The sequence below is a fragment of the Falco peregrinus genome, chromosome 7 (genome assembly GCF_023634155.1).
Source record: "Falco peregrinus isolate bFalPer1 chromosome 7, bFalPer1.pri, whole genome shotgun sequence".
Classification (NCBI taxonomy): Eukaryota; Metazoa; Chordata; class Aves; order Falconiformes; family Falconidae; genus Falco; species Falco peregrinus.
In genome coordinates this window covers 83942173-84011327 of record NC_073727.1, presented here as the reverse complement: position 1 = coordinate 84011327, position 69155 = coordinate 83942173, and the positions used below count along the sequence as shown (strand labels likewise).

Genomic DNA, 69155 nt, shown 5'->3' with positions numbered 1-69155 from the left:
CCAGGGAGAGAGAGAAACTATGTTTAGGTCTTGCACCATCTGGACATGACTTTTTGTGAGTGCTTATGAGTTTAAAATATCTGTAGGTGCTGAGGCATCTGAAGGTTCAGCGGCATATGCCATTTTTATGTGAGGAGCAGCTGAGTCCCAGATCAGAGATTTACTAGGGAGTTACTCTTTAAGGGACTGGAGCAGACAGATTATGCTTCTTTACTTTTCAGAAGCTGCCTTTATAAAATAAGTTTTCTGTTATTTTCTTCTGCTCCAGCCTGTCCTTTGCACAAAGCTATGACAGCTTTGGCATTTGGCTATAGGTGAGGAGAGGGAAAATGCGGTTGTGCAAGGACATTGCCTGTACTGGTAATACAGAGCTCTTTGTTGGAAGGAGTTGAGAAAAAGCTGGCTGTAATCTGCTCAGGCTGGAAAAGGCTGAGCACAAAGCTTTAAGTCAAGTAAAAGCAGGCTGCAAAAAGAAAAAACCCCGAGGAGGGCTTGTAACAGCAATGTCCTACAGAGTAACCAGTAAATCATCACATTGACTACATAGTATCATTAAACCCCATCTATTTGGACCTGTTAATTATAACAATTGCATATTATGTCTCATCCCTTTGACAGCTGTGCAACACCAGTCACTTAAACATTCCTACAGGGGTCTCTAAATTCAGAGTACCACCTCCAAGTATCTTTCGCCCCAGCCTTGTTTTTATGTGCTTTGGTGGAAGGATAGCATAATGCCACTTGGTATAAAATGTGCCTGCACTGGTAAAGAACATAATAAAGGTTTTGTTGTGCTGCTGTATAGCTGAGCCCAGACATAAGACAACGCTGAGGTGAGCCATTGCTGCAAATTCTTTACTAAGGCAACTAAAAGGTAGACAAAAATAATTTCTCATGGGTCAGCTCATTAAAGACACTACTGAAGTATGGGGGAAAACAGGGTCTTGACTTACTTTTTTCCTTTCCTTTTTTTGGGGGGGGAGTTGAACCAAATTTGCTTAATAAACCTTGGCATGAAAAATTACCTTTACTTCTTTCTTCCTACTATTTTCTATAAAAATAGAGCTGAGGGAGCAAGGAAGAGTACCTGGTAAACAAATGGGAATGTTCAGAGAGAAACGACCATTAGTGGAGACCAACACTTCCCTCAAGACAAAACAAATGTCAGGGCACAGGGTAGGGCTGGGGGCCAGAGTGGCATGGGCTCCCCTGGGGTGGGCAGGGTCTCACAGCCAGGGATCCCACTGCTCCAGCCAGTGAGCAGGGCAAGCCCCTGGGGCTTTCTTAACCACACCATTGGTGGGTGAAATGATACCCACTACTTACAGCTGACAGTCGCCTCTGGTCTTTCCTTTTTTAAGAAAAAAACCCACAATTTCAGCTGTGAAGTTTTCTTACCTAATCTCTTTCTGTACTATTTTTCAGGACAAGGAGCCTGTACTCTTGGTGGTCCCTATTACATTTACACTGTCATTATGTGAAGCAGCTGAAATGGAATTAGTACGGTGAGCTGACTTGGAACACCCTGGCTGTCATAGTGATTTTGAAGTATTTTACCACTTACCATATGGAAAATGTTACATACCTCTGCTAAAACATCCATTTGTGGTCTGGGCAGTATTATGCTAGTATTCCAGTGTTACTGCTGATAAGAAAGGTGTTGGAAGGGTGCTGTGAGCTGTGTAACAAGCTACGGTGTAGTCCACAATGTCTTCTTTGTTGGCAAAGCTGGTCCATGGAATTCCTGCCTCTCCATCCTATCCTCTGCCCTAGACATTCATTCCCATGTCTGTGCTTCAGTTTGCTCAGTTGTGTTCAAGCAGGTTTGTGAGGCTCTGCTGAAAACAAGATCTGGTCTGATCTGGGTTAAAAAGAGGAGTATTTTTAGAATCCACATCACTTCAGGATGTAGTGTAGATTTAGTGATGTAGGTCTACAATATCTTCACTGACCTGAGCAAATACTGGCTTGGTAAAAACTTAATCCAATCCTGTCTGTAATCTGCCCTCAAGTTTATTCTGTTTAAAAAAGATTTTTAAAAGCACCAAGCTGATAAGACTGTTTTTCAAGAAGTAGCAGCCGCATGTTCTAGAAGCAATTTACTGCTGACCAAACTCTCAAGCAGCAACAGCTAGGGAAGATGTATGCATAGTAAAAAAAAAAAAAAAAAAAAGACTTAAAAATGAAGAATGAATGAATCTGTCTGCATTTTTAACATCTTTTTGAATTTCAAGTACCACAGGTTTTACTTCATTTCTCAATGTACTCAACAATCATTGAATTGCCACTTCAAGATTCTGAGCACAAGTCCTTTCATTTCCCTTCCAAATGATGTCAAATTAAAACAGTTTCATGTTTGCTCAAAATGGCATTGGAATTGCAGCAGAGTGTCACTGTTTCTCAGTTGGCACTTCAGGTCAGTCTCCCTGTTCTGCTAGCCTGCCCAAGCCTGGAAATGGTCCTGCTGCCTGCAGGTACCTTGGCAGGAGCTGAGCAATATTTAGCACAAGGATAGCTGCTCAGATAACCACGGGACCAAACAAATGTGGGAGTGTGTGGACACATTCTGCGTCAGAAGGAGAACTGCACAGGGCTAAGGGATGATTTCAGCTATCAAGGTCTAGAAACAGGATTGTAAATTTGCTCTAGTCCCAATCAAATAGCTGGATAGAGTCCTCCTACTCCACACAATACTTTCAGGGTAATGGGAGACTTCTTATTTTCTTCCCTATTGGGAAAAAAGGGGGAAGAATTGTCCAGCTTATGGGTTCCTTTCTTTTTCTCCTGGCTGTTAGTTACTAGCTGTCTTTAATGTGAGGAGGAGTAGAGGTTTCATAAAGGAGTGAGGAAAGAATATACTTCCAGATAAGAGGACTTTAGTAAAACTAGGGAAGAACCAATATTTTTTCATGGCCAAATTAAATAGAAATCTCACACGCCAGCTTCTCTCCCTAATTTTGATTCCATAATAATTCAATAGGCTTGTGATTAGGTGAAAGAAATCCACTCTGTCTCTAATTGCTACCATAACTATTTAAAACAGCTAAATACAAAATGAACTAATTTACTTGCAATAGCCTGAAAAGATTTTTCCCTGGTTCTACTTCAGGAAACTACACCATATTCACTAGAAATGTTAGCTTCTTCAATTGTATTTTCTCCTTATGTTTTTAGAATAAGGCTTTCCAAAATGCTATTAACAAATATATCTTGCCAGTGTTTTTAATTTGGTTTTCCTGAACGCCTTTGGAGAAGCAGGCTGGAAGAACAAATGTGTCTCGACAGTGTCATCTAGCGACAAAATACATACGAGGCCCTTGAGAGAGCAGCAAGCAGCAGCTACCCGAGCTGAGCTGGACAGCTAGCCAGACACCTTCTTTTACACTGATTAAAGACTGATTGTACTTTTTTGGGAGGCCTCCCTGCAGGCGACTTGAAAACCTTTTCCATCCAGAATAGATGAGAGAGTACTTCCAGCAGTTTGCACAGGAGATGACGAGGCCATCCACGTTGCTCCGGGGGAAGCTGTCCACACTTTTAGTTCAGTCACTATTTGCCCTTTGCACACCTAAAAATATTGCCCGTGTAATGAAACCATAAAGAGAGATTGGTATCTTCCAAGAAAGAGGTGCTGTTCAAGCCAGCCTGACAAAGTCAAACTACATGAGCACAAGGACTGAATTTGTGCTTTGTGGGGAACTGGTATAGTGAGTGGAGAAGGATATTGTCTCAGCAGAGCTAATAGGAACTATTCAACCACCAGGATGTTTTAAAAAAGATGGGGAAAAAAATCACAACTTTTGTTATGCTTTTTCTCTTTTCCATACGCTTCATTTTGCTTATGTTTGTGCTACAATGCTCTGGTGCATTCACTACATTGCAAAAAACCAGCCTATCACGAAGATGTGGATCATCATTCTTGATTCATCATGTCTCAGCATGAGATGTATCATCTCGTTCAGGAGAGGACAGAGAATACCTATAGACAGCACACATGGTTGTTCAGCAGCACTGAAGAGTTTAGAATGAATGTAAGTATAGGAGCTGACTTGATTCTTGAGGGCAAACATCTGTGAAAATGAGATACAATTATGAGTGCAGTGAGATATTATACAGTGGTATTCCTTGGGCCTCCTTTTTTGGAGGTCTTAGTCTCAGGCCCTAGAACCAGGTCACTGAATTTACTGTCTAGTTGGGAAAGAAAGCAGAATAGAGCTGAGTGCTTTTTGTACTACTGTTGCTCAATCCGTGCTGTCTCACAGGCATTTATGATCTTCAGGCTTACAGTACTATTAAAACATGCCTTTGTACTCGCAGTCTGACAACCGGTGTTCACGCTGCAGCAACCAGTGGTGGTAGAGAGACAGAACTCCACTTCAGTCTTCATACCTGGAAGTAAACCAAATTACATAATTAATCAGAAACAATGACATCAAACTTGGGATTACTTTATCAAAACTTATAAATCAGCAGAGTGTATGAAATCCATCAAATATTATGCATCCTCTTTGTGAAACCAAAACAAATCATACAAAGGATCATTTCCATCATGACTGCTAAACAACCATTACATCCAATTTTATTTTCAATAAACTTTGAATAGCAGATGAAGATGTAATTTTTTGTAACGGAAAAATACTGGTAAATCTTCAGTACCCTTAAAGGCTGTGACCATGGTTCTACGGTGATAGGTCACAGAAAAATAATATTTATGCCCATTAGAATGGCAGTTCATAGGAATATGCTGCTGCTTGGCTTTTGTTATTAGAATCCTTAGCAGAAACTAGACAGCTGTATTAAATTTGCTAGAAATAACGTTGAAAGCTATTAATCAAAAATCCCTAAAGCTTTTCTTTTTAAAAAATATTCTACAAATTTCCTGATATATCCTGTCTGGAATACAATGCACATATACATGGTCTTTTTAAAGTGGACCTAAGTGATAATTGAGTAGGTGGGAATTATTTAAGAGAAAAAGTGAACCTTTTTAGTTTGTAAGGGTTCCCCCCCCCCGCTACAATTTGGCATATATTTATTTTAACAGTTGTAGAAAAATAGACTCTACTCATGCCTTTTATAGTTTCAATTGCTTCTTCATTTGTAATTTCATCATAGACTAAACCAAAATTGAATCTCAAATGTTAAGTACTGAAATATTTACCATTTCTTACACAGCCTTTCATTCATAGGGTTCAACCCACTTTAGATCGCCCTGTTTCCCCCCTATTTTGCAGGGGAGTCAATGGTCAGAAACAGCTTCACACAAGGGACGACTTAAAGCAAGTAAGTTAAGTTCCTGTTTTCAGCAGACCTAGCAGAGGAGCTTATTCTGATTCTGCATGGAGACAAACCATGCTGGGAGTGAGGAAGGAAGAATGTTCTCCCCACTGCTTGATGCAATATTCAGTGAGTCACTGGCACAGCTGAGACTAGCTCAAGAGAACTGCCTTGAGTCCTGCGCTTGACAAGCTCCACAGATGAAGAAAACTGCAGTGGTATAGTTTTTATTGCAGAATTGTTCTGCTAAGCCTGCCAGCTGCTAACCAAAGGATACTGTGTCGTCATCCAATGTTAGAAGAGTTTTTCGACTGTAGATGGCACTGCAAGGTAAATGCAAAGGTGTGTCTACTTGCTGTGGAGATTTTATTCTCTTGATTTTTTTTTTATCTCCCAAACACTCTGAAATCAGTGTTTGGAAGACTAAACAAACACAAGAGATTTTTAAGACCCAGAAAAGACCTAGAAAGAAGTAAGGTAAGGCCAGAGGAGACCTGTCTGGAGGTGATGCAAAGGGAATGCATGCTATCTTTACCAACCTACTGTTTAATGCAGGGCTATCCCATTTTGGGAACTGACACCTCCCACAACAGTGGTGGGTCACTGCAGAGACAGACAGGAGCGGTGACTCCAGCTGCTCCTGGCATCCCTGGGTCACACAGCTGGAGCAAGACAACCCAGCTCTCCAGGTGTCACTTCAGCTAGGCCATGAACTCCTGCAGAGAGCACACTGGTAGATTAGGAGAGACAGGCTGCATCACACTGAGCACAGCGCTGTGAAGTGCATCCTGAACCACAGCACTTTGCATGGCACGCAGCAGCATGCGGTCACCCTCTGCCATGCAGACTTGACCGCAGCGGGACTGTACTGGCAGCAGCAACCCTGAAGCCAGTATATGTGGCACTCAGTGCCAGAGGGGGTGTCAGATGCCTTGTTCAGGGATAGCACCGACATAGCCCAAACAGCAGCATCCGGGCATGAAATGGCCAGAAAAAAATCAGCTGTACTGTAAACAGAATGTTTACCTAGTCTTTACAAAAAGTTTTAAAAGTAACAACCTCTTTTTTCTTATCATCAGAAGGAGGCAAGAAAGGCCGTTTCTCTCTGTTCCCAGAAGTTCAGAAGCTATAAACAGGTCGTCCTCCACATCTCCTAACCACTATGATCTTTCCTCTCCAGTCTGTTGGACTGCCACAGGAGCAACAGTGTTATTTGCCATGGCTATGGAGTCCGAGTCCTTAGGAAGTCCAAGAGAATATCCTTGACTCTCATGTCTTTCCATCCATCCTCTCCCCTCCATAAGAGGCTGATGCTCTGTGGTAGTCTGCAGCCTTGCTCCTTCTGTTCAGGAAGATCAGGGTCAAAGGTGTGCAGGAAAGACAGACCACGAATTGAATTTTCTTGCTGCACTAATACAATAAACTTCCCACAGAATAAGAAAACACTTTGTTTACAATCATACTCTTCAGCAAACAGACAACATCCACTTCACATGTACTGCAGTTTCTGATTGTATTGAAGATCATATTCCAGTCACTGAAAGTAACTGTCCCTTTACTAGTTCCCACAGATGACTGTCTTTTACTATGTAGGGTATGCAGTTACAATTTTTTTTTTTTAATGTACATTGTGCCCTTTACCATAGTTTTTTTGCAAAACTTTTTTTAAAATATGGCAATTCTGTACAAATGTGGGACAATGTGTTCTCATCATACACATATCACTGATGACAAACTATCCTTTTTGTGTATCTGGACTACTATAATAACATAAACTATACTTTGGGCATCTGAAATGCTCCCAAGGTCTAATTAGACAAGTTGGAAATATTATGAGTTAAAGAATGGATGTCAGTATTTGACATGACATGGCTACATGGAAGTGTTCCCAGTCTTGTGAGATGAAGAACCTGCTTTGCTGAAGCCATGGTTTCTTGAATCAAAGCTCCTGGGAGCTCACAGCATCTTCATTTTGTACTTCATCTTCACAGGGGAACTCTGAAGTTGATTGAGCAGACTTCAGGGCATCCCCATACTTCACCATCCTCCTTTCCATGTTGTCTGATACTTGGACTTCTCCACACTTGCCTCAAATGGTCTTGGTATATGGAATTTAGTCACTCTGTCTCTTTGAGTAAGAGGATAGGCTTTCTTAAAGCAAGATGCACATATTTTTAATAAATTTGGAGATACTCTACTGGTATAAAAATGCTTCTTTTGAGTGTGTAGCTATCTGATAAATAAATAGTAGTCTGGGTTTTTTGCAAGCTCTCCCTGCCAAGAGGTGTTACACTGAATCTTCCTCTATTAGTTCTGTGATACAATTTTCCCAGTATTTTATAATCTTTTTTTCAAGTTCATGAAAGAGAGGGATCATGAGGAACTTATTTAGTATCAGCAGAAGGTAAGCCTGGAGCTGATTAATTGTTTCTTCAGCAGAGAGTATTACTGCTGCCAATAAGAATTACTACTCAAGGCTCCAGAGGACACTGGTAATAATTAGGCCAGCTAAAGCATAGAAATAGAAATGTGAAGGGGGAAATCTGTCACTTGACATTTAGTATAGCTGGAAAGAAAAAAAATTATTATTTTCACTTTTGATACATAGACTGAACTTTTTCATTACTGCCTGATAAAGGTAATTACCATCTATTTTCAACATCCAGAATCAATTTCAGAAATCTGTTATGAGATCATTACAGTGATAGCATAAAGTGCTAAGTACATTTTTTCCTTCCTGTCACTTACATATTCTCCTCTAATTCCTCCATTAGCCTAAGTATGGTGCAACAGACATGGCATGGAACTTTAACTCAGTATTTCTGCAGACTACTCTGGATGGATGGCTAGGATCCATAGGTCGCCAGAAAGCTGCCTAAGCTGCCTGATGGGGTAATGTCCTCCTCACAGCCCAGATTTATCTCCCCTAACCTTAAATGAGTATACACATTTGGAGCACAGTCAATCTATAACCCTTCAACAGTCAATGAACTGAGATGCATATGAAGAGAAAAAATATAGTCTGTAGGCTAATTAAGCCTCTCAAGAATTGATGTTCCTCCTCAAATTGTGAAGGTGGCTAAGTATATGGGTTTTCCTTTTTAAGTGCCGTTCTTTTCATTTTTTTGAGGAATTTTTGACTTGAAGTCTAGAGCTGCTGTAAAAATTAACAATGGCGGTCAGACACATTCTTTTCCTACAAGACAATTACATGTTTATTTGTGATAATTCAGATGTTTTCATCACCAACTGAGAAAAAAAAAAGAACAGTTCCTAACTGTCAGGCACATACTACTTGCTTCAAGAACTCACAAATCCGACTGTTGGATTATCTCATTAAAAAACTCTTCCCTGACTTGTTACTGGCTTTTCATCTCCACTGCCTGTAATGCCTTCTGAAAGGCTTAAAATGGTATAATTTTCTGCAATAACATTGTCATTTTCCACTGGTAAAAAAAAAAACAAAACAAGAAAAAACCAGTAATTTAAACAGAGGCTCAAGTTAACCTGCTTGAGGTGGTTTTGTTTTACATTACCTTATCACACCAACATATCTCTGCAAATCAAACTATATAATCCTGATTCTGTGAATGGTATTCATTAGTTCGCTGCTTTTGCAGAGGCAGCACAAAGTAGCAGGAATTTCTATTACTAACCTATGAGCTGGGGACAATCAGAAAAGCCTGAACAATAAACAAAAGGTAAAGTAGTTAATATCTCATTTTTTCCATTAAAATATTGAGTCCTGCAAAGGAGGTCAAACTTTTGCATAGAAACCCATTGCTAAAAGCTTTTGGTTATTCTGTCAAGGTTTTGGCTGACTTGAACTCCATCAAGTCCTATTCTTCACTCAGTATTATCTTCTAACATTTCTGTGTCCTCTGCTATAGTTTTCTATTCTTGACAGTAGTATTTTGTCTGAAAGACCTGAGGGGCAGTCCAGCTTCTTAGAAATTATTTTTCCTCACACAGAATCTATTCACGTTGCCTTGGGCCTTTTTCTACTTTAAGCCTCCTGATCCTTCCAGTGTGCTGTTTACCTCTTCAAAGGATGCCAGTCCCAGCTATTCACTTGAATTCGTATTTCATATTGCACAACAAAGCATTGTTCATGACTGACTTCGGTTGTATTTGGACCTCCTTATCTCCCCAGATGATCATTACTGTTCTTAGTCCAGCTGGCAGCATACTTGGAACAAGGCCACCTCTGAGATGCTTATGACTGAAGCAGAAAGAAGCTATCACTAGGAAAAGAATGCATAAATAAACTTCACATAGCATGCAGGGTTAGTTACAATGGTGAATGACTGCTGGCAAACCAAGCATTTGGAAATGGAGAAAATACTTGAGATTCACCTACATACAACTTCTACTCAATCTTCCCCAAATAGAACTGCTGCTGAAGAACACATGTAATGTGTTTCAACAGCAAATGTTGTGTGGCTTAAAAAATAGATAGGTTTTTTAAATGTCTTTTAATGCTTGCACTACATGGGATGAAACTGTGGCTTTAAAGAAACACATAGAAACTCTGGCCATCAGCATTAATATTAACATATCATTAATGTATTTTCTGTATTTTGGAGAAAAGTTATGTTTGATTTTTTTACTCTGTATTTTATGTTAGGTACTGTTTGTCTTGGTTCCTAGCTTCCCACCCTAAAATGCTACACCCTAATCCTGTTCGAGATTAATCTCTAATCTGTACCACCCGTCACATCATTCAAGGTATAAATTAAAAACATAGCCCGAGTTGAGCCCTTATAAGAGTTTACTTGAAACACAAATGAAGTGAACTGTAGGTAACTACAAGAGCAGTTTTTCAAATCCTTATGTACATACCAAGTTTGCTTATGAGACTACTGAGCTGTTGCCAAAAGCCTCACAAAAATCAAGATGTATGTCATAAATTAGGCCACTTGCTCTGTCAGAGAAATTACACTGGCTTAAGACAATCTGCCTCGACACAGCCTCCTCGATATTTTCTCTCGCTTCACTGTTTTCCAGAGACCTGCAGGCTATTTAAGTATCTGCTTTCGAGTCCAGGAGAGGTGTTCCCTTGCCAGAAACCCGCCCACTTTCCTTACAGCCGGCTACGCTGCTTCTCGCGTGAAGACTGACACAAAAAGGCACTGACGCACCACAGCTTTCCGACCTTCACCTGCACTCCCCCCGTTATTTCCAGCTCCCTTCCTCACTCCCTCCTCTACGCGCGCCGCCACCACCTCGCACCTGCGGCGGCCATTTTGGTTTAACCCTGGCACCCCGCGGGCCGGCCCGCCCCCGCAGGCTCCGCCCCCAGGCCCGTCCCGCCCTCTCGAGCCCCTTTCGCTACCTGACCCGGCCTGTCAGTCGATCCGGGCTCCGCCGTGGGGGCGGAGCCCAGGCCGCTGTGGCAGCCAATCGGCACGCGAGGTGCGGCGGCACCGCGACCAATCAGCTGCTTGCTTCTTCCGGGGTGCGGTGCCTGCTGTCTCTGCGCCCCGCTGTGAGGTGGTGACACGGGCTGTCCGCGTTGCCGCTGGAGGTGTCGCGGTAGCCGCAGCAGTCTGGCCCTTGCCCGGTGTCACTGAGGATGAGCCCCCGCGCTGCCCAGAGCGCGTCCCGCCCTGTCCGCCCGAGCCCATTCATCTAGCGACTGGTGAGGGGCGGGCCGCGACCTGCTGATGTGTCCGAAGGGGGAGCCGGGCCTGGGGGAGGGGCAGCGTCATGGCTGGCCCTGCCGGACGGGACGGGACGGCGGTGGAGGGGGGCCGTAGGAATGAGGAGAGCCCCAGGCAGGAGAGCCAGGGACGGTAAAGGACAGCCGGCCACGTAGGATGGGAGGGGACCGGCTTCGAGGCGGAAGAAAAGTGTCTGCGCCGCCTGTTTTGATAAGTCTCTTCTGTCGCTTGTCGCTTCCCGGCTACGTGGACTTGGTGTAGTGGGAGTCAAAGCGGCCACCTCTGCCCCTAGCCTGTGGCTGGCTCTTTGAAACACTTAAGATCTTCCCACTCTTGACACTGGCAGCAGCCTCTGCCAGGTTTCCTTAGCTGGAGATTCCCGGGAAGCTTGTTGTGTCCCTGGCCTTCTTGATGATACTTGTCTGCGGCTTTTGGGAGCAGCTCACAGTCTTGCTGGCTTTAAGCAGCAACGTAGGCACTAGAGAGCTGAAATCTCGTAGTTTAGTTAAAAGGATTTTTCGTGTGGTCTTTTTAGGGGCCAACTACCTGATGTCTGAAATCTGGCTTTTTGCTGTCATGGTCATTGTAGTTGTCTCTTCGTGGAAACTGACAACATTTTGTGGTTTACCAAAAAAATAATAATTGCCCAACACCTGATGTGGGTACTCTTTAATAATACTGTACCAAATGTTCTGAGTTCATTCTGAAAAGTCAGCTTTTCCTAAGACTTGATGTTATTTATTGGATATAGTTTTAAGTGTGAAATACAAGCACACATTCGTGGTTCATTGCTCTTGACTTACCTTCAGGTTATCTATTTCAAGAAAAAATCTAGAGAAGGTTCCAGTGTTTTGTGGAAATGCCTATAACTGCACACACTGTATTTGTCTATAACACTTCATGCTTTAACTTTTTGGACAGTGTTGAGTTATTAAATATAAGTAGTTTTGACTGTTTCAAGATAAGCCAAGCACAGTATTTCAGAGTTTACTGTTTATGTACTGTGATTCCTGACTAACAGATGTGCTCTGACATGTGCTAGATTTAGCTATCAATGGTACTTTGGTGGTTTTTTGACAGACGTGTCTGCCTTTAATTGCAAGTACTTGTTAGTCCTGTTAGGAGCAAATGTTATTGGATCACTGAATGTCTCATCCTGATAAGGATTACGCTGTTGTTGCTGTGAAGGCGGAAGTTGTGGAAAGTCTGGAGAGAATCTCTAATGGTCACCTGTACCAGGGTGTACCTGCCAAGTGGTGGCACAGAGGCTCTGACCTCTTTGTTTACTTCAGTAAATGAAGTAGCTTGGATCTCCAGTGGCCCAGGGGATGTAGCAGGTATGGCGGAACATGGTGTTTTTTGAAGCAAGTTGGTTTTCCTCCATAGCTTTAATTTTAGGCAGGTCACTTATTTAAAACTTCGCCTGGCCCATTTTGAGAGCCTCATTAGCATTCAGTTTATCATTTGAAAGTTCTTCCTGACATATAATCTTAATCCCTTAAGAAATCTGAACAAATAACTACTTATCTCACTGTCAGGGCTAAAATGGACTACAGTATTGATTTGTCTTCTTTATGTAAAAGCTGTCATTCAAAGGCTCTGGGTGGTCTGTAGAAACTGCAGCTGAAAAAGAAAATAGATTGAATGTGCTCAGCCTGTACTCATGGGTTGTCTTATAAACTTCCTGAATCCTAGTTGTTCTTTCCAAAGTTTCTTCTATTTATCTACTTCTCTTAAAACTTGATGTTTGAGCTAGAGGCAGCAGCCTACTTGATGTTTTGTGTATTGAGAAGAGCAGAACCCTTGCTTTCTGTGCCTTGTATTGCAATGCCCTTGTAATGTAGTTGAGAAGAAGGTGCTTTTTTAAAAAGACTGTATGTGAGAATTTCTGACTGCCAAACTACTCTTAAGGTGCTGCATAACTTAGATTTAACCTTTTTTCCTTGTATATTCTGTCACTTTCCCCACTCCTAAAATATATTGTGTATTCAGATTCAAGGGGTTGAAAAGCTTAGATTTATGCCCAGACTTCAACAAATGAGCAGGGAGTTTCTGACCAGGTTAAATCCTCTGTGGATGTGTAATCTGAGTAGAAATTAGTAGTGTAGCTGTTCTTTGAAACCTTGGATAATGTGCTGCTTGTAGCTGAAAGGTGTGTTTGCTGTTATTTATCTGGAAATTCATCTGTGTTTCCTTGAGGGTATGTTGCTTAATGTGTATGTTGCTTTAATGTGTATTAGTGAAAGTTGCCATTAGGTAAGACTACAGTTGGCCGAAAATCCTGGAAAGTCAGTACTGTGGTCGCAAATTCCCTTGGCCTTAAGTCTGTAAGCTTTAGATTGTGATTTTTTTTTTTTTTTTATATTAGCTTACTTATCAAGTAGTCTGCATGGCGAAGTTTGTTTTAGGTACAAGTATTTTCAGGATTTCCACGCTGTTATGGTTACAGGTCTTTTGTGGTGTTATGAATCAAGTGTGAATGGACTAACTTGGAGAATATTATCAAATGTCAGAATGCTTGTTTAAAAAGCAACCCCCCTTCCACTCCACCCTGGAAATCTGTAACAACTTGCAATACCCTTACAAGGATGGACTTAACCTTCCCGAAGCGTGTGATAGTGCCAGTTATATTTCTTTTCATTTATCAGCTTAATTTCAGAGCAAATGAATTTTGCACCTTCTGAAAAGCCATATTGTTTACTTTTTTTTTTAAGGAGGAATATTAAGATTGACAAGTAAAACTCTAGGCTTCTGTTATACGGAAAATAGAAACCATTATTTAGTTCCATTTTAGGGCAGCCAAATACTAGGTAGTTTTTCACCAAGTGCATTGTAGATGCAACTGATATTTAGAAAAGTATCTTATTTTTCTTAATAATAATAATTTAAAAAAAAGCCAACAGAAAAAACAGTGACTGGAATGAGGTTATGCCAATTTGAAGATCAAATAAGGTCTTGAGAAATATATTCTTAGTAGAGCAGCCTAAAGCTGGATTTCAAGTTCAAGTCGCTAATTTGACATTTAATGAAGTGTGTATGGAAGATGCAAAACCAGCAATCTGTCTTCAGATGGCACTGCATTCTAACTAGCTGAATCTCTTCTGTTTTCTCTTTCACTTGCATGTGAGACTGTTGTCTTTATTAAGACCAAAAAACCCACACCAGCAGCTATTAGCCACTGCCATGGTACTGGTATCCCCATCCAGGTTAGGCAGATTTTGCTAGATCTAATACTGAGTATAGGCTTTCATCAGGAAGAATCTGAAAGACCACAGATATGAGTTCTGGTGTCAAATGTGTGCCTCCCAGATTGGATACCATAGATAGACATTGAAACTGCCAGCCATGTGATAAGGGTTGGTTGCTGTTTCTTTTTTGATAGCACCCTTGTACCTTTGCATCAAGAATGCAAAACCTGTATGGAAATATGTGCTAGAAAAAAAGAAAATTGGGAATATGTTGGTGGAGAACATGATCCTACAGATGTAGAAACAACCAGCCTATATTTTCCTTCATCCAGTAGCTTGCAATGCCTCTGTGCTAAATGTCTCTGTTCTAGACATCACAAGAATTTGTGCTGAATATGCTCTGCTTTCACAGCGTTTATTTTCTGAAAGATAGTGACTAAGAAACAGTTATGTAGTAGGGGGGGCTTTGGTATCATCATTTATTTCTTCTGGGTTAATTTTTGTGAGATTTGTATTACCGGAACACAACCGATGACATATTTTTTATCTATTCTGGGAAGCCTCTCGGATAACAAAAATAGGTAAGCAGAACCCTTGGACTTGAAGAACACTAACTCACCAGAAGTGCCTTGTAAGCAGCTTTGATACGCAGAGAGATTTCTGGAACTTCACAGTGGGAAACTTCTGCCAACTCTTTTTATTTTAATTTTTCGCAATGATTGAACAGAATCTCAGGATTTCATGTCTTCCCTCTGCTGTTTGCAGGAAATGAAATCTACAATCATCATCCTTAGTTATTTGGTTATTTGTTAGCTTGGTCGTACAGATACATAGAATCTTAGTTAATTTGATACTAAAGAGAGGTGTGATAGTTTTGATTTTTAGACATTTTGGCAAAAAAGTGCCAAATCATTGCCTATTTGTAGTGACTTCTTGAAAGAAACAGGTATTTCAGACAACCACAGTAGTTAGAGAGCTGCTTTTCTGGCTGTAGGAGTTCTGGCTCTGTAAGGTCAGGTGACGCGTCTGATGCACTCCTTGGAGGGTGTCTGACAGCTGCAGTGCAGTGGTGCTTTGCCTTCTCTAAGGGGAAGAGCTGAGTGGGAGGGCTCTACCCACTCACTTCCAGGTGGTGAGATACCACAAACACTTTCTTGCTACTTAGGAATTGCTTCCAATTTGGTTGTAATCTTTCAGATTTTCCTGGGTGTGAACATGTTTAATAAGTAGCTCATACCTCTAAGGAAAAATGCAGCAACCTGCTTGCTGCTGAAGTAAAACATCTTCGGGATAATCTTAATAATGCTCCAATTCCTCCATATTTTTTTTTTTTGTGATTTGTTTTCTATAATGAAAATGCTAATTAGGAACCAGTTTTTAAAAATAATTTGGATTTCACATGATACCTGTCGTATAATAAAAATGTTTAAAAGATATAATCTCTTTTAGCTATTTATGTCTTTTAATAATTAGATCATTAGGAGGACACTAGTATTATAACATGAATATGATTAGCGCAGAGAAGCCTACAGAAATATCTGCAAATAAAAGCAGACACATAATCGAAAGGGCACTGTATTTTAGACATTTTCATCCAAAGTTTAGTAAATGCTGGTGCTGTTCCTATTCTGTGCTTACTTCAGGTGCTGTTCATTCAGCTGGGACCCCATATACTAGAAGTAAGCATTTGGACAGCACTAAGGTTTTCACACAGACTTGAGTGTCAGTTCACAATTTTAAAGTTTTAAGGTTTCACTTATGAACCTCCTTTGTATTTAAAAATAGTCATATCTGATTATTAACCCTTCTCAGATGTTGCAATAACATGATAGTTTGTGTCATTGGTGTGACAGTCTTTACTGTGGAGGGGTGAAAATTTGATCTACAGCCTCGAAACTCAGGGTGCATGTATCAATGTACTAATACAGTATCTAGTGTTGTAATGTTTATAGTAAAGGAGGGCTGGGTTAGAATGACTTCTAAAGAAATAATTCAGCAGAGTCAGTTTTCACATAGCTTCAGTAAATGTCACCATAGTGGAGCTATTGTGAGGTAAACAGGGTTGTGTTTCTATCTGGTAGCAGATACTTTTTAATGAGTGGTTTGTTCACAGTATTTTCGTGTTTGGTGAAGCTAGAGCTCAGGTGCTTTAAAGTTGTTTTTCTTTGGCCTCTCTGTTCCTGTAATGACACAACTATCTTTGGAACCAGGATTTAACTTTCATCTGAATCATTTTCTCATACAATTCATTGTCTTAAATAGGTGTGTACCTGCACAAGGGAAGGAGTGGCATGGGGCATGGCAGGACTCCTTCCTTGGGTGGTGGTTCCATTTCATATCAGGTTACCTAACAGAGTAGTTAATTTTTTGAGTCCCCTGAGTAATTTTTCTTTATGTTCTTTTTAATTTTACTTTTCTTTATTTGTAGCACTAATAGCGATGTCTTAACAGTGAATTATATTTAAGATGTGCTTTACAAGGCATATGTAAAATTTATACTTCTTCAACATCATAATTTTATTGCCTAGTGATATATTGATGAAATGTGACAAATTGGTTTGAGAATAATAGCACTTCTGATGTTTTTCCTGTAGTCTCTGAATTTTACTTTTTTTTAATTGTTACTATTTAGAAAGGTGTTTGATGCACAGGCAGTGTGAGTCTGCTGATAGCAGTCACCTGACACACTTTGATTCTGCGGAGCAGCAAGTCAGGCTGTGTTCTATGAAACTAGAATGTTTTTCAAGCTTGCAGCAGTGATTCGCTTTTCTTTATAGTGTGAGGCTTTAGAGAAGGTGAAGGGAGAAGAGTCCACACAGGTATATGTAAAATTTCTTGAGTTACTGCAGAAGTTTGTATGTTGGTTGTAAAATGCCCTGTGAAGTGAACTGAAGCTTGCTGTGACAAATGTTAAGCTAAACAGTTGTGGTCAATTTTGGTCTCTGAAATAGTTATGAATGTTACTCCTGGTCAGGGATGAGGGGCTAAATTGCACTGAATAAAAACTACTTCCCCACCCCTCCTTCAATTACCATCTATTTGAAATTGTTTTGAAGGTACATACTAAACAAATTCTGATCTCTAGATTCCCATTCCAAGTATTTAAACTTTTCTGAATGAGGTGGGAAAATAATTGTTGAGGACTTTGTCATAACATGTTTAAACGAATACTCTTGGGTTATTTTTTTTTTCCTTGGAAGTTTAGATTGCATTACTAATGCTTGTTGTAAACTGATTGCTTTCAGCTTGGTGGCAATCTTGAGGATAATTCTTGAAATAGGAGGACTGGTATTTCTGTTTTCTTTTCCAAACAAAATTGTATTTTCCTGACAAGTCTTTGCAGATAAGAGACATTAACAAAATATGGTTATACATTCAGTGCCTGAAAACCAGTGGAAGCTAACTAACAGGTGTTTTTGAAGGGGGTGTGGGCCAAGGAGTGGGGTGTGCACATCTATAATGACTGCTGAGCTGGAAAGATAGCAGGGTGAGGTTTTTTTTGTTTTGTTGGTTTTTTTGTTTGCTCTTTTTTTCTCTCCCAAGGATTTCTTAACATTTCAGTTTTCATGATGACATTGCCCAGCTTCTTTTGGCATATTTTACTCATGGGTAGAACAACTTTAAACTACAGTTTGCATAGCAAGCAAAAACTTCAAAGAGTATAACATGATTGAATACTACTTCACTCAGTTTGCAATTTACACTTGAAAGATTGAAGCGTGTGTTTTGGGGACTGAATAGCAGTTCACATTAAATTAGGCAGTGTATCAGTGATGTATATAGTTCACTTTTTCTGTTTTAGATGGGTTTATGTATGATTTTTAGACTGCTGTCTGTACTTCATGTACTGTAATCCTTTTAAGTATAGCTTCACGTTTTTAATAGGTTAGATGAGTGCTTCTGTCAGGCCTTTTTTACTTTTGAGAAAGCGGATGCCAGAGAAAGATGGATATGCTGAAGTAGGCACAGATAAGCAGAAATGCTGTATGCCCCAGCCAATATATTTTTATGAAGAATTTGTATCTTTGCCTCCTTTTCCTTCTTCTTCCTCCCTAACCCCTTCCACCTTAGACCTTCATGTCTTCTTGCCTGTTTCAAGAGCTTTAGCTCTTAGCCCTACATGAGCACCAAAATTCTGAATTCATGTCTCTTGTACAAGTTGCTTGTCTTTACTCTGTTGCCATCTTTCCTCTCACCTTTGTCAGCGGCTCAGGGAGCGGTGGAGAGGAGCCTTCCTGTTGGTTCTGCTGAAGAGACTCAGTAGGCAGATGGGTAGACATTCAGGCCAGGGAGAAGAAAGAGGGAAGAAAGAGGGGCATAATGCTTTTTTGCAGTGGCTAAAGGAAACTGTGGTGGTCCCTCCATCCTTCTGTGTGACTGGCAAAGCTGCTGATAGCCTAGATGTACTCAACAGCTATGGGGATTTGTTGGTGGGTGTTTCTGTTTTGGTGTCCCCCTCCTTTTAGTTCAGTTCTTGGTTTGTGATCACAAAGTAGTGATATAATCAGATGGTAAACTCTCAGGGTCCTAAGGACCCTAAGTCTGGGAAAACAACCTTTTTCTTTTCCTTCAGATTACTTTTTTGGATCCAGTTCACAATGTAGCCTCAAAGATTTATATCAGAGAAAGGGAGGAGGTGCCTTTGGAGGCTGGGGTGGCAAAGGGACTAATGTTTTTTTGAACTGACTGAATGCCTGAGTATTAGCTCAAATGGCATGGGACATGCAAGTTAACCCTTGCCACATTGCTCTTGAACTTACAAGTGCTAGTTTGATATGCATTTAAATAGGTACAGTTGCTTAGGAAAATAATTTTTGTTTACTAATGTGTTCTGGTTTGTTCTCTTTCAGGTCTCCCTTGCAATTATGGAGTTTTAGAAGAATAAGGTAGTGTGGAGGGGGAATCCCCCTCTGCACACGTGAGTTAGTTCACTTTTGGAATTTTCTATGGACAAGAACATTTGTTATATAAGATGGTGAAATAAGACTTCTAAAAATATATATTTATAAGTATTTATTTGGATCAAGTGCCAAACGTAACAGTACAAAGATTTCTGATGGCAGCTCAATAAAACTGGATTTACATCTTCGGAATTACAAATTTTTTAAGGCACTGTGTTGTATACTAAATTGGAGTGCCTTGATACACTTAAGGGTTGTTCCCCTTAAGGAAAGGAGCAGCTTTAGAAGTGAAGATGAATTCTCTCATGCCAGATTGTACTTCAAAGTGTCGATCTCTACAGCATGCTTTGGATGTTATTTCTGTAGTAACCAGAGGAAGCGAAGGCCAGATCAAGGCCTTTCTCTCTTCTTACTGCTACAATGCTGCAACTATAAAGGATGCCTTTGGTAGAAATGTTATACATCTTGCTTCATCTTGTGGCAAAAAAGGCGTGCTAGACTGGTTGGCTGAGACCAAAGGAGTAGATCTCTTGGCAAAAGATAAAGAGTCTGGATGGACAGCTTTGCACAGAAGTATATTTTATGGATACATTGATTGTGTTTTGTCATTACTGAAGGTGAGTGATTTGCAACTTTAGTTTTCCTTGGTATCTACAAGTTTTAGGGTTTTATCGGTTGTGTAAAAGCGGGGTTTAAACTTGACTGAAAGCCTCTTGAGGATTGTCTTAATACTGTGTTTAGATCACAGTACATTGATTTACTGAAACGTTGTCTCTGTGTTCATACAAGATAACTGCCTTTGCCCATGCAGAAATCAGCACTGAGTAAGGATCCCTGAGTAACTGGACTTCCTTGAAGACTGGTTTGTGTGGATGATATCAGGGTCAGGATCTTAAAAGTGGAGAGTGATCAGACTAAATATACTCTAAAAATAGACTCTTCAATAAAGAAAAAAAAAAACCCTGTACCAAGTAGCGCTTTTAGAGAACATAAAATAATGAAAGCTTGAGTAGAGTTATAATGAGAAGTGAATCTTGCATTTGAGAGATAGCACTTCAAGATACGGAGCATTTTACTAAGCAAATCCCTATTTCATTCATATTTTAACCAGGGCTTTTGCTCAATACCCCTTATTCCTTTCTTGCAATTGCTGTTGATTCCCTACCACTTCGGAAGTTGTGTTTAGTTTTGATTGTCTTTCCTTCTGTTCTTCCTGTCCCAAGTATAGCAAAGGGAAAGCTACATGTGGCTGAGATCTGTTCAGGGTCCCTTAACCATGTAAGAAAATGAAATATTTGTGGTTCAGGGTTACTTAAAAGCATACCTTTTAAGGCAGACAACTTTCCATTTTGAGTTCAGCCTTTTTAAATTGCAATGACTAGCGGTTTGTAAACAGAAAACTCTGCTTTCAACAAGATTTTAAGCAAAATGGTTGTAGATCCAGTATTTTTTAGTTCTTGAAGGTCTGATAACTGTTAAATACGTATTTCATGTTCTGTACCCTTACACAGTGAGGAAGTTTCCATGAAAGTTGACAGAAGTCGTTGCTGGCGTGAGAATTTATATAATTCTGTTCTTTACAAAACTGGAAGTTTTGTATGTGATGTATGAAAAAGTAATCAGTCCTCTAGTGCATGTGTGTATATCTGTATCTTTGATACTTGCTTAGAAGAGACCTGTACAGGTTTCCCCAGATGTATTCTACTTTTCTATCAGCTGCATGAATGAGTGAGATTTTTCTGATAGCTAGCTCTGCTGATACTCTTCTAAGAAGTGGAATGAAACAGCTCATGGAGAGTGCTCTGCTTCCCAGTTCCTTAACTGAAGTCTCCGTGCAGTACTGCATTATAAAAAGGATATGCCCTTAAGGTATTACAGCAACAACAGGAAGGGATTACAGAATAAGTTTATGAAATAGCTGAGCTAGAAAGAAATCTTTGAAGGTTGGCTAGACCAACCCACTTGCTCAAGCAAGGTTAGCTAGAGCAGGTTGCCCAGGACTATGTCCAGTTGGATTTTGAATGGAGGTTCAAACATCTGTTCCAATATTTTAATGCCAGTGCAGTAAAAATGGTATTTAGGTTTAAACAGAATTTCTTACGTTTCAGTTTATGCCCTTGTTACTTTGTTTCTTTTGTTCCCTTGTGTCGATATCACTGCTATCTACACCTCACCTCCAATCAGTTACTTATACATACTAATAAGACACAGCCCCTCCCCTCCCCCCCCCAACCTTCTCTAGGCGGAGCATTCCAGTGCTTTCAGCTTCTTGTATGTCAGATGCCTCAGTCATTAGTTTCTTGGTGTTCTGGTGGATGTGCTCCTGTATGTCTGTCTTGTACTGGGGAGTCCAGACCTGAACACAACACTCCAGCTGTGGCTTGCCAGTGCTGAATAATACCTGTTGGCAACACTTACTTGCAGCCCTGGATGCTTTTACCATTCTTAGCTGTGAGGACACACTGCTAGCTTGTGGTGGACTCGTTGTCCACCAGGAGCCCTGGATCCTTTTCTGCCAGGCTGCTTTCCAGTCACTTGGCCTCCAGCTGTATAGTGGGTTGCTCCTCCCCTGGCCAGGACTTGCATTTCCCTTTATTGAACTTCATAAAGTTCCTCTGAGCCAATTGCTCCAGCCTGGTAAGGTCCCTCTGAAGGGCAGCATAACTCTCTGGCTTGTCAGCCACTCCTCCTGGTCTTATATCATCATCAGCCTTGCTGAGGGTGTACTCTGTCCTGTCATCCAGGCCATTAGTGAAGATGCCAAACAGTACTGGGCCCAGAATCAAGAGCTGGGGTACACAACTGGTGCAGATGGCAGACTTCTTTTGTGGGCTGGGGGCAGTCATGACTTACTCTCAAACTGTATCTAAGTACAAGTTTTGCCACTCAGCAGTTGGGGTTTGTTTTTACAAATTCAGATCACGTGAATAGCACTGCAGCCTGTGTTCTGCTTGTAAATGACTTCTGTAGCTGCCAAAGAGAAGAATATCCAGCTACTTGTTAAATCATAAGAATAGGTTGGTCTTTCTGTCATATAGTGAATTAATACGGGCAGTGTTGCTAGTATGGTAGCCTTTATAATTTGGAGAATGTATGTTGTTCTGCAACTTGCAATAGTACATATTGCAAGTGTTTTTCCAAAGGAAGTTATGGGTTAAAATCCCTACTGCATATGTAGCTACTTGTCCTGTCATGTTTGAATGAATCCCACTCTGTTGATTTTTTTTATTTCATGTGTTTACTTCTTAAGTGTGAAATTCTGTAAGGTTTTCTTTTGTATTAGCCATGAGCTGTGGTACATAGGTACAGCAGTATTATCCACTCAGTTCTGCGGGGGGACACCTGCAGTTCTTCCCTTCTGGGATGTGATTGATGAAACTTGGTTTCCTTAAAACCAATGGTGGTGTAGCAGCAGTTTTTTGCATTGAGAAGACAGTGTATACAGAGAATATTTACCCCGCTCTGAGTTCTAAAGGAATGACCTGTTCACGCTTTATGTTTCTGAAGCTTCCATGCTGCTGTTCTGTTGTTCATGTCCTCTTGCCTTTTCTCAGCAACTGTGAACCACTGTTCCTTGCTTGTTTTCAAAGCCATTGCAGGGTATTTTTGATGTTCTCACTTCTCTAGCTTGTCAAAACTGACTCTATATGCCAATATAAGAAAATGTGTTCTTCAAAGCTGGTGAATGCATTTTGGTAAATCATTGCCCTTCCTAGATGGCCATGCTTTATTTTCAAGTGTGTTTCCTTTGTGTTTCACTGATTACATCTTATTACTCAGTGAGTATTCATACAATAAAATTCCAGTTAATAGGTTAACATGATATATACTTGGCTGAACAGAATTGCACTGTTTTTTTCAGGTTTGCTTACAGTTTACGTGAATCTGAAGATTATACTTCATCAATATTAAACTTCAATTAAAGATTCATGTAGCTTCTCAAACATTTAACTGGCTTACTTTAAGCTGTGGACTGAAAATTAACTTCTGCTCTTCTCTTCCCCTCCTCTCCTCTTTCAGCATGGCGTTAGTCTGTATGTCCAGGATAAAGAAGGCTTATCAGCCCTGGATCTAGTGATGAAAGATAGGCCAATCCATGTGGTGTTCAAGAAAACTGGTAAGAAATCAAATTGCTTAAATTGTTTTATAAGGAGGTGTGTTTCAGCAATGTATTAATGTACATATGAGTGTAGACAAAATTCTCTGTTTCTAATTAGGACTGTGTAATGAGATACACCTGAAAATATGGGGTCACGAATATCCTGAGACAGCAGGGGCAGAATCTTGGCAGTAGGCACAGGATGTATGTGTGTAGCAAAAATGAAGGAATAACAAATGACAGGTTAAAAAAAAAAAAAAAAAAAAAGCCAAGTGATATAATAGGTAACCCAAAGAGGTTGTGGAGATCTCATCCCTCTTTTAATTGAAGTTATTAGAGAGCCTTCAGTGTCTCTGAATTTGATAGTTTACATCAGTTTTGTGTCTTGTTAAAAGAAGGGGAATATGTTCTTGTGTCTTCAGAATATTTTTTAGACAAGGTAGCTTGATGCAAGCTAGTTACACTCACTCTAAATACTCATTTCCTATTTGGAGAGATTGTGTGTAAGAATAACTTGTAGCATACAAGATTTTCTTTGACAGGGGAGTAGTTTTCCCAGTAGTGTTTCTTTATTTATGTACTGTTCTATACTTCTCTACACCCCCTTCTTTCCTCTTTTCTCCATGTTTCCAAGTTCAGTCTTGTTGTACAGTGAATTTTTTTCTTTTTAGCTTGTTTCCAGTCAGTTTAAGTAACGTTGGTTATACAAGTCCTGAGCATGTTAGTGTTAAAAATTGTCACAGCACCTTACTTCTTACAAGAATAAATATTTTTAAAGTTCAGGTTTAGTTAAAAACAACTTTCATATTCAAATTTTTGATAGAAACAGCAGGAGTTGCTTTTTCAAAGTCAGTATGCACAAGACCAGTGTATTTACAAGCTGCAGAGAAAATTTTTTTCATTGCAGATCCCACAGAAGTCTACACCTGGGGAAACAATATAAATTTTACTTTGGGTCATGGTGGTCAACAGGGCAAACATCATCCTGAATTGGTGGACCTTTTTCCTCGGAATGGCGTGTATATCAAACAGGTATTCTTACATAGGCACCTTTCTGAGTGAACTTGAAATGGTGTGTGAGAGGGAACAAATACTGAAGATGTTACCAAGTTTTGAAATTTTGCGTGGGAAAAAAAAAGTCGGGTCTGTGGTTTTTTTGTTGTGTTTGTATTTGGTATTTTGTCATGTGTCCCTCCCCTACCCCCTCCAATCTCTTTCTCTTTCTTCCTAGTTATTTATCAGCAAGCAGCTTCTATTGATCTGGGAAGCAGCTTAGAGCACCTATGGAGTACTAGAGTAGGCCTGCTGTATTACATTCTTGCTGCTTTCCTCTCCCACCCCCAACCACCCTCAATGAAATTATCGTTCTCTATTTTGGTAGGGAGAGTTATTTTTTTTATTTCTATGATTTACTTTGGATATATGGCTCATATATCATTAAATAAATCCAGAAACATGGTACTCCTTATCTGTTCCGATTTTCAGACTTTTTGTGCAACTCCAGTAGTGAAGTGGGACAATGAATCTGTTTGATACAAGTTGAATTAAAATTCTTCTTGTGTTGAAAACAGCACGTGCTGTTAAACACACTTTCTGTAGCAGTATTTTTGTCCTCAATAACTCCTTGAGACTTCAGTTTAAGAATGCATGGAAGTTAAAAGAACAGCTTGAACAAGCATTCAAGGCAGGCAGTCTGTGCTGCGGTCTTAACATGTTTCCTTCAGCTCTTTTGAGGCAATATTGTTGTCCTTAAAACTCAGTCTTTTGAGCTTCTGTTAGCCTGTAGGGGCATGCTTGAAATGATTTTAATAAATACAAACAGTAGGTCTCTTCAGGTAGGTTTAGGCAGTACATAATAAATGTAAATCACATATTTTGTGTTTTATGACTTGATTTGGTGGTCCTGTGCATTAATAGTAGTATCTTACTTGTATTTTCACAAGCAGATCTTTCTTAAAGCTGAAATTCTTCACACAGTAGTTCTGGCAGGTATTCTTGGATTATTCAAGAACATTAATTTGTCCTATATTGCTTCCTCCCCACCCCTTTTTATTTCAGGTGGTACTCTGCAAATTCCACTCTGTGTTCCTTTCCCACAAAGGTCAAGTTTATACATGTGGACATGGACAAGGAGGACGCTTGGGTCATGGTGATGAACAAACATGCCTGGTGTGCTATCTTATGCTATCTTGTGTAATCTAGCATGATGGTTTTTTTATTTGAAACATCAGGTCTAAAAAGTGATTTAGAGTTTGTGTGAGTGTACTTTGAAAACGAGTTTGCTGTTGATTTTAAACAAATGCCCTTGCTCCCCATCAAATAACAGAAAAAAAAAAAACCCTCTCCAGTACTACTAGTGAGGTGGCAGAGAATAGAAATGTGCTTTTAAATATATTTTAATTTAAGATAGCTAGGTACTGTGGTTAAACTTCTGTGTTATGGAAGAAGTTATTGTTTTAAAGGCTAGCTGATGCCATATAAGTAGAAGCAAATAGTTTTTGGCTGAGCTGGCTTCTTAAATAGGTTTGTGATGCTATCTGATGAGTGTCAAGACTGGCACAAAGGAAAAAGCAGTACTGTGGAGCTGTAGTGGCATGAAAAGTGATGGCAGGATTGCTCCTTCCTAGACTTGCACAGCTATTAACTGAAAACTCACCTATCATTTTTGTTTGAATAGTACATATTGCAATATGCAAAAACAAAATTTGAGGAGACTAAGATATGATGACAATACAATTCTTAGACTTTAGTATCTTATCCTGTGTGCATTACCTGGTAGTGTGCATTTAGTTTGCAGCACGATAAGTTTTAAAAATTTCTAATAGCAGTTATCTGGTAGAACTTGATATTGTGTCACTGGATGTTCAGTGAAGACTGGAGCTCAATTCTGAACACTTTTTAAAAAAAATGCAATTCTATGAAATGAGATTTTTTTGAAAATTGCTGTTTTGAATTTGGGATGTTACCCAGGGATGTTACTGCTTCCTTCTCTGGAATTTTCTTAGGATTATCCTGTGTTTTGGAGGGAGAAATCTTTATTGCTCATGGTAATTTAAAAAGAAAAACAAAAGAGGTAATATTTAATATTTGTCCAGCTGTCCAGAAGTTATAGTTTTCAACCTAATTTTGGAACAGGTAGTTTAAAAATCATCTCCCTGGTAGGAGAGGATGCATTTAAAATGAAAACAGCTCATCTTATTGCATTGGCTGTGGTAATTATGTTAATGAGTGTATTGTATGTTCAAATGCATTTTTGTCTGTAGTTCAATATTTGGTCATGATTTTCTGTTGGGTTTAATGTTTTTCATATATGGCCACTGGCTAATACCAAACTAGTATATTTTTATATCAATGCTGTTTTTTTTTTTGTTCAGGTTCCAAGACTTGTGGAAGGCTTAGCTGGCCATCAGTGCTCCCAGATAGCTGCAGCTAAGGATCATACTGTTGTTTTAACAGAAGACGGATATGTTTATACGTTTGGTTTAAATACTTTCCATCAACTGGGTATTCTTCCTCCTCCTCCTAACTGCAGTGTTCCTAGACAGGTAAAAATAACATCAGTCAAAGCTTAGTTGTTCATATGTTGGATTTTTTCAACAGAAAGTAAAATGTGAAGATTGTGGAAATAACTTGTAAACCTTTTCAGGACAATTAAGTCAAATGTGAGTTCAGATAAAATCTTGATTCTGTGTTATCATACATCTTAATCTGAAATACTTAACTGTGTCCTGATAAACATCTTACTTTGTAACCTGAACAGTACTACAGTGTGTAGTGCCAAGTATGATATAAGGTACAATTGCCAAAACTCTTTTCTTCCCCATATTGTTGTGCAGGTGAAATAACATAAAAGTAATAGATAGGTATTACTTGAGATTCAGGCTCTTTGCTCTTTTAAATCACTGGATGGTATATCTCGGGGTTTGATGGTTGTGTCCATTGCTTAGAAGCACTATTCATTCTGGAGTCATAATGCCTTGGGAGGAATAGTGACAGGGCAGAGAGCGTATGGACATTAGCATCTTGGCTGTATTTCTATGCTCAAACTCTTAATGTTTTCTTTTTTTTTTTTTTTTTCTTAAGTAAGTAAGAGTTAAATCACTTATTATTTAAAGAAAGCTTCATCTGGAGTAGAACAACGTTGCACTTCAGTGTTACAGAAGTAGGAAAGAATAATTTGCCAAAATGCAACAGGATAGTGTGTTGGGTTACAATGGGGTGCTTTTCAATAGTGTAATGATAGCTGTGTATCCACAGTATTTGCTTTGATCTTGATCATTTTGATTTGGAAAATCAAGTTAAATTTGAAGTGTGGAATTAGTGTTCTGTAGTGTGTTTAGGGCATTAGGACTTAAAAGCTGCAACTTTTCACTTGACACTTTTGCAGGACCTGAGTCTTTGGCTGTCTTATACGTGTCCTGTACAGTCTTGTTTCAACATCTTAAGACAGCCTGAGGAAATCTGATTCTTGTTCTGATTAGATAATGCAAAAATTTGACTACTTTTTGTGCAATATTTTTGCGTTATCTTTGCGTTATCATACATGCTTTGCTAGTGCAATGGCACCCCACTTGACAAACTTCTAAAATAATCCTGATTTAAGACTGTATGTGGATTGATACCAATTCTTGATGACTTTCAGAATGAAATGTTGTCAGAAGTTTGTACATGAGAAATTCACCTGTTGCTGCTTAATATTAAGATGTACTTTGGATTTGTGCTTAGGTTCAGGCAAAAAACCTGAAAGGTAGAATGGTGGTTGGAGTGGCTGCAGGCAGATTCCATACAGTGCTATGGACTAAGGAAGCAGTGTATACCATGGGGCTGAACGGCGGCCAACTAGGTAAGGTAGAAGCGTTCTGAAAGCAAAACTGAGCCATTAAAAGATGTTATTTGTGCTGAAGCTGTTATGTGGTTCTGCAACAGAAGCCTTGTTAAAGCTTTCTTCTTGCTCTCCCCGCCTCCCCCCCCCTTTTTTTTAAACCAGTCTGATGACATCATTCACTCTTCTTTTGAAGAATATTTTTCATTCCTGCCAGTCACTTTCACATTTTGAGATGATAGGAGCTAGTCAGACTTAGCTCTGTTATTTGAACTCTTTTGTAATTAGTTTGCCTTCCATGTGTCTTGTGTGGTCCTGCCGGTGAAGGCTCTCATGAAACTGAATGTGCTGTTTGCGATGCAAATTACCCCAAGGCAGACTTGTCTCCTTCCAGGGGCCTGGCTGGTACTACTGCCCTTAATAAATTATAAACTAGCATTCAGCTCTCCTGCCTATGTCCTTTTTTCACCATGCACTGTAAACATGCTACTGATAACTTTTTCCATACCAACTTTTTAAACTGAAATGCTTGCCCATATCTAGAATTTTCTTCAACAATGCCATTTACAGAATCTTAATTCAGTATTATTCTGAAGTCAAGAAAGAACCTAACAAAAATATATTACCAACTAGTGAACTTTTGATTTGTTGTATGAATGGGATATTTTAATTGCTTTTGTCTTTTTTAATAAACAGGTATTGCAATATTGGTTTGGATTTGCATTTCTGCAGTTCTGTATCTGTGTGCAAACAAAACTGTTAGCTAGCTCTGGTACTTACAGTTAATCTGCATCAGTTCTGGCATCAGGTTCAGGCACTTTTTTGTGTTCCTATTTAAGACTGCAAAGGTATGTGAAAAAACTTGTCTTTGTCAGAGAAGTATCTTACTAATGAGTATTTTTTTTTTTCCAATGCATCAGTCATACATACTGTTTTTTTGTGGTTTCGTGTGTTGTTGAGATTGTTCTGGTGTGCACATGGCCCAGTGCAGTACCATATGAGACAGTAATTGGGTTCTAAGCAGTATAGTTGTGTCAGCTGAGCACTGTGATAGCCCTGTGGTGATAAACCTTGCCTCTTTAAGATGTTTGGGCATAGCAGTACACTGTCACGTGACAGGGTCATTTTCAGCTTTAGGGGTAGCTGTGCTGCTTTTTCCTGGATATTTGTACTCTGTGGCACAGAAATAAGTGCACACAGAGCAGGGTTATGTTCTGTATGAGATACTTTGTGTTAGGTTTCTTGATGCAGTGGAGCAGAAATGGCCTGATTTATTTTTTTTTAATGTTTTTAGTAACCTTACCTTACAGCTCCAACCTTGTCTGCTGTTTCTTGTAATTGCCTGTCTTCATGCTTATGTGTGGTTGTAGTAACTTCTATGACAAGCTTGTTTGGTGTCCTCGAATGGCTGAAATAATCTATAGTTTATGCCAGTGTGATGATGTTTCTAGTGTCTTGAGCTGTAGTATGATCAAATAGATGTTCTTTCTTTGAAATCAAAGGCAGTACCATTGCAGAATCTAACTGCATTAAATAGCTTTCCTTGAAGAATATGCCTTACTTCATTTCTTGTGCATCAAATCTTGAATGTTTTCTGGTGTTTGTGGTGAACGAACAAGAATGTGTGGAGTCTCTTACCTGTCTAATTATTTTAAAGATGAATTATCTACCCACCTAAAAAAACTCTTAGAATTTAAAGGTTCTTCAAAGCAGTGTAGCAAAGTGTCCTTTAAATGCACAGTGTGTAGAATGGCAAATAATGTTTTTTGGGTATGTTATGTTTTCTAGGTTTTCTGCTGGATCCTAATGGAGAAAAACGTGTAACTACACCTTGCCAAGTTTCTGCTTTACACCATAAAGATATCTCTGTGTCCTTGGTCTCTGCAAGTGATGGCGCTACAGTATGTGTTACTGAAAGAGGAGATATTTATTTACTTGCAGACTATCAGTGCAAAAAGATGGCTTCAAAGTATGTGTTACTTTTCTAATTTGTCATGAAAAATATGTGAAGATTTCACTGTAGTCTTATACTTGCAAGGTATTTTAAAGATTGTTGTGCATAAAGTAGAGATAATAGAGTGCTCCCCTGAGTTTTCTTAATTTGCAGTTCTTTCATATGAACTGCAGCCATCTTTTTTATTTGTTTTTGTTATTAGATGAAGCTAAGGTGCCACTCACTGTTTACCAAAGGTATTTTTAAGAAAAGCATACCAAGAGGAAATATTTTGTTCCGTAGGTTTAAAAACACTGGAACTGGTATTGTTTGTTCCTCTGTTAGCTTGAATTTGTATAAAGGTATCTTGGTAAGGGTGCTGAAGATCTGCTATTCTATTTAGTTATGTTCTTATAATTTTGCATCAGTAATTGGGGGTCTGAATTTTGTAATTAATTTGTGCACATAGTATATTACAAAGGGTAATTTAGGTTGCAGGGGGGACCTTGTGACATCATCTGGTCCATATGCTAAAACCTGGATGAAAAACCTGTTAAAAGAAACTGGGCCCATGGCTCATAGATTTAGGCAATTATTTGATCCCATACTCTCTTACATAGTTTTCAATAACAGATTATAAGAGGTGACTATACCTTGTTTTCTACATGGTTGTAAGTGAAGGTGCTGGCACTTGGAGAAACCTAATACTACGTACTGCTCTCTTATACTAAGAAATTGAAATGAGGTAATATGCATGGTTTTGATCAGGTAAAAACCAAAATGCACCAAAAACCTGAGAAATGGCCTACTGGGATAGAATAGGTCTTTTAATACAAACAGCTAAATGAAATTTATGCAACTATAATTTTTCTAATGCTAAAGATCAAAGCTAAATCATATATTGGTTTCTACTTAGGAAATTTTGTGAAGAACCTATGAATATGATGTAACTTACTTAAAAGCAAAACAAAAATTACAGTCTACTAATAGTATTTTATTTGCGGTCATTATTAGCAGAAACGAAAATATTTTTTCAGTGTCACTACCTCAACTATATTTTCTAACTGCTGCTCTAAATGGAAAAGGTAACTGTTATAGAAGCAACGTAAGTACATAATGAAGAAATACTAATTTAATCTTTTGTGTTCTTTCAGACAGCTAAACCTTAAAAAAATTCTTGTTAATGGGGGATATTTGGAATATAAGGTAGATACTGAGCATCTTAAAGAAAACGGGGGTCAGAAGATTTGCATTCTAGCGCTGGATGAAGCTGGAAGAGTAAGTTGTGCCTAGAAATCATAATTATATAGCAAGCTGCATGCTGACTAATCAAACAAACTTCAAACATGAGACAAGACAAAAATCATGGACAGAAAATATTCAGTTAATTTCTGTAGAACTGCTAGTGATTTATTTTTTTTAAGGACTGTGGGGAGATACTGAAGTAATGTACAGTAGTTTATTTCTGAATCTGTGAACTTCTACTAGCTTTTCAGTAAAGGTGTAAACTCCACTGTTTTTGCAGAGAGAAGTGGTTATATAGTGTTCATGGTCTGTGTTTTTTGTGGGTGTTTTTTTTTCTTTCCACCCGTCCCCCCATCTCTCCTCTCACCCCACCTACCCTGTCACCTTTACATCCTCCAGAAGCAGCCTCCAAGTAGTTTCTGGACTTAAAGTTTTAGAGCCTTTGCTGAAAAGCAGCTGTTTTGTAGGTGGGATGTTGATAAGTTGCAGCTAAACCTGGTGAAGTTAAGTGTAGACAGTGTGTCGTCTTAGAAATAGAATACTGTGGTGGATTTATTGTTTTCTTTCCTCATTCTTTCATACAGTAACGGTTTATAGGACCCTTGAAAATTCCAGCCTTTTCTAAGCTGCTCACTGGGCGATCTAAGCCTGCAGTGCCATCTAGTGGTGTTTACAAAAAGGTTTTGTTACTGAAATGCTGTCTTAAAGAATGGTAAAAACTGAGCTTGTATATCAAAATAGGGAGCAGTGTGCGTGTTTCCTTGCATTTGGCTGAATTATGTGTTTTGGGATGATCTTATCTGTTTATTAGGTCATTAGTTGTCTCACATATTATAAACTTTCAGTTTGGTAGTTGTTCATGTGAGGTTTCACTTCCAGCATCTGTAGTATTGGTAGTGCCCCTTCAGCATCTTTGGGACGCTGCTTTAGTGTCAAAGAAACTACTTTGTCTTCCTGCTTCAGTGCAACTATGTCAACCTACCTTTCATATCTTTCCATGCTGAATACTGACAAATGCTGGGATCTTTAGTACTTTTTGGCATTATAAATTATTGACTAAGGAGAGGGATGGAATGTTAATACTTCTGTTTCCTGAATCTGCACTTCCTGGTCTGTCTTGATTGTACTCTCTTTAAGAGAGTACTGTTTAGCCTAGAAAAGAAGAGGCTCAAGGGGGACCTTGCCAATGTAAGGGAATACTTGAAGGGAAGATGTAAAAAAGATGGAGCCAGGCTGTTTTCAGCAGTGCCCAGTAACAGAACCAGAAACAGTGGGCACAAACTGAAAGAAAGAAGACTGTCTGAATGTCAGGAAGCGCTTTTTCGCTGTGAGGGTGGGTAGAACTGGCACAGGTTGCTCGTGGAGGCTGTGGAATCTCCATCCCTGGAGATATTCAGAAGTCATCTGGACATGGTCCTGGGCAGCTGGCTCTGGGTGGCCCTGCTTGGGCAGGGGGTTGGACTAGATGACCTCCAGAGATTCCTTCCAACCTCAAGCATTCTAGGATTCTGTAGGTCTCAAGAGAGGGCAAAGGAAATGGGTTAGTCAAATTCTTTTGTCCTCTCCTTATGTAGGTGTTAACAGACCTGTGCAGGTTCTTCAATGGGAGAAGATGAAAGCCTGGCTAATGCCACACCTGGGCTTTATCTTTGTGGGATTGTTTCTTCATGCTCGCTTCTTTCGATACCTACAGTATACCTTGTTGCGATCATGGTGTGCGTGCAGTTCATCATGTTTCTGTTGAATGTTTTGAAGTTTGTATTTGGTCATTATCTCCATTCTAAAACCATGGCTAGTACAGAGAAACCTGAGTTGTTGTCAAACAATTAACCTGAAGTGGTTTAAATTTTTGGTGTGCTGACTTTGAATTTTGCCTGATTTATAAGCAAATCAGTTTGACAGATCTGTAAATGAAGAATTAGATTAAACTTGTTTCTTGACTTGATGACAACTTTTGCTGTCCTTGTTGTGTCAGTAAAAACTGATCGGTAGGTGACTGCTGTGAAGTAGTTTGAATATTCAGAGAAGCTTTTCAAATGCCCTTCACGAGCAAATGGTCTTGATATCATAATAGGTTTTCCCTGTTTTACTTGTGGGTTCTTTGTAATAGGTGTTCATAACACTTTAAGGTATAATTTTGAAGAAGTCTTTTTTCCTTCTGTATGCAACTTTGAGATGACACGTTCTTGTGTTTCAAAAAAGTAGTTTGTAATATATAACTGGGTTTATATGATATGAAAATTGACCTTTTCTCTGAAAAAATATTGCAGGTGTTTTGCTGGAAGTCATCTAACAACTCCATGAAACAGTGTCGTTGGGTGTATGGCCGGCAAGTCTTCATGTCTGATGTTGCTTTAAATGAGAACGAAATAATGTTTGTCACACAGGATGGTGAAGCCTTTACAGGGAAGTGGCTGGAAGAAGGGAGGAAAATCTCAGAAAAGAAAGGTTAGCTGTGCTTTCTTAACGGTTTTTAAGTACTTCAATATCAAAGTTTAATTGAATCTTTACAGCCTCACAATATTAAGTGGTGGGTTCGTTCTGTCTGTCCTCTGTGGCTGATGGTTGGTAGCATTGACCACTACTGTTCTCTTTCTTCAGTAATACTAAGATTTACCTTACAACCTTCAGTTATCCCTCATGTGAAGATTTCCAGGAAGAAAAGTACTTCTGAAGAGTAATAGTAGTACAAGGGTCCAGTGTAATGATCTTGTCACATATTAGATGACCAGTCCTAAGAGACTGGCATTGAACAAAAGAAGGAGCGTGTATTTGCTTGCACTGCTAAGTGTGAAACCTTACTGTGTTTCCCAGACCCATATCTGGGCATAATACAGGATCCAGAGCCATTTCCACCTTATTAACTTGGCTTGTGTTGCTTGAGAGTGAGTCCTGCTGGACTGTTTTTCTGCAAGGTAGATAACTCGTCTAGGACAAGATTTTAATTGAAACTGTCATCTCTGATCATGTAGGGGTCTTTAAAACTCTATGGATAGAAATGGATTTACGTCCAATCTGGGATGTATTTGAACTTTATAGCTTTATGTTGCAGTTCTTCCTTTGATACCAAGATTCCATCTTTATTTGTGTCAGTCCATTTTTGCATTCTTTCACAGCAAAAATCTTTATCCTCAGTTGCTCAGTCTGGAGTTGTATACTGGTTTTGCTCTGTTGCTGCTTTCTTTCATTCTACACATCACACAGTAGTTCCCTCGTTACAGAGGCACCAAACACATTGCCTTTTTGCTCTGTTCTGGTCCTGGTATGTGTCTACAGGCACTCTCTTCTTTATGCTTGTTGCTGTTCTTTTTGTAGTTTTAGTATCTTAAGGAAACTTCAGAATCCAGATCTGTTGGCTAGTTGAATGTCTAGTTGATGTTCATCACTGATCTGTAATGAATGAGAGCTTCTGGCTTTTTGAAAGGTTCTAATGAATGTGGTGAATGGTATGTACATACTAAGAAGCGACAAAACACTTCCACAAGAAGTTCTGGATAAAAACTTTTCTATATATAATGTAAAGTCTTATTCTTCAAATGTCTTCCTGCATTTCAGTTAAGCGAACGGAAATCTTCAGCATAATTTAGCCTTATTCATTGACTCCATCAATGGACTTAGAGCAGTCATGTATCGTGCCGTTCTGTCAGTTGCATTTTAATTAGCTGGACCCTTCGGTGGGTTTTTTCAAATTTTTCTTTATTTTAGCAGAACTTGTATCAAGCCTTCAGAATTCTTCATGTGATGTGTCTTGTGAACATGATACAAACAGTGTGTATGAAAGAATTCGACTTCAGAAGCTTACTTTCGTCCACCGAGCTGTTAGCATTGCCACTGATCCTAATGGCTGCAATTTTGCTGTTTTACAGTCAGATCCTAAAACAAGGTATATTTAAAATATCAACAACTATAATTTTTCTCTTTTTTATGTGGGATTGCCGTTCAGTCATTCTGCTTTTCAGAACCATTTTTTGGGTCATGGAAAAGTCACAGTAAATGCTGTTATCCATACTGCTAGAGAATAGTACTTGTTAGTAAACAACTCCCTTGAAGTTACCCAAAGACCTCTACTTATATATTTGCATAATTAGTATAAGTAGTGTTGATGTTTTATCTAAAGTATTTAAAGCAAGCATTGATGATGTATTTTTTTTAGCACACTCTGAGCTCTACATTCTGTAGAAATTAATCCCTTCAGTAATCACCAATAATCAGCTTTTGAATAAAAGTGAAAAGTGGATCTTTCATTTGTTTGGAAAAAATGTTTAAAGTAAAATGAATAAATAGAATACTGAACCATATTCCTTGCGCTTTCATAATAGTTTCCACTGTATCTGATAAATAAGTAAATATTACCTTTTTTTCCTCATTACTTTGGATTGTAATAAGAAATACAGCAAACATTTCTCTGTTTTCATGTTGGAAAAATGAGATGAAGGTAAGATAGTTGTGGTAATACAGATTTACTGGCTGCATTATGAAGACATAGTACTGTATTTGATATTCTGAAGCTAGAAGGATCTTACATATATTGTTTAATTGCCTAAATGCTATGTTATTAGTTCTACTTATAAAGAATAGGACAAGAGATGTTGAGTAGTTCAGCAATGTAAGAAAAAAAACCCAAACCGACCAAATGTAAACAACCTCACAATCTTCATTAAACATACTATGTAAAATTTTATGGAGCTTGTAAGCAGTGGTTGGGTTTTGTTTGACGGATTTCATTTTGTTCTAGTCTCTATGAAATTCCAAGTGTGTCAGTATCGAGTTTTGGAGAGGATTTTGGCAAACTGTTAGATGAAACAGACGAAATGGACAGCATCCATGATGCAACTTTTCAGATTGGCACAAGAACTTACCCTGTGCACAAATACATCTTGGCTGTACGCTCTGACTTCTTCAAGAAGCTGTTTGTTGCCAGTGACAACCAGCTAGACACTCCAGATGTCTACCGGAAAGATGAAGATGCTGTTGGATGTGATCTTTATGTAATAGAGAAAGTTCATCCAGATCTGTTTGCTTACCTTCTGCAGTTTATATACACTGACACTTGTGATCTTCTGACTCATGGTTATAAACCAAAAATCCTGCATGAAGGAAAATCAGAAGAATATGAAGATACTTTAATTTCTAACCTGAGCAAAATGAGTTTTGATGAAAATATTAATGGAAAGTCTGCATTTGAGATTTATAGAAATAATCAAGTGCAAGTTCTAAATGAAAAACAGAAGAGCAAATCTAAAAAAGGCAAAGTTGTGGGTGAAGAAGCTAACCTCATAAAAATGTTACAAAGTGCTGCAAAGAAGTTTGGACTCAGCAATTTAAGTGGAAGGTAGGTGCAAGGAAATGCCTTTGTATTCTGGCAAGCTCTTCAGAGTGGTTTTGTGTAAGCTGATCTAACTTTAATGACAACTAAAGTAGAAAGGTAGTTGGGGTTGATAAGTTTGTCTTTTTTTGCTTGCTTTATTGTTTCTAAGTATAAAAGTTTACAGTGAATATCATGTCATCTCTTTAAAGTAACGTCAGTTTGTTTGGATGCTCTTTGCTAAGAGAAAGTATGTATGACCTTTTTGAATAATGTCAGAAGTAGACTTTTGCAGCATGATGATCTACTTAAAGCGTGATTTTTCCATAGGCTTCTATGTGATGGAAATGTGCTTTTGGCTCTCGCTATGTCATAGAACCTCTTGGACATTTGTGTTTAAAACATCTGTCCTGTAAGTTTTTCCTGGTTTCAGCTGGGGTACAGTTAATTTTCTTCTTAGTAGCTGAGTAATAGTGCTATATTTTGGATTTAGGATGAGAATAATGTTGATAACACGCTGATGTTTTAGTTGTTGCCTAAGTAGTGTTTACACTAAGTCAAGGATTTATTCTTCTGAGTTGGCTGAGGGACACGAGAAGCTGGGAGGGAGCATAGTGAGGACAGCTGACCCCAGCTGGCCAAAGGGATATTCCATACCATAGGACATCATGCTCAGTACATAAAGTAGGGGAAGAGCTGGCGGGGGGCCACTGCCGGGCATTGGTCCATGGGTGGTGAGCATTTGCATTGTGCATCACTTGTTTTGTATATTCTAATTCTTTTATCATTATTATTTTTGCTTCCTTTTCAGTCCTATTAAACTGTTGTTGTCTCAATCCATGAATTTTACTTTTTTCCCCAGTTGCCCCCCCCCCCCCCCCCCCCCCCCCCCCCGCATCCCAGTGGTGTTTAGCTATCAGCTGTGTGGTGTTTAGCTATCTGCCGGGTTAAACCATGACAGTATCTTTTAAGGTGTGAACTCTGAAACTTGACATCTGATGCAGATCATCTGACTTTCCAGATGACTATCATAAAATATTAATACTTGTTTTGTTAGAGACAGCTGATCTAACTGAGTTTTGGATTGATGAACGTCTACACTTTGGTTCTTAGTCTACCAGTTTTTCCATAGACAGTGGAAATATTTAGTGTAAAACAACACAAAGCAAAGTTCTGTTTAACTGATGCATTTTTAATGTTATGTGATGAAACTAATGGAATTGAGATCAAATGTTTCTGTAGAACTGTATTACTCAGTTGTTTGGATTTTTTTTTCTGCATTTGTTTTTTCCTTTCAAAGGAAGGAATGAGCTTTTTCAGGGCAGTTTTCTTCACTGTATTTTTCACAAACAGTAAAATTAATCAGTGAATCAGATGTGAAGCTGCTGCTAAAACTGAGTCCCCAAGTAAAATTTTCATGTTAAAGCGCTTTCCCTTTGAAAGTGTATTGTTTTGTAATCCACTAGCAGCACTTCTGTGTCTTTACTATCCCGTTCACAAACCTCGATGAATTACGGTGGTAAAGAAGCCTGTGCTGAAACATGCCTCTCTGAAGCCACTGTCTTTGCTCAGGTAGCTGATGAGTAGCAGTATATATAACTCCTAGATTTTTGACCCAGTGGTGTTCAACTTTGGCTTTAACTATAGCAGTATAGCTTTCACCTAAAATAATAAATAAGGTAGCTAAGATGTGGAAAGACTGTCAGTTACATTTTGCATCTGCGGTGAAGACTTTAAAGTAAGCCCTTTCTAGTTTTCTGGAATGGATGATTTTGATCCTTTTTCATAGTCACAATATGAGCCCACTGAAGTGCAGTTACTTTGTGACATGGTTCTTCGTAGTGGTTTGAACTGTAAACTAATTGTATTACTTATTACTAATGTTAATGATTTGCAGGTTGGATGGAGTCAGGTTAGAAAATGGAAAAATTAATGTTGTCAACAAGAAGAATGGGAACAAACCAAAGTTAAATCAGAAGAAATGGTAAACTCTTTAAATGAAATGCACCCTCCCCCCCCCCCCCCCCCCCCCCCCCCATCTTCTTATGTTATCTATCTGTTAAGTGTAGGGTAAGATTGATCAGCTGCATTTTAACTTCTGGTGTGGACTTGTCTCACAGCAAATCATGTTTGAAAGATCTCTGTAGATGCTTGTAGAACTGATTTGTGAATTGGTAATCTGGGATAGATTATGTATGGTATATTTTTGCTTCTTTTTGCTGTACAATAACGTGTTCTGTGGATTAGCTGTCAGAATACTAATGCCAGGATAAATGCGGGTAGTCTAATAAAAAGTAGTTAGACTTTTGCAAATATGCTTGCTGTGACAGTAAGACCACATGGATTGGAAATAAGCAAATGTATAATACTCTTTCTATTTAAGACAATTTCTGGAATATCTTTCAATAGAAAAAAAATCCTGATGCTTTTATCAGTGATGTTTGCTCTTTCATTCTGTTGGTATGATTGGGTTATTTATATCCAAAGGCTTGAATTGTCTACTTAACATAGTAAAAGCTACATTGCATAAAAGTAGCTTTTTTACAGAATTTGGATTGCTTCACTCTTAAAATGCATTGTCAAAGCTTAAAGTAGCTACTAATGTAAAAGTAATAACTAAACTCAGATCATTTAAGACTGACTGAAATTAGCCATCATTAATTTATTTGGTCATAGCAGTTTCGAAACAGTAATTGACCATGTTTTGCAGGAAATAACTTCAGATGCCATTTTGAGAGCTTAACTTTGGACAAAAAAATTCTGTCTTGACACTATCATACCTGTACTTTTAGGTTCATCTTACGTGATATTATTGAAGTTCAGGTGTGTTTTATTTTAAAGGATAAGTCCTGATTTGTTGAATTAAGATTTATTTGTTGTAGTAAGCATTTATTTGTAGAGTTTATGATTTGTAGTTCTTCTGAATAGTCACAGTTCTGATCCTATTAAATATCTTACAGTTCCTATCTCTGCGATGTGACCCTGAAATCTTTAGATGGAAAGGAATTCCCGTGTCATAAGTGTGTACTTTGCGCAAGACTTGGTATGTCTGTGTATTTATATATATATTTATATATATATATATATATGAAATAGAAGTCATATTATATTCTTTAACTGAAATTTTATTGCATCTTGAACTGAAATGCCTTTCTTTACAGATTATTTTCACAGCATGTTAAGCAGCTCATGGATTGAGGTAAGTTTGTCAGTAAACATGTGTGATGGTATGTTTTGTTGCATCAAGTAAGGGACAGTTTTTAAATTTTTCCTAGAATAACATATCCTAAATACTGAGGAAAAGGAAAGGCTGGATTCTTGGATCCTGTTTGCAGGGAAAAAAATGAATAACCAAACCACATTTGTGGTTACACTGTATTAGTACTATTGAGATTGTATATTAAATGAGGGTAATAGATGTAATAATGTATATCGAAGGAAATTAAAGTATTACTTTCTTTTTAGGGGTTTATTTGGAGCTAGTTCATGGATTTATAAAAGCTGCTAGACTGTTCTTAAAGTATACGGCTTTGCTTGATTTTTGTTTTCTGTGAAATATTGTACAAGTTAAATAGTATGCAGTACAGAATAGCTTTTCATAAGCAGTAAGTGAAAGATACAGCAGAATCAAGAGTCAATGTGTAGAATCTTTAGCTGACTTTCACTGTTAATGAAATAGAGTATATAAAGGAGTACTCCACTTAGTCACCAGCTGCTGCTTCAAAAGGTGTAGCTTTTTTATTTGTTTTGGTTCCTATTTGCTAGCTGTGTGTCAGTGCCCTGGTTATTCCTGGATAACATAATTTCACTAAATGCCTGTTTAAGTATATCAATACTATTGATAATACTTGTTGAAAGAGAGGAAAGGCGTAAATGGAGAAGCGTTTTTCAGTGACTGAAAGCTGAAGCAGTGTGCAATGGTTTTCTCAACTTTCATAGCTTTTTGGCAGTATGTAAATCTAAGAACCTGCCAAAGTACTGGCAGTTCTCTTCTGCTGCGTAACAGAACTTCACCTGTCCTCAGAGTTACTGTGCTGCCTTTTCCTCAGTCATTCCTGAGGAAACATGTCCAGAACACTGTGAGACAAGTGATTGAATTATTTTTAATTGTTTTAAGTGCTGAACGTCCATTTGTATTGTTTATTTCTGTATCATTTGTGTGTAGGTCGTAAGTTACGTTATTTTGTAAGTAAATATAAATCATACTAAATTCATAAGTACATATTTTGTGAATCAAGTGCTCTGGATGCTATATAAAAATCTTAATGTCTGTAAGAAGTTTTTAAACTTCAGATGGGAAATAGGTCAGTACCAATAGCTTGTTCTAAAACAAAACAAAAAAGTATAAAACTACTCTAGTACCACATGATATAAACCAAAGTTTTTAAGTAGTAAAGTTGCACAGACTTGAATGGTGACAGTTACATGGTTTAATGGCTAATCTTTGCTCATACAAAAGCTTTGCCGTAATGGTTAAGATGATTCTTCAATTGTATGATTTGCTGAGGACCTTGTTTTCTGAGGGATTGACAGTAATGCCTCCCTTTGTTTTATTCCTGCATGGGAACTTCTGATTTCACTAGATCTTCTACCTTGAAAGGAAAGCAGTTCAGTAGTTGCATGCGGGATTCCTGTAGTTCTATTTTTAGACAGTTACGGGTAATGTAGTATAATACAGTAATTTAATATAGTAATATGATATAATCAAGGATTGTTAGAGAAGATGTTCAAACCGATGAAACATTGAACTGTTTCATGGATATTTGCTCAGAAGTTTGGGCAGGTTTTAATTGCACTGCTACAATCAGTTCTTAATGGAAGAACTTGAACAGATTTTATGCAAATACTTAAATAATTGTTTAACTTTGCAAATGTGACCCTCAGTCTGAGTTATTTGCTAAATGCAATTGCTGTCTTAATTTGATATATTATTCCAAATAGTCAGCTTCTTTTACTCTTTCTGTTTGTGGTTTGGGTTTGGTTTTGGTTTTTTTTGGTGTTTTTTTTTTTTTTTAATCCTTTTGTCTTTTAGGCTTCCTGTTGTTCAGCTCTGGAAATGCCAATCCATTCTGACATACTACAGATAATTGTAGATTACCTGTATACAGATGAAGCTCTTGCCATAAAAGGTGCCATTAATATATTTTCAACTCAATTGTAGCTCCTGCTATTTTTGTGTTTTTAAGATAGAAATTCAATACTTAATATATTTTTGTTGAAGTTTTATGTAGAAAATCCGTGTTTGTGTGAGTCGTGCTTTAGATTTTGAGGTGATAGCTGTACACCAGGCCCTTTTGTAGCTCTTCTTTAGTTTGTCAAACTGTAGTTTTCCTTTTTCCTCCTTTTCTTGCTTCAAAAAAATGACTTTTTGTGCTTCACTAAGCTATTCCTTGTGCTGTAAAAAACCTATGAAAATTTGCAAAGCCATTACATTAGTCCTTTGGTAAAATCCCATTGAAGCTGTATGTGTTGTAGTTGCTTTTGACTTGCCCACAGTGTTTACGTGATGCTTTGTTTTCCAGATTCTCAAAATGTGGAATTCGTATGTAATGTTCTTGTGGTAGCAGACCAGCTTCTTATGTCCAGACTCAAAGAAATCTGTGAAGTAGCCATTGCAGAAAAACGTGAGTTCTTCCACTTGTATTATGAAGGGTTAGAGAATAAAAATTTTGTTTTAGATACTATGTTCTTGCCTGTTTCAGCACAGAATTATTTACTTGTATTCTTTTGCTCTGATTACCTTTTGCTGCTCATTGCATAGCTGTTAACAGTTGCTTCTTTAGTCTGGGTGATGTTCTAGGTTAGTATAATCTTCTGTTCTTTATGCATCATTTTCTTCATCTCATGTTCTTCAATAAAGGAAAAAAAAAAGTAGAAAAATGCAACCCCCACCAACACCAACCCCAAACCACTACAACAAATAAAGCAAATTTTTATAAAACCTTTATTTCATTGAATTCAAACTTCTTATCTTTCAAACATGATAAAATTAATTCTGTGTTTTTATTTCTGTCCTTGTATTTAGTTTTACTGGTTCTTCTGTTGTTTGTTTGAGACAGTGCTGTTTCTATATGGTCATGAAGATCTGCCTTTTCTAGGAAACACTAAGTGTTGTCACTTGGTACAAGAAGTCAGCATACAATATTTGCTTGGCATTTCTTAGTGACTTCCATTTTTATCTCTTCCCCCCATGCCCCCTTCAGCTCCTTTTTTTTTTTTTTCTTTCTCCCTGCTAAAGGAACATTTGGAACTTTTAAGAATTGTTTATGCTGTGTATGAAATCTGGTATTTTTCCTTTCCCTCTTTGTTTTGAAACCAGTATGTTTGTAGGTAGGGCCTTTCTGTTTCTGTGGAGCACCTGTTGCATTCAAGCTGCTACAAAGTTATGTGGACCTTGCTGCAGTTTATGGCCATTTGAGCATTTATGGCCATTTAAGCATTAGCATTTTTTTTAGGAATGAGGAAGTATATGTTAAGTTTTAATAAATAGATCACACTGTGCATTAAGTCTTAAAAACTGCTGCATGATATTGCAGCACATTATCCAGTTTAGTTTGTTGTGTTTCTTCTTTGCAGTTACTTTAAAGAATGCTGCTGAGCTGTTGGAGTTCTCAGCAATGTATAATGCTGAACAGTTAAAACTATCCTGCTTGCAGTTCATAGGACTCAATATGGCAGCTTTGCTTGAAGCAAGGTAAGGAGGAATGCAAATGATTTTATGTACTAGCTGTTAAATTCAAACATCCTCAAAAGACAGAAGGGTTCAAAGAACTAATAGAAGCAGTTAAATGTTAAAATACAGCTGAATTCTGCTAGTTTAAAAGGAGGCTCATTTTTGCTGAACAGGGAGAAACAAACTAGTTAAATATCTGTAAATACTGTACCAGTTCTATAGTATAAAACCCTATGTTACCATCTGGCATGAAGAGCCTGAATTAAGGGGAAAAAACTCTCTTGAATTCAGTAGGCTTTGATGTTAGGCCTAATCCTGTTCAGATTTTTTAAATTGTTTTTGAAGATGTATAAAACTGCTGTGTGGTTTTTTTTTTGGTGTTGTTGGGTTTTGGTTGCTGGTTTTTGTTTTTTTGTTTGGTTTTTTTTTTTTAACATGATAGTTACTATGAAAATTGAATTTATTTTAAGTAGGTTTCTTATAGCTGGTACATTTTCCAAAGACAATGGGCCTGCAGTCTGGTAGTCTTTTTGCTTTAACTGTCTGCAGAGAGGGCTGAACAAATTAATTACCCTTGCTTTCCACAATGATACAGCTAGAGTTCTGAGAAGCTGAATTCTTCTCTTGATGTTTCTGGACAGGGCTTCAGGTTGCTTCCAGAGTACATACCATTTTCTCAGAGCAAGCCTTATCAACGCTGGTTGAACTTTCCTAGCAAAGCCTTAAAAAAAAACCAACCAAAAAACCCCCAAACCCAAATGAACAAAACACCCCCATCTCTATTATTGGTCCACTCTGTCCATTCCTAGCCTTTTTGTCACGCTTCCTTTTACCTGTAGAAGTTCTTAGAGATCTGAACCGGTTCAGAATGCCAGCACTTCATTGCTGTGTGAGGCAGCTACTGTGCTTGTATCACAGATACAGGAATTCATTCATATTAGCAATTTTCCTCTTCACATCTTTATAAAGTATAAACATTTTACCCTTTGATTTTGGAGAGAAGAGTAAAAATCTGATAACATTGTCTTAAGTATTATTTTGGATTCAGATTTGTTTCATCTTAAGCCTGGAAAGGACATACAACATTCTTACTACAGTTAAGACTATATCTGTATTTCAGTGAAAACCTGAAAATGTCACTACTGGGTACCAAGACTTTTAATCTGAGACACCTGAGTCAGATAGAACTGAATAATGACAGCTTTGTGCAAGGAGAGCTGCTCACACAGCAATATGGTTCTGTTGAGTAGTTTGTTGCTATGGTGTATTTTGGCATAAATGTCAAGGGATGTTGTGGCTGAGTTTTATAGAAGAATTTGCATGGACTTGGGAGTTTTAGATACATGTCAGGAAGACTTGAAAGTATCCAGAAATAGGTAAAGTAATGACAAATTCATGGTAACTTAACTATATAGGTCTATACTGCCTGTGGCCTTAGGTGAAGGTAGGCTATCTAGAACAGTTGTAGGTTTAATCCTGACTTACAATAAGGGCATTGATGAGTTTATATTTTGTGTTCATTTTCTTCCTTCTGACTCTGTGACCACCATGAATAGATAATAATGCCTGTAGGTGATACTAATCTACATTGTAGATTTGTATTTTTCATTAACGTGGGTGGGGTTTTGGGTGTGGTTTTTTTAAGCTGGTAAGATAAATTTGTATTTATTTTTTTTAGGACTCTGGATGTCTTAAGTGATGAAGTTGTAAAGGATCTTTCTGTTTATTACAGGAAAATGGTAAGTTGTACAACTTAAGTGTAAGATGCTTAGGTTTAAAATAAGAAGAGATGAGTAATAAATACCTGCAGGGTCTGTAGATGGCAGGCTGGATCTGGAACATCTGGCTCAAAGCCAAGGTTAGCTGCTGCTGTTGTCACTCTCATGAAGCTCATATTTCATTATTCACTAGCCACTGCTGCAACAGTATTGTGTCCTTTAATTATATACATTAGACGTATTTATGTCCTGCAATTAACAATTGTTGCGTGAAAAAACATAAGCAAAACCTATGGAAAAGAGCATCTGTTACTTGGAAGAAAGGAGAGTAAGCAAATTAGACTTCTCCAGTTAAAAGTTCAGGGTGATCATATAGATCTTAAAAACATCTTAAAAGAAAAATAATGTTGAAGCTGAACTTTAATGCAAAGAGCAAAACCAAGGCACATTGTAATCCAGTATTCTTTTAACTGTACAGTAATAAAAGATGAATGTTTGCAAAACCTTGAAGCAATTTTTTCTCAGTAGTTATAGCCAGTTGAGGTATATTCATTCTGAGTCTGTGCCTTAAAATAATTCTCCTTCTGTTTTGCTTAAAGATATAATTTAAGTTTATAGGCTGGTTAAATAATTAATCGGTCTGTAAAAGTTTTAAGTGACAGTTGGTTTTGGTCCTTTTGCAAAAGATCGTACGTATATTTGCTGGCAGTGAATTTAAGAGAAACATAGTGTATCGGCTTTTATGAATACAGATTCCAGCTATGGTCAGGAGGGTAATTACTCCATATCCAGATGGACCTGACATAAGTTCTTTAGAGCCTGAAGATGGAGAGAACTTTATCTTTTTAAGGGAAGAAATGAATACAGAACAAAATTCACAGTAAGTATCTTATTTTTCATCAACATTTTTAACTAGGTGAGCTGCATATGGTATTTATTCCCCTTTGGATGGTGCCTGACTCCTTTTGGTTTCAGAACTGAAACATGAAGAAAGAGGAGAAATGGAGATTTGAAAGACAGTTCTCAGTTTCTTTAAGTATTTTAAAATGTTATAGAACTGCAGCAGAGCACTCTTTTTCAATTTATAAGTAGCATATGAGTAAAGGTAGCAAACCAAACGTTCACAGTGAGTTGTGTGTGTGATGTGGGTATCTATGTATGTATGAGATTGAATTAGGAGAAAGCAAAAGAGAAACAAACACACTTTAATGTCCTATAGATGTGTCCAGAAAATTGTGATAGTCTACATTTCTTAATCTTAACAGAACTGTCATGTGAAATGCAAAGTCTTGTAGCATGAGTTTTTAGTCTGTCAGTTTGGAGTGACTCCTGTCTGGCTGTAGAGTAACAAAACAAGTAACCTCTGTTTAAGAGGTGTGATCCAAACAACTGTAGATCAAGTAGTTCAGCCTTGGTGGTTTTGTGGACTTCTGGTATTCTGTCTTTGAACATTTGTTCAGAAGACTTAGAGGTGAGAACAATAGAATCTGTAAAGTCTTGTCAGACTAACTTAATAAATAATAAAATTAGAACTGCTTTTTTTGGTACAGTTTTAAAACTGGAGAAATTGACTATGACATACAACTACGAAAAGTTAATTTGATGGGATGGTTTGGTAACATGCTTCCAAATAGTGAAATATGATGTCACTGTGCAGATGAGACCTCACCTGTAGTATTGTGTACTGTTCAGACCACTTGTGTAAAGAAAAGTTATGCTAAATGAACTAGTAAAGATGAAGACTAGCAGATCAGGGGAAATGAGAGGCTATTTTGTATTAGACTTAAAACCTTCCAGTGTTCTAAAAGGGTAGATGATGGCATTTAGGGAGTAGGGCAGTCCAAGGGTTACAAAAGCCCCAAGCATTGTAAGGTTACACTACTGATGCAGGAATAAATAAGTATGTGTATAGTTATTCCCGAAAAAGCTTCTCAAAGAAGCTTTTTGAAATAGTGTTATTGTAGCTGTGATTCATATAATTCTGAATTTCTAGGAGTTCTCTTAAAATGAAAGATGCCTGTTATTTGATTCCACTCTTCCTAATATCATGTATAGGAACATGTGACATTTTGCTAACAGGACTGTGTACCTGCTTTATTGTATAAGTAGTATTATCTTGGTGGCAGTATTTGTGTTGGGGGAAAAATGAGACCAACTGTGGAGTTTATTGAACTTCAGTAATTCAAGAGAAATCAAAAGAGAATAAAGTGGAGCCTTGACTGTAGTTTGCTTTATGTCAGTTGCTGTGATGTGTAGCAGGTTTAATGTGACCTAGGTGGCAGTGCCAGCCTGTGCAGCTACTGTTTCTTCCACTGTCTCAGCAGAAGTCTTTTGTGCAGTATACTAGACCAGAGACTAGAGCTAGACTGGAAACAGTTTTGTTTTTTTCTTCCTCCTGGATTCACCTCCCTCCCCCCAAATCATTTACTAAATAGTAGTGCCAGTGCATAAACAGAGCAGGAACAAGCAGCTAGTGACAACTGGTGGGAGCAGATACTGCTGTTTGAAGTATAACTGCTGCTGCTGACTGAAAAACTTGACATTGACGCTGATAGTTCTGAGGCTCAATTTCTTTGGTTTTAATCCATCTTGGGGGGGGGGGGGGGTGTTTGCTTTTAATAGGGAAGCCCTTTTCAAAAGAGCAAAAAGTAAGGCAAAAAAGAAGCCACGAAAACGGTCTGACAGCTCTGGAGGATATAATCTATCAGATATTATTCGGAGTCCAGCCTCTACAGGTCAGTGGGAAAGAGGTTCCTTTCAGGTATTACATTATATTATACCTTTCAGGTATAAACCCAGAACATTTAATATGCAATGCAGTGTGATTTCTATACTTCAATAAGGAAGTCTTGCAAATACTATTTCTTTTTTAGTCAACGCCATAGTTGAATTTGAATAGTGAATTAAGTAATCTTAAGGGTTTTTTGAAAGGATGTTTGTCATATTAAGCTTGTGATGAAAGTTCAGATTCTGTAAAAGCATGTATTTTTTATAAAGTAAAACTAATGGACAATTTCCCATGTGTTTGTAATAAGTGGAAGATTTCTACTGATGTGTTTTTTGGGTTTTTTTCTGGAATATAAAAAATAAATTAGTTGCTGTTTATTGGAAAGATGGTAGGAGCCTTCATTTTCCACAGAAAAGTGTCCATGTTACTTCCTAAAACTATATATTATGAGACAGAGAAGGAAAACCGGCGGTAATCTTATTCTGAAAAAAAGTGGTTAAGATAGTCTCAAATTTGCTTATAGTTCTATATATTGCAGTCTAGTTACACTGGATTAGTAACTTCCAGTTATTTTGTATTCATCATGTGTAGCGTATAACTTCTGGTGGTTTTTTAAGCATTGTTTAGTCCAGCTCTCATGATTTAATAGTTCTGTTCTCTTTTCTTATTTCTTAGGCTCAGTAAAACTGGATAAAACTAACTCTGCAGAATCACTTCCAGAACTTTTAACATCTGATTCTGAAGGTAGTTATGCAGGAGTGGGTAGCCCCAGAGACTTGCAGTCCCCTGACTTCACAAGATTTCATCCAGAGAGGACTGAGGTTGGATTTCTTTGTTCCTAACAATTTACTTGTTTGCATTTATCTAGTCCATCAAAAGCAGAGTTTGTATTTTGCGGTATTTCTGAGAAGCTGTTGTGCTGAAAATGGAGTAAACAACTTTAAGTAGTTATTATTTGTCTCATAAAGCAAATAAAAATTAGTATCCCTTATTAAATCTTCTAAGGGTAATTTGTTCACGTGGTACCCTAATAAGAATTTTTATATACTTACTGTAGCGTTCAGGAAGTATCAAGCTGAAAGGGCAATTATGTAAAGGCTTTATTCATTTAAAATTCAAAGCAAATCTGAAGCTCAGAAGCCAAAAAACCTAAAAGTGGATACAAAAAATCTCCAGGGAAATCCTGCTGTTCTTCAGCTATTGTAGTTGGACAGGAACATGGTCCAGCATAACTGGGCCATAACTGCCAAAGAGAAGTAAGTTTGAAGAATTGTGCCCATGGTAAGTTTTAAAACTTCAGATGTGAACATCTGTGAGTAAATTTTCCCTTATCAAGATGCAAATTTGGACTTAACTCAGGGTAAAGTGAAAAGAAAAAAAATATTTACAAATAGCAGACTGATCAGGGATTTGCTATGTTATTGGTATTTTTGAGGTATCCTTTACAATCTTTTCACTTACACATGTCATTCAAACTGTTTGTAGCATTACTCTTTCCACCCCACCCGCCCCTGCCAAATGAAAAAAATGTGGCAATATTCAACATTTTTTTTTTTTCTTTTTTTTTTTTTTTTATAGATGAAGGACAAAGCATGCAGTCAGGGTATGAAACCCTCTCAACCTAACAAGGAGATGAAGTCATACAAGGGATCATCAGCATTGACACAGTCTATTCCACAGTCCATTCCCAGTGCCAAAAACAACTCTGCAAGCTCTCCCAATTGGGTAGCAACTAGTTTCAGGTGGTGTAGTAGTTGTGGTGCATAACTTACAATCACTGTTTTACACTTGGTAGTGAATGCTAGTAACATTCTATTCTGACTAAAAAGCTATTTCCTCTTCAAAGTGATATATTACTTGACACATGAATTAAAGATTTTGGCAGTTTTATTAACCCGGTACCTTTTTTAATTATTCTTTGAGAAAAGCAATTGCTAGATATTTTTTTTTTTTTTAAATGCTACTGGTATAGACTTCTCATATCCTTTTTAAGAAGGCTTGCTTGTAAAAATACTTGGCAGTTTTTCGTAGAATCAGAACATGTTTAAAGCCATTAGAAGCACTGTTGTACTTTGACGTTTTTAAGGCATGCCTTTAGACTTAAACAGTCTGTGAAAATCAACACCTCAAGTTGAAGTGATACAGTAATAAAAAATTGTAAATTTTTATCTGTAGCAGTATCTGCATATGGAAAAAGAGCAGTACTGCAATAGACTGAAGTTCTGTCTTGCCTGGTGTCCTGTCTCTGACAATTGTCAATAGAAGTTGAATAAAGAAGAGTTTAAGGATTTAGGGAATTGTATAGTGATAATTTCCAACAGTTTTCCCAGGCTCTGTTGGTTTGTGGCTGACGGGCTTTGTTAATACAGGTGATGCAGCTGTAGAAATTAAAAGTTGCAGCTTTGAAGTGTATTGTTTGGTCAGCAGGGTCCATTAAGAATCTGTGTTCTGTCTCACTATGTATTTGTGCAAGCCTAGTCTATGCAGAGGGTAACATCCCACAGCTGTCTCTCTGGCCTTTAGACTTGTTGGAAGAAGCTCCAAGTTCATCTGCTATCTTTGAGTTCTTCCTCAATGTTTTGTTAGAGGATTGCATGGAAGGGGAATAAATAAAACCATAGGACTTCATTGTAATGTCACTGTGCCTTTATGGGATTCCCTTGTACTATTTCTTCACTTTTTCTAGTGTTGCTGGTATGATATCAAGAAAAAGCAGGCGGCACTGTTGTGTAAAAGGTTTAAAGGATTAATACTCTAGCCTATTTGGTTGAATTACTGTGGAGAGTCAGTGGCAACAGGGTTTGTTGTGACCTTCCAGTGGTTAATTCACTACTTGGTCTATGGCAGTTGGATTTATGTAGGAAGAGACAGAGGGAATGCAGCTTATATTTTATTTTAAAGCCTTGAATCTAGTTGTAACACAGCTTAGTTTACAAATGCCTTTAGATGGACAGGTTTTAATTCATAATTTTATGTAAAACTTCAAAATGTCTGGATTTAATTCATGTTCATCTCTGTGGAAGTTTAAAATTGGGTAGTTTATGAAAAAGAAACTGATTGCTGAAGTTTGAAAAAGAGCTGTGTATAAACACCAGCAACTAACTTTGCAAAGGGTGTTCTGTTTGCCCTGTGAAGTAATTTTTATTTTTTTTATATTTTTATTTATTTATATGATTTAATCCTGTTCTTCAAAGAAAGATCTAATTCAACCTTCATGAAAGAGCTGTAAGCAGTGCCTCTCTAATACTTAGCATGAGCAGTTGACTACTAAATAAGTATTCTGGATTTAGGTATCTAATTTTTTTAAAGTAATCATAGTTCACATCTTTTTGTTTCATAGTATAATGAGTCTTGAAAGTATTTTTATAGTGTGCTCTTAAATATGTATATATTTATAAAAGTTTTGTCAGAAACATTCTATTTGAGGTTTGCCATAATTGAGGAAACAGACATAAATTATACATCCGGTTACCAATCTTATGTATGATTTAGAGGATTTCATTGAAGGCTGGAACTGTGGAATGTAAGTAAAAATCAATGCCTTGTAAGGTAACGTTTTGTTTTTCATTTTGCCCTGCCAGCCCTCCTGCTATGGATCTAAGGACTATCATGGAAATTGAAGAAAGTATGCAGAAATGTGGAACCATGCCAAAGGCAAATTCAGGGTTGGTAAAAAACCAAAATCTATAAAAGAAAAGTGTGATAGACCAGGCTATTATGAATTTTACTTAGTGGTTCAGGCAGTTTGGAGTTTAAAAAAAGCAGGAGAAAAGTTGTCCTGTTTCTTTTTGAATGGCTTTGTTTACTTCAGTTCATTATGGTGTTTTTCTGTGAGCGTACAAAATTTGTCCCTTTATTTTATTGTAGTCTTGTTTGATCAACTACTGCAAAACCGTGTTTAGCTGTTGAAATGTGAGGGGAAGAGCTAGTAAACTAGCACCTAAAATCAGTGGCCTCCTCTGCTGAGCTTTCCTATTTCCAATGACCAAGAATTAATTCTTGTCCCTAGCACTTTGGAAATTACTTGTGGAGCAATACTGTAGTTGATCCTAAAGTTTGTTTCTTGTCTTGCATTCTTTGACCTCCCCTAGCACCCATGTGTTGATATTGACAATTCTTCCTCAGGCAGAAGCAAGGGTGTTCTTACTCAGAGAAGCAGCCCAAACACACAGGGACATAAATGTGCTTTTTTCATGAGGCAGTGGATTAGACCTAGTGTTCTTAACTGGCAACATATGGAAGAGAACTGCAGATTACTTTTGTGACCTTTGAAGTGTGGCATTCTTGTAAGGCAGAGCTAGGAGAGTAGTCCTGGAGCCTAATAAAGGATTGCTGGCTAGGTAGGTTCAGAAGCTGTGAACAAAGCAGCCAAGACTGAAGAATCCAAATAATTTAGAAAACAGATTATTACGAATGGAAAAAATGTCTGTATGCCATCGCATACATTTCTGTGCACGAATATTTTTGGTTTAAGGGAGCTAAAGGTTCTGACAGTCTCTACGAAATCACAAAATTAGGAAACAGTCTTTGTCTGGTGATAGTCCATCTGTTTTAGGTACTTGATTCCTACTCTGCATGTTTTAATTTGTAGGCATCTATGTGAAGAATAGTTTTATGAGATTTTCTTTCTGTCACTCTTGATATTCATTGATCCTCCTTCTGCTCTCCAGCCATCCAACCCCTCCCCCACACCTGTATTCCCCTTTTGGCACTCTAGACAAAGTATTTTGCTCTAGGAAAGAATTATTTCTCAGTTTAATTTGCAAGATTAAAGGTGAGTCATCTCAAAGGACACTGGTCTTATATCTTCTCTCTTTGCAATATCAATTCACAGCAGAATGGTGTCTCATGGAATCAAGCTTTCTCAGAAGCAAAGGAAAATGATTGCCCTGGCAGCAAAAGATAACGGATCAGGAGCTACCAGCACGGACTCTGCTGCACTAGTAACTACACCACCACCACCTACAAAAGTTGCAAAACTAGGGAGTGCATGGTATGTTATAAATCAGTTATCACTTTTTTTTTTCTTTGGAGGGCTTTTACATTGAATGCACTCTTAGAAACAGTTGCTTAAATAAAAGTGGCCTTGGTTCTTTTCATTAAAGAGACTAGCATTGAACTATGTGTATCTACATTTGGTAGTAATCTAGAAATTCAAGGTGGGCAGGGAAATGCAGTGGTTGCAGTTTAACAGTTCTTTGAAATTTTACTGTAGTGAGTCAGAAGACTGCATCCCATCTGGTTCTTCCCTGTGTGTGATGTGGTATTTGCAGATGGTATCAAAGTGAAGCATAGAAAAAGAAGGTTTAGCACAAGCTCTGAAATTTAGGCAGGAAAAGGTTGTTTAAAACCATTATGAATCCTACTTTTTCTCTGTCAAAAACATAAAGAAAAATGCGTAGCCCTTCTTGGGGGAAGGGGCTAGAATGACTTCAGAGTAGAGCAAAATTGACCAAAATTACAGATAACAAAGTTGTTTAGGAGCTGGAGGGAGTGATGAAGCTGCTACTTATGGTAGAAGGGTGCATGACTGCTGATTACAGTTTAAATTTCCAGTTAAGTATCACTGTATTGACTAGAAGAACGGTCTATCATGTTCAGTGAACAAGGTTTACAACAACTGTAATGAGATGGTAGCCCAAATCATGCTTTGTTTTTTACATTTACATTTACAGTTGGTTTTGGATGAAAACGTAAAGGCATAACTGCAAAAGTTGCAAGCTATGTAAATGTTTTTAATTTCTGCAGAATAAATACCTATGTGTGTGCTCTTAACTTGACGTAAATGTTGGGCAGTTTCCCCCTTTTCCCTTTTCAAGATTTCCAGACTTCTGTTGCAGCTCCTTCTGTACTGCTACCCTAGAAGATCTGTGAGTCAGTCTCTTCTCTCTAGAGCCTACCTGTTTGTGCATCAGTGGGGACAAAGCTTGCTGCGTACCCTTCACAGTCGCTCTATTTTAAATGAAGCTTTTTAAAGACAGTTTAGCTTCTAAATGCTACTGTAGCAGGTTTCCTTTTGTATTGGAAAGATTTCAAAATAAAATAGGAGTCTGCCTTTCAAAGGGTAGGTTTATTTTCCACAGAGCCATCTCCCTCTACTGTCTTTTGGCGCTCTTTCCTTTGATCCTTTGTATGAATCGATTGCTCCTTTCAGAAATAAGAGTAGTAAGCATCTGCTGGAATCTTTGCCTTTCTGCTATGCCCCTGTAAGTTCAAAACGGATATGTAGCCTGTTATTTATTTATTAGTTATTTATTGGTTAGTTATTTAATGGGTGTATGGAGAGAAAAAAAAATCCCATCACTAGCTGGCTGAGGAAAAGGCATAGTGACCACATGAGTGTTAGATTGGATTCCATCTTTCTGAAGCATACCCTGGACTTTCCACTTAAAATGGTTTGTGTCACACAGTAAAGCCCAGCTACTTTCAAAACACTGTTTAATCAGAACCTTAAAAGCACAATGTATTTTCTGGAGACGGTTATCTAAACGTATTCAAAAATCAGTCCATACTTGCTTTTTAGATGCAAGTGTGGTCGCCTCCTGAGAGGTGTTCTGTGACAAAAGGTTTAGGGCAGTATCTAGGAGTACTTGCTTCTCTTCTCATTTCATGGGGAAGTCTGGGGCCTTTCTGGGATCAGTGGTCTCAAGTGTCTTCTCTGGAGTCTTCAAAGGAACTTCCCCATACCTGCTATGCTGTGGCTTGGACTGATGTTAGTGATCACTGGTGTAGGCATTTCATGGGTGTTTTCAACCAGTCATGTTAAATATCATCAGTTATTTTCCCTTTTTTTTTTAATTTATTTTTTAACTAGCCATTTTCAAGCCGCAGTTTTCTATACTTGTCTCTGACAGACTTTGCTTATCAAGGGAAGGAGTTATGAGAACTCCTCTGCAGGAGAATGTTTGTACAGGGTCCCTGTCTCTCCAGCCTGGTCTTTCTTTACCTTCTCCCCTTTATACACAACTCTTAGATACAACAAAGCCTGAAGTAGGCTTTGGAGCACACTGTGTAGCTTATCTAGTTATCTGGGCTTCTTCAGAAGAGGTTTTTGTTGGTTCCTGAAGTCTTATTTTTGAGCGTAAGATAAATGACTTTTCATAAGAATCTGCACAAGTTGACTGAAGCACATGAGCCTCTAGTTACGTGATTTACTTTTTACTGCAGGAAGTAAGACATTAGGAGAGGTGATGATAAAAGGCCTGTAAAAATATGGGGCATAACTTCCTTGATCTGACATCGGAATAGTTTGACTAATTCATGCTATTCATCTTCTTCCTGATAAATAATTCTTTACTTGTTGGATGTTACTTAATTTTAAACTACTAACTGCCTGTGAACTGTTCCTTGTATCTAAAAAGTAGTATGGACTGATTTTTGAATATGTTTAGATAACCGTCTCCAGAAAATATATTGTTCTTTTAAGGTTCTGATTAAACAGTTTTTTGAAAGTAGCTGGGCTTTACTGTGTGACACAAACCATCTTAAGTGGAAAGTCCAGGGTATGCTTCAGGAGGATGGAATCCAATCTAACACTCGTGTGGTCACTATGCATGATTCTGTACATTCCTTTGCAGCGTTCTGCTGGCTGCTGATGTGGAAAATGCCGGTAGCTCAAGTTCAAGCAAAGAACCAGTGGGAGTTATATGAATATTTAAAATTGTGCCTAGCTGCTGGAAGAGAGCACTTGTTGAATAAACTTTAAGCTGCTTTAGGCAAGCCGTCAATTATTTGATTGTCCCTGTTAGTTGTTCAAAGTATTTTTGTATGTAAGGTAGATGGTGTTACTCATCTGCTCTAATATTATATTTGCTAAGTTACATTCTGGAAATTCACACTGGACCATCAGAGTGTGTTTGGCAATAGATTGAGCTTTCCACGAGTGCAGTATAGTCGAAGCCATAGAACCTGTGTTACAATGAAATAAGATACTCATCTTGGATGTGTAGTGAGCACGCTTGCCAAAAGGGAGTGGGACCTTGCAGGTCTTTTTTGGCTGACTAAAAGACAGAGACTGTCATACATGATGTCCTACCTTTTCCACCAAAAGATGGTTTGTACTTTTTGGGGGACTGAACCTGTTTCCTCCTTTGAAGAAAATGGAAATCAGAAGGGGGGTGGAAAAAAAAATCACATTAGTAATACTTAGAGAGTATGTCATGCAAGAAGCTAGGTGTTGACTTTGTTAGTTCTCCAAATGTGCTTTGATTGAGGCAGGGGGATGTTGTGTATTTATTTCTGTTTTCTTTTTTTTCAACTCAGGAGAGCCTGTGGCTTTTCAGGAGTGGAGACACAAAGAAGTTTGAAGTCTCTCTTGAGAGTTAACAATTGTGTATTTTAATGTCTAGGTTGTCAGTTTCTCCGGATTTCAGCTTATACTGAAACATCAGCTGTTTTGGAGTTTCATGCTTTGATGTGTTGCAGTTACAGCTTAGAGAAACTTAGTCATATTCTACTTTCTTAAAAAAGATGTATAGATGAGTTTTTCTAGTGCTGTAGACTAGATAGAAATGGCAATGTCAGGTGGGATAAGCTGAAATTTAGAGTTGTTACTGTTAGGAAAATTTGTGCCAGTTTAAGTGGAACCGTTTTAAGGCACTGGTAACTGTTTTGGATAGGTTTACAAGCTGAGAGTGATAGAGGGTTGGGGGGGTTTGGGGGGTTATTTTGGGTGGTTTTGGGAGGTTTTGTTTGGGGTTTTTGGGTTTGGTTGTTTTGTTGGTGTGTTTTTTGGAGCTGTGTTGCAGGTGGATTTGATTGCAGTACAGAATTTTAATGAAAATACGTAGGCTACCTAAATTGTTAGTAGCAGAAGCTTCTGTGACAGCAGATCTAAGGGAGCCATTTGCCTACTCAGTATAATAGGTTTGGGGAAGTTCTGGTCAAACACTTGCCTAGCTAGACTCTTGTCTTTTCAAGGAATACTACTGTTAGAAAAGGGACAGCTTGTCTAAGACAAGATGCTTGTGAGAGTAAAATTGCTCTTTAAGAGGGTGGGTTGGGGTGGAATAGATGGAAGTATGGGGTTTGGGGTTTGCTGGGTTTTTTTTCCCTTCTTACAAAATTTCCGTACTGCTGGTCTGCTTTGTTCTTATAAGTATTTATTTTCTGATGATTAACTATTTGACCCAAAGTGACTTATTTTAGTGAGTGGGGTCTAGCGGGCAGAATGGTAAGATACAAAAGCAAAATAATATTGTATTTTTATTTTTAGCAACTGAAAAAGCCCTCTTTGCTATCTGAATATTGGAACAATATGGGAAAGTGCAAGTATAAAATACGTTGTTTTGAGGTTTTTTGGTTTTGTTTTTAAAGGTCATCTTCCTTACATTCTGCTTTGCCAAAGTCATTCCGTGACCTTGTAATGGAAGAAGAAAAATGTATGAGTGCAAATAATTCACCTGGTACTGGTATCAAAAGAGCTGGCTATAAAGGAACTGAGGATTCATCAGTCCAAAACACCATAAGGTAAGAGAGCGGTCTTTTCCTAATTGATCAACTGTTACACAAGAATCACAATAACCTATTTAAATTCTGCTGAAATAAGAAAGGATGAAATTATCATATTTTTTTTTTTAAAGAAAAATCCTGTAACCATTCTTTTAATGATTCTGTTAATAGGATTTTATGAATAGAAAGCTTGAGATTAAAGTAATTTAATGCCACTGCTGATACTTCATTTGAGGTTCAAAGTGTGTCTGTGTGTATGGACACAGGAGAGTGTGTGTGTGTGTGTGTATAGGGTCATAGAATCATTTAGGTTGGAAAAGGCCTTTAAGATCACCGAGTCCAACTGTAAACCTAACGCTGCCAAGTCCACCACCATGTCCTTAAGTGCCACATCTACACATATATATGGACACAAGCACTTCAGGCTTCAAACAAAATATATGTGTGTGTGTGTGTGTACATTTATATATGTATGTATGTATAAAAAATGTAGGAGGGATTTGGAGAGTGACAGGTGGGTTTTCTTCGGGAACAGAGGGATAAAGCTGAAATTATTGTGGTAATTGGAGATGTAGGACACAAAGCGCAAAGCTGCAGAAAACCAGGTATCATTAATGTTGTTGCTAGCAAGATAATAAAGCTTTTTGTCACATGGGAGATGCAAGGACGTGTGATAAGGGAATTTGCATTGGATGCTATTTTTGTCATACCTGCTCTGTGATCTTTATAAAGTCATTCCTTTTCCTTTTGCGTTGCTCTGTGCAGTCTGGTTAGTCTGCAGGCTCTCAAAGTGAATTATTTGAGCTGAATCCAGGCCTAATATGTTAGTTGTCTGAAAATGATATGCTAAGCTGCTGGGAGCCTAGATGACTAGAATGACTATAATCAGTTGGAAAAGATGGCTTTTCCAGAGCTATTTCAGGTTGTTTGGAACTGTGTCTGAAAATGCTGATTTCTCTCTATTAGGTATAAAGAGCCTAGGTGAGTAGTTCATCCATCTGAAATTAGGAGTTGAGTTTCTGGTTTGAGGTAGTTTTATTCTTTGACTGTATAGTTCCTGTCCAGTAGGATCTAATTTTTTTGCCTGCAGCATTCAAAGGCTATTTCTGTGAAGATTATTTTCCATACCCTTAACTCTTCCTTTTTAAGCAAAGGAAATTGCGTGTGTGTAGAGTATAAGTAATCTTCATCTGTTGGTGTCAGACTCACTGTTGGGATACTGAAGATGCTTGCATAGCTACTGTTCCAGCTTTGTCCTTTTTCTTTGGATAAACTAGTGCAGTAATTAAATTGACAATTTTCTTAAGTCTCTGGATGCGAGCTTTTTGGTGGTTGCATAAACACTTTTCCATATACTGTCACCTCCAGTTTATCCAGCCCAGAAATTTTGTGTAGATGAACCATGTCATGAATGTGGACATGTGAACTGGATTCAGTCCAGAGGCAGATCAGCCCAAAAGCTGGGCTGTGTGGATGTGGCTGCGTTGTTTCCAGGGAGAGCTGAGCCTTGGGAGTTACGCTGTGCAGCTGTGCATGTGTAGCTCATAGTCCAAGCTAAAAACATAGGGCTGACATGACTTAACTTTGTTGTGGCAGCCTGGGTTGTCTTCACTGCGTTACTCCAGGGAGCGGTGAAGAGTCTTAGTGGAAACAAGTCTTTGTGGCTTCGCGTGGGAATGGCCTCGTTCTGGCATGGCTAATACTGAGCTAATAAGTAGTACATGACTCAAATGGTACAGCAAAACCCAAGAGGTTCTGCAGGAGACCAGGCTTTGTGTTCCTTTTCTGAGAGCATTCATTAGATCAGGGAGGCACTGGACCTGAACTGGCTTCCAGTGAACAAATCCTCAGGAAACACTGGGGAGCCAAGTTCTGGGACATTTTGGTGGCTGTGCAGGAGTCACGGCAAGTTCAGCCAACTGAATTAATCAGGTTGGTTCAGTACTGATGATACTTGGCTGGTTTGTTTCCATGCAGAGCCACTCTGCATCAGTCCTTAATTTTCAAGACTTTCAGGTTTCCAAGTTCTATATATTTGGAGGCTTTTCTCCATTTTTCTGTATATGCTAGCTTCATGTTTCCCATCTGTTCCATTTTTCCGAGCTATTTTGATGCCAGCTGAGGAATTAATCTAGCATGTTGAAATATCTGCAGTTGATTTAATATCTGGACTGAGTGTCTTGCTAGCAAGAAACAGAGATGTATGTATGTGTAAACAGCTTCAAAACATCTGATTTTTTTTTTCAGATATTTTAAAATGCCTTTTAAAGCCACATTAAAATTCTAGGAGACGACATAGGTATTTAAACTTACCTTTTAATTGATCACTAGAGTGTGCTGTGACACTGGAACTATAAATTCCAGGTTTTGGAAATTTCTGTTGTGCTGGGTTTTTTTGTGTGGTTGTTTGGGTTTTTTGGTTGGTTGGTTTGTTTAGAAGTCTTACTCTGGAAAGATTTCTGTATCTGTACTGAAATAGGTTTGTTGAGTATCTACTTGGGTTCATTTATAGTAGTGCTGTGAGTTCTTTGGATTGTGAGTAGGAAGAAGAGCATAGTTGTTAAATGGGCTGGGTAGGTATTGATTACTGTCAAATGGACAGGAAGGTGAGCATTATTAAAGCAGGTAGAAAAAGAGATACAGTTGATACATTTGAGAGATGACAGCAGAATAAAGGCATTTAGTAAGCTGTGCAAACATGCTTTTAATTAAACAAACCAGCAAGCAAAAAACTGCTTTCATCTCTTATTGTTCTTCTTTCCTTTTCTCTGGCTCTTTGTTTTTTATTACATTACTGTCTTTAAGTGCAGTAAAAAATGGAATTTGTTTTATCTAGACCAGCTAAAAAGTAGTCCCCTGCTGCTGAAGTCATTAAATAATTTAGATTCTCTAGTTCAGCCTCCTGCTCAATGTAAGTCAAACTAGATCATGTTGCCCAGGGCCTGGTCCAGTTGAGTTGTGACTTCTTCCAAGTATGAAGATAACCCCAGACGTTCTGGGCAACATGTTCTAACGTATGATCATCCCCATAGTGTTTGATTTTTTTTTTCTTATATCTAACTGGGATTTCCTATTTTGCAGCTTGAGTATATTGCATCTCATTCTATCACTGCATCTCTAAGAAGATCCTGCTTCTTTTCTCTGCCCTGTAGTTAGGTAGCTGAAGACAGTAGTGGGATCAGCACTTTGCCTCCTTCCTTTAGAATTAACACAGTTCTTCTGTCATGTGCTTCAGCCCCTAGTCTTGATGGCCCTCCACTGGATTTATTCCAGCCTGACAGCATCCTTCTTGTATTGAGGAGTCCAAAACTGGATATGATACTCTGTACGTAGACCAACAAATACAGCACAGAGGGGAAGAACCACTTCCTTTGACTGCCTGGCTATTACTCTTGCTAGTACAGCCCAGTATGCAGTTGGCGATTTTTCCTGCACAGGCATGTGCCAATTCACCTTCGCTTTGCTGCCAGCCGGGGCTCTGCAGCTTCTTCTCTGCAGAGCTGCTTTCTAGCCAGGCAGCCCCTGGCCTGTACTGCTCTGTGGGGCTGTCCTCATCCCAATACAGGACTTTACACTTGCCTTTGAAATTCTTGAGTTCTCAGTTGCCCATTTCTCCTGCCTCTTGAGGGCCTTCTGAATGGCAGCCTGGCATCTAGAATGTGGACTGCTGCACCCTTCCCACCTTCTCCCCATCCATCTGTGGCCTTGCTGAGTGTGCTTTGTTCTACCAAAGGATTAGTCTCAGTATCTGTCCCTGAGGACCACTGTGGTGACACAGGTTGAGGCGGACTGAAAAAACACTGTGTCTGCGTGGCTGGGTTTGGACAAAATGGCAAAATGGCCTTTATTGTTTATATAAATTACTTTTGTATCTTAGACAGTACCTTTGTCAGACCCTGATAGGTTTTTGTGTTCTTCTTGATTGCTATTTGCTGTTGCTGTAGGTGCCCGTATGCTGTGGTTCGAAGTTCTGGTTCTTTACATCCTGTTTACATACCTGACAGTGTGTGGCTGTCTTAAAGGTACACGGCTAAGTCTTTGAAGTCAACGAACTTGTCTGCAGACCCGCTGCAGACCCCAACAGACCACCACTAGTACTTGGTTTCCAGTTGGACTTTGTATCGCTAACCCACAACCCCTGAAGCCCTTCAGGCCAGCCTGTTTTCCACCCATCTTGTAGTCCATTTCTCAGTCTGTATTTTTCAGACTAAGTATAAGGATAGGATAACAGAACATGTCAGAGGCCTTGCTGAAGCCACAGAGCAGGACATCCACTGCTGTCTGGTTGTCTGCAGAGCCTGTCATCCTATCACAGAAGGCAATCAGGTTGGTTAGCACAATTTTCCTTGTGTCATACATCCGTGCTGGCTGTTCTTGTCCCACATGTGCTCAGAACTGCTTGCAGAAAAATTTGTTCCACGACCTTCCCCAGGATTGAGGTGAGACTGGTCAGTCTGTAGTTCCCCATATCCTCCTTGAAAACGGGTGTAACATTCAGCTTTTTCTAGTCATCAGGAAACCTCTGTGGTTGGTTGCTTTTTCTTCTTGCTAATACAGAAGCCCTTCCTTTTGTCGTGCACATCCCTCAGTTGTTTCAGCTCCAGTTCAGCATTGGCTCTTACAGCACAGAAGTAATATTTCTGTTTTCCTCTAGTGTAGACTGTCCCTGCTTCCACTGTTTATATGTGTCCTTTTTTAATCTGAAGTCCTTGTAGAGTTGGCTCTTCATTCCTGCCACCCTTCTGCCATGCTTGCTTGCCTTAAGGCACATTGAAATGATCTGCTTTGTGTTTGGGGGAGGCTGTCCTTGTACATTGGTACAGGTACTGTCTATATGAAGATCTGTTACTCTGCCTTGTTCTTTCCTTTGCAGGGTTAGAGATAATTTTTTAATCTTCTCAGAAGATGATCTCTGGAAGACTCAGTATCAGTTATTCTTCTCTGCATCTGTGATACTTTAGAGTATTCTTCCTTGAACCTATGAGACCAAAAATGAAAGCTCGTCCAAATAAGCTTTGTCCAGCATAGTATATGTTGGCAAAAGTATTTGTTTCAAATGGAAACAACTGTTTTTTCCCCCAACCATATACTTCTGATTTGTTATCATGATGGGTACACCCTGGATTCTCCTTCTCTTCAAGCTGAAAATCTCAGCTTATAGCTGCTACGGTCTTCACTTCACAGAGTCTTTTGTTTTGTACTTTTGAATTTCCTTTCTCATTGCTTTGTTCCACAGTCATACTGTTCATTTTTATCCTTTGCTCAGTTAATAGTGTCTCTTAATATTGTCTGCTGGTTTGAGCTTTGCTACTTACTGTGTTCACCAGCATTAACTTAGTTATATTTCTTTTAGTTAATTTATTCTCTAAAGTAATGTATAACCCAGCTGTAAAGTGAATAAGGAATTAGCTAGGTAGGAGACAAATGAGAAACTTGGTTTAAAAAAAAAAATAATAATTTCTGTGGCCCTTGACTCAGTGTCTTACGGAATTCCCATATTTGTTTATCATACTTATCTGTCATGACCTGATACTTATCTTAAATAAGATAGGATTCTCTAACCTGCCATTGGTTTTCTTTTACCAAATATAGAAAAAAACCCCAAGATACTTATTTTCTACCTTTTTTCAATTTTTAACTATTCTTCAGCACCTGTGGAAAAAGCATTGCATATTAATGAGGTCAAAATAAAGGAACTGCAGCTATAGATACTCAGTGTGGAGAATGGTGCAGCAGATTTAACCACTCTTGTCATGGAGCTGTTGTTTCAGATGTCAGTTCTTTCAAAGCTTTGGAATAGTAGTTATCCAGAAACATCTGGTTTGGAGGCTACCACACCTTTTTGGCTTCCTCTCCTTATCCTGTCAGTGTCTGATATCGTTGCCATTACTGAAGCAATGACCAATGATGTGGTCACTGAAGGGGAAGGATCACCTTGACTGACATGAACTGTGCTTTCCTGATGGAAACACAGAAGCAATATGACCTGGCGTATCTGCTGGGTTTGATTCAAGGGACTGACACGGTAGAAAGCCTCTTTTGAAGACCAGTGTTATGCTCTGGCAGCTGTTGCTGCAGATATATAGATATAGACAGATGTATATATTTATTTATTTTTTCCCTGAGCAGTTAAATTTGTGTTCATGCTGTTCTTAGAGTAGTTGGCTGTTTGGTGGGCAAAATTAATTTTGTGTCAATAAGCTGGGCATGGTTCATTTAACCACATTTTTGATGATGGATGCTGAATTTCAGAATTATTAAGATTTTGCCCTCATTGCTTAGCAGTAGGGATCATAGTTTGTTGTCCTTGGAATTGTGTTCTGGAGAAAATATTCCAAGCAGAGAACTTAGCAGTTACTGGAATTCTTTTAGCTTTCTATAGATTTTTCCTCTTTTCTCTGAGGTTTTGGCCACTTACAGAGGATTACTAAAGCCTTAAAGAAAATTGAGACTGATTTATTGAAATACCAACACCCTTAGAGGTTCTTTACAATACCATAGGATAATTCAAGAAAGTCTGCTAACATTTCATAGTATGCTGTAACACTTTTTTAGAGTTCTGGAAATCAAAAAGTTGCCAAAGATAAGTATTAAATAACAAGAATATGTCTCTCTCTTCCTACTGATGTAGGATTTTCCTGACAAATATACTTGTCTCTTAAGGCATACAGTATACCAAGTCTAACTTCTTTTTGTTGAGAGGTTAACATTTTGCAATGGAATAAAATTATCTTCCTGTTGGGAACTCTATTGATATTTCATATGGATTTTTATTTTTTTTTCAATTATCTTAATTCTAGTTTTATGCTGTTCTTATGAATGTGGGAGCTGATTGCAGGATATGTACTGAAAATCCATAATTTCTAGGCTTACACTTGAGAAAATAATTTATTAGTGCTGTTGTAGCACTGGTTCTTTTACGTGAAAAGCTTGATTTGAATACAGGACAGTTTGTGGGTTTTTTCTTTATCTTGAAGCCCTATTTTTACATTAATTGCAAACATTTATAGTCAGTGCTGTTAGTCTGTAATTTGGTTGACTATTTTACATGTAGAAAAACATTTATTCAAAGCTCAAATGCTCAGATGTTAGGAAATGCCAGAACTGATGCCCAAGCTGAAAATCCATTAAGTTCTAGTAGTCAGAAATGAGCTTCAGTGTCTCCTGTAGTCACAATATCACACTTAAAGGTAAATTCAGCATTACATCCTAATGCCTTTCTTCTGGAAAAACCCTACACATTTGTAATTGCCTATTGTAAATATGTACTTCACAGTAGGAGAATGCTCTGTCAGTGACTTTCACTTTCCTACCTTTTTCCAGGTGCACCACTAGAAGTAGCCCAGGTCTGGAAGACCATGTTCTGGATTCTCCACAGCTGGAGAGTCATAAGTAAGTTTGACAGTGGCATAGATTCTGGAGCTTCTTTTCTGTATGTTGGGCTGACCTTGTTTTGATGTTGCCTCATGATGTCATTTTGGTTTTGTTTTTGGTTTGGTTTTTTTTTTTTTTTTGCAGTCCTTGGTCAGCAGCATCACCAAATAGCTCTCCTGTGATAGCACCTGTCATGTTTTCAGCTATTGTAGAGGAAGAGCTCCAGCAAGAAGCTGCTCTTATTAGGAGCAGAGAAAAACCTTTGGCTTTGATCCAGGTAAAGTACTATTACTGCAGCTGTGAAGTAATAAAAGGAGTTTCCAATGGCTGTTTCAGAGATCAGTTTTTAGGATTAATTACTTATTGGTACACTTAGTATCATCTACATAATGATATTAAATATCATCTAGTAATAACTTCACATTGCTTGATAAGGTAGGCCTATATTAAACTCAGATTGACTACTTGGTTCGTGATTAGTGCATTCACAGCATCAGAGAACGGTTGAGGTTGGAAGGAACCTCTGGAAATTGTCTAACCCACCCCCCTGCTCAGAGGAAGGTCAGTTAGAGCAGGTTGTTCAAAGCCATGTCCCGGCAGCTTTTGAATATCTGAAGACGGAGACTTCATGGCCTCTGGGAAACCTGTTCCAGTGTCTAACCGTTCTCACAGTAAAAAAGATTTTTATATTTAAATGCAATTCTGTGTTTTGGTCTGTGCCCGTTGTCTCTTCTTCTGTCACTGGGCACCACTGGGAGGAGCGTGATTCAGTCATCTTTATTCTCTCCCATCAGATACTTACACATTTTGATGAGGTCTCCCTAAGCCTTCTCTTCTGCATGCTACACAATTGCAGCGTGCTCAGCGTCTCCTCCCATGTCAGATGCTGTAAGCTCTTAAATAATTTTTTCCCCTTCGCTGGACTGTCTTTAGTATGTCCATGTCTCTCTTGTACTGCGGAGTCCAGAAGTGGACCCAGCTCTTCAAATGTGTCTCACCCGTGCTGAGCAGAGGGAAAGGATCACTTATCACCATCTGCTGGCAGTGCTGTCCTTCACAGAGCGCAGGAGGCCTGTCACTCTTCTTTGCACAGGAGCACATTGGTGTCTAATAGTCGACTTGTCCACCAGGACCCCAGATCCTTTTATGCTAAGCTGCTTTCTAGCATGTCAGCCTCCAGCGTGCACTGGTGCTTGGGGTTATTCTTCCCAGGAGCTGGATTTCACATTTCCCTTTGTTGAACTTCATGAGGTTCCTCATAGCCCATTTCTCTAGCATATCTGGGTCCCTCTCAGTGACAGCACAGCCATCTAGCGTATCAGCCACTCCTTCCAATTTTGTATTGTCTGCAACCTTGCTGAGGGTGTGCTGTGTCCCGTCAGGCAGGTAATTAATGAAGATGATAAATGGTACTGGCACTAGTCTCAGTATTGGAGCTAGCGACTGGCCTCTATCTGGACTTTGTGCCACTGATCTCAACCCTTTGAGATCAGCAGTTCAGCCAGTTTTCAGTCCATCTCACTGTCCGTTTATGTTGTCTGTACTTAAGCTTGCCCAGTTAAGCTCTTTAGTTTGCACTTAAGCTCTACCACTTTCCTATAGATCAAGATGAGGGTGACTGATAAGTAGCCATCCTGATCCTCCTTGCCTTTCTTGAAGATAGGAATGATGTTTGCTTCCTTTCAGTCCCCAGGAACCGACCCTTATGGCCACAGCCTTTCAAAGATTTTTTGAGAGTGGGCTTGCAGTCATATTGGCCAGCTCTGATCCCAAGGGCCTGGGATTGCTGAAGACTGATCTTACCACTAAAGACCAAGATGAAGGCAGCTGTTAGTTCCCCAGCCTTTTCCATGTCCTTTGTCATTCAGCAGTGGGCCCCTGTTGCCTGTTTGCTGCTGTAGAAGCCTTTCTTGTTGCCCTTCATGTCCCTTGCCAGATTCAACTCCAGGTGGGCTTTGACTTCCCTAATTCTGTTCTTGTGTGCTCAGACAGTGTCTCCGTTTTCCTTCTGGCTCACCTTTCTCTGCTTCCCCCTCTTCTGTGCTTCCTTTTTGTCTGAGTTTTGTCAGGAGCTCTTTTTTTTTGTCCATGCAAGCCTCCTGCCACTCTTGCTTGGCTTCCTGCTCATTGGCATGGACTCTTCTTGAGCTCAGAGGAGGTGATCCTTAAAATCGGCTCTCCTGGATCTCTCTTCTTTCCAGGGACGTATCCCATGAATTTTTTCTAAGCAGATCCCTGGACAGATGAGAGTCTTCTCCTCTGAAGTCCCAGGCTGTTACTCTGCTGTTTGTCTTGTTCCCATCTCTTGGGATCCTGATCTCCACCATCTGATGGTCATAGCAGCTAAGGTTGCCCTTGACCTTCTCATCCCTGACCAGTCCTTCTTTGTTTGTAAGTATGAGATCCAGCAGAGTGTCTCCATTCATCAGCTCCTTGGTCATCCTTGTAAGAAGTTTTCACCAGTGCAAACCTCCTGGAGTGCTTGTGCCCTGCCACGTTGCCTTTCTGGCCCAAATCAGGGTGGCTCAAGTTTTCCGTGAGGAGCAGGACCTGCAAACGTGAGGTTTCTTCAACTTGTCTGAAGGCGGCCTCATCTACTGCTTCTTCCTGATTAAGAGTTCTGTAGCAGACATGCATTCAGGACCAGTAAAGCCAGGTCATGACTGTGCTACAGATGTAAATGTAGGTGTGACAATGACATACATGTCTTTTTTTTTTCCCTTCCAGATCGAGGAGTGTGCTATTCAAGATTTACTAATCCACTATGAAGCTTTCGACAACCCTGATGAATTTGTGACTGTTGAAAGGGCTCCGCAGGGACCTATAGCAGCACCTATGTGGAACAAGCACTAATTCATACTCCTCACAGTCCGCGTTGTATGTGCACTTCTGAAGTTCTGATTCTTGTTACGAGTGAAAAGGGACTGGAAGAACAGGAATCATGTAATTTTTATCATTAAAATTCTGCACATAATCACTAGGTATTCGTTAGAGAGAATGGAAATCATGTGTTCACTGTGTCCTTTACCTGCAATATATATATACTATGTATGTTTTGAGAGAATTTCTTTAACAAGACATATTATTAGTAATGTTACATGAAGGTGTAGGTTGGAAATGCATTTGCTAATGTTTTTTGTTAAATTCACAGGTGGCTGAAAAGCGAGTGCTTATTTTGTGATTTAATGTGGGATTGATTGTGCAGAATTACATAACTTTAAAGTTAGGGGAGATGGTATGTTATTCAGAGCTTTCTGGCAATCGGTAACATTGGAAAAAGTTTCTGCTTGAACTTCCTGTAAAAGTACAGTTTGGTAATGCAGTTTGCCCTAAGTTACGTGTGCAAGTACTGGTTCAGTTGTTGCGGCCGGTACGTTTTACTGCCATGCTCCGTGCTGCTAAGTGCCCTGCCATTGCCTGCTCTCAGTTCAGTTGTGCATGTTTTTTCAGTGTTGTGAGACTGGCCTTCGAACAGTCAGCTCTGTTGTGAAGTAAAGCACACAGTTGAATAGAACATGGTGGCACTTAATTAGCTCATCTGTAGTCTTATTCTGGTAAATATGATACAGTTTTACAAGCACTGTGTTTAAAGTACAATTCACTTGAAGTGCTGGGGAAATAAAAGTTCTGTGTATTTGTTGTTAAAGCTATAGGGACGAATGCTTGACTTGGAATTTGCAAACACCTAACCTTCAAAGATTATCATAGGTGGCTTTCAGTATTGTGTGTTCCAAAGTTCTCTGTGCCTGTTTTAAACAAATTTATATATATATATATAAAAAAAAAAAGGAAAAAAAAAAAAGTAGCCTTATCTGCAATATTCTGTCTAGTTTGTTTGTTTGTATAGGTGTGTTTGAACCTGTACTTTTTCAGTAGTGTCAGTACTCACGAACTCTGGAAAACGAATTGAGAGTGCTACAGAAAACGAATGTAGAGAGTTAATCACTGTGTGATAAAAGAATCTTGAAAAAACCTATGTAGATATACCTAATGGTTTCAGGTCAAGCTACACCAAAAAATCCCCCACAAAAACTGTAAACAAATGCAATAAACCATAAAATCTTGATTTACACAAGTTAGTATACTTTTATGTGCTGTCTGTATATAATCAATGCTTTAGGTAACTATAGAGTAATCTAAAGGTATTTCTTCGGCATATGAAACAAGAACTGTAGGCATTTTGAAGCTACGCAGACAAAGGAAGATGTAGCTTTTAATTCTATATTCAATTCTACTGGTGATTCGTTCACTATACTGATGAGAATACATGCATTAAGTGCTTTACTTGATGCACCGCAGGGCCTTGGGGCCTGCTGAAACTATAGTTCTGATTTAAAAGAAAGCTGATGTGCTGTGGGAAAAAGCTATAAAAGCAGTGGGCCTTTCCAGGTGTGAACGCAGTTTGTTCTCAAATGTAAAATTACTGTAAAGTTGCTAATTTGCGTTTTTATTTTTTTCTCCAAAAATTGATTAGAAGATGCTGTTTAAAATGTCATTCTCCTACCATTATAAGAGGATTCGTGTTTCCGTCATGCTGAGGAGATTGACTGCTTTTAAGTTCTGCGTTTATTGTCGCAGTTTGTTTATGCATCATCACTAGTTATATTCACAAACAAAGGTGAGGACTGATCAGTGTAACACTCTTCTGAAACTGAGAACATTGTTGCAGCTGTTGTTAGGATAGCTTCAAGTTAAGGCTAAAATGTGTCATAACATTTCCTTTGATATCTGTGGTAAATAGTTACTGCTTTCAAAAACGATCACGCATTTTAAAAGTAA

General features: G+C 38.5%; 1 protein-coding gene across 3 annotated transcripts; it reads left to right on the top strand.

Annotated features, from left to right (window-relative positions):
• The first annotated feature begins 10727 nt into the window (after window positions 1-10727).
• IBTK (inhibitor of Bruton tyrosine kinase) lies at window positions 10728-68451 on the top strand. Of its 3 annotated transcripts, none has more exons than XM_027782676.2 (29): window positions 10728-10918; window positions 18979-19646; window positions 23050-23146; window positions 24036-24160; window positions 25187-25297; window positions 26503-26673; window positions 27854-27971; window positions 29739-29919; window positions 31038-31161; window positions 33399-33576; window positions 34837-35011; window positions 35864-36460; window positions 38331-38417; window positions 39394-39476; window positions 39595-39632; window positions 41466-41562; window positions 41956-42057; window positions 43010-43127; window positions 44785-44845; window positions 45577-45704; window positions 47447-47559; window positions 48228-48373; window positions 49131-49294; window positions 51134-51217; window positions 52387-52545; window positions 56868-57020; window positions 64326-64394; window positions 64521-64653; window positions 67104-68451. In XM_027782676.2, the coding sequence occupies exons 2-29, from the start codon at window positions 19323-19325 to the stop codon at window positions 67227-67229; spliced, it is 4062 nt and encodes a 1353-aa protein (XP_027638477.2). In that variant the 5' UTR covers window positions 10728-10918; window positions 18979-19322; the 3' UTR covers window positions 67230-68451. The 3 variants fall into 3 exon arrangements, with proteins under 3 accessions (XP_027638477.2, XP_027638479.2, XP_027638472.2); XM_027782678.2 differs by having other exon boundaries at window positions 34834-35011; window positions 52390-52545; XM_027782671.2 differs by having other exon boundaries at window positions 34834-35011.
• Window positions 68452-69155: the final 704 nt, after the last annotated feature.

Coding starts and splice junctions, on each gene's coding strand:
- IBTK (XM_027782671.2), top strand. CDS start 19,323: ATGAATTCTCTCATGCCAGATTGTACTTCAAAGTGTCGATCTCTACAG. Junction 33,577..34,833: donor GAAAATCTCAGAAAAGAAAG/GTTAGCTGTGCT, acceptor TCTTTATTTTAG/CAGAACTTGTATCAAGCCTT. Junction 52,546..56,867: donor GCAAAACTAGGGAGTGCATG/GTATGTTATAAA, acceptor TTGTTTTTAAAG/GTCATCTTCCTTACATTCTG.